Source organism: Arachis ipaensis, chromosome B1, assembly GCF_059453495.1.
Source record: "Arachis ipaensis isolate K30076 ecotype BB chromosome B1, ASM5945349v1, whole genome shotgun sequence".
Taxonomy (NCBI): Eukaryota; Viridiplantae; Streptophyta; class Magnoliopsida; order Fabales; family Fabaceae; genus Arachis; species Arachis ipaensis.
In genome coordinates this window covers 61347556-61419644 of record NC_142436.1, presented here as the reverse complement: position 1 = coordinate 61419644, position 72089 = coordinate 61347556, and the positions used below count along the sequence as shown (strand labels likewise).

Sequence of the window (72089 nt, the reverse complement as noted above, 5' to 3'; positions counted from 1 at the left end):
ATATGATGAAAATTGAGAGAGAATAGTGTTGTTTCGGCACAGAGGTTGCTAGGGACTATTTTGTCCTCTGTTAGAGTTGTCAAGGAAACAAGGACCATTTATTCTCCGTTAGAGTTGACGGAACAAAGGACTTAAGTGACTAGTGGAGTTAATCGTTAGAGACCAATTAAATAATTAATTTTAGTCAAAAAATAAAGTATCTAATTCAAAATTCTTTAAAGACTAAAATGCGTATATACTCAAAAAATAAATTATGACTACTTTTGTTCTTCAAACACCCCCTTTGGTCTTTAAACTTTTTTTAACTAAATTATTATCTGATAAATTTGTCTTAATGTTAATCTCATCGCATGTCGTATTATTTAAAGCAAATTAGGCCTTCCTTTAAGGAGCCAGAATTGGTTACTTTGCAAAGAGAATCCAAAATCAAATCAGTAGCACTATTGCTGAAACTTTTCAACGGAGTACATCAGCATTACGAAACCCAAGCTATATATATAGTGCGTATAGTTATGTTTTCACTTTTTTTTTTTCACTATGTTCTTTTAATGCAAAAAGAATAATTCCCTCTTTCTTTTCCCTAACTGAAGTCCCAGCTGCTCTATTTTGGTGATTCATTTAACGTAGGTTTAATAGTATCATAAGGTATATAACCATCCCATGTGAGAAGCCATGTTCTTGATTTTTGAACCGAAGTTTGGTCAAACGGCAGGTAAGAGGTAACTAACTAACACTAGCCTAGTCCTCTTGACAGTTAACAACTTAACATGCACCAAGACTCATAATATTTACCTAAGGGTTAACTACCAAAAATACTTTCGAATTATTTAAATGTTAACAAAAATATATTCGAATTTTACTATAAATAAAAATATTTTTAAATAATTTAAAAATACAACAAAAATACTCAACAGTAAATATATCTTTTTAAAAAAATATCTTAGAGATTTAATTTTAATGCAATTTTTTTCAAACATGATTATAAAAATAAGATATTATTATACTTAAAATTTGGTAATTTTTTATTAAGTATATATTTTTTTATAATGTTTTTGTTAACAACCAATAATACTTTTAAAAAATCACAAAATAATATATACTTAACAAAAAATCACCAAATTTTAAGAATAATAATATCTCATTTTTATAATCATGCTTACAAAAAATTGCATTAAAATTCAATTTATAATGTATTTTTTGAGAAATACATATTTAACGTTAGTTTTTTTACAAGATTATCTAACATTAAATATGTATTTCTCAAAAAATACATTAGAGATTGAATTTTGATACAATTTTTTACAATCATGATTAAAAAAATGAGATATTATTATCCTTAAAATTTGATAATTTTTCGTTAAGTATATATTTTTTTATAATTTTTCTGTTAACAATTAATAATACTTTTAAAAAATCACAAAAAATATATACCTAAAAAAAATCACTAAATTATAAGAATAATAATATCTTATTTTTTTAATTATGCATGCAAAAAATCACATCAAAATTCAATCTCAGGAATTTTTCGAAAATATATATTTACTGTTGTACATTTTTGTTGCATTTTTAAATTATTTAAAAGCATTTTTGTCGATAGTAAAATTCGGGTACATTTTTGTCAACGTTTAAATAATTCGAGAGCATTTCTGGTGGTTAACCCTTTAACTAACGTGATACAGTATTACAGTGTACATATCTTAATGGATTTGTAAAGAATCTTCCGATAGGATAGTTTGGGCCAAAATTTTTACAAATGGATAATTAGATTTTTTTTCTTAAATAAAATAAAAAATTAATTAATTCCATAAATAAGATTTTTGAACTTTATTTTTAAGAATACGATTACTTTTTTGGTATTTAAGGTAAGTTTGTCGCACCCTAACGAACTCTATATAAATTATGGAGTTCGCCGCACCCCCGGCGAACTCTAGGTTGAGTTCGGAAATAAATGCCAGTTGGAGAGCGGAGCTGAGAACCACAACTTCATTCTCCACTTTCGTTCTCATTGTTTGTATTTTTTTTACAATGTCAAGAAATTCATTGTTATCCATTCATTACCATGATAAAATAGTGTATGAAGAAGAATGTTCTATCACTTTTAGATCGGGCCAATCGATGATTACCTATATGACATTAGAAGTCAATAGTCTAACAGCGTTGAAGAATCTGATATTGCATTCCATTGGCCAGCAACAGACCAAAAGAGTGAAAAAATTTACTACAGATATCCAACCGAAATAGATGGCAGTTTGTTTTATAAAAGATATATCACAATTGTCTTGTCTTTGTTGATAGTATATTTATTAGACCATTGTTGTGAGAAATATTTTTGTGGTTTTGAATTAGGTATCGTTTACGTGATGACGAGGACGTATGTCTTATAAGGTCGTGGCACAATCGATGGACAAATGTTCATCTGTTGGAATTATTTATGTTCCTTGTTAAGTTGGGGGCCGAGGATTGTCTGCAGATACTGTCGACGATAGTCCGTTGAGTGGAGCGCTGTTAGACAAATATCAGACGGACGATGGTGGATCTAAATATGGCACCTGAAAGTAGTCAAGAAGGGTCTAATATTGAAGTTCGTAATGCTGACTTGATGGATGACGAAGTTGAAAGTCATGAGGGTTCTGGTGTTAGGGATCCGATGATGGATCAGTATGAAGTTAACCCCGATGATGGAGATGATGCTAATGATGAATGGTACGCGAGAACGTGATTCACACTTTTCACAACTCCGTGTAATTGACCAGCAAGTGCACTGGGTCGTCCAAGTAATAAACCTTACGTGAGTAAGGGTCGACCCCACGGAGATTGTCGGCTTGAAGCAAGCTATGGTCATCCTTGTAAATCTCAGTCAGGCGGATTCAATTGGTTATGAGGTTTTGATAATTAAAATATAAATAAAACAGAAAATAAGATAGAGATACTTATGTAATTTATTGGTGGGAATTTCAGATAAGCATCTGGAGATACTTTGTTACTTCTGAACTTCTGCTTTCCTACTGCCCTCTTCCAACCATGCGTTACCTCCATCCATGGCAAGCTGTATGATCCTCTCGGATGAAAACAAATCCATATGCGCTGTCACCGCACGGCTAATCATCTGTCGGTTCCCGCTAACGTCGGAATAGGACCATTATCCTTTTGCACACTATCACTGCGCCCAACATTCGCAAGTTTGAAGCTCGTCACAGTCTTTCCTTCCCAGATCCTACTCGAAATACCACAAACAAGGTTTAGACTTTCCGAATCTCAGGAATGCTGTCAATGGTTCTAGCCTATACCACGAAGATACTAATCTCACGGACTCGGTCCGTGTATTAGATATCTAAAAGAATATACTCCAGCTGTCATCCAATGACTACGTTGAACATCATGTAGACTGTTTTGTGGTTGTTAGCCACGCGGATCTTGGCTAAGCGAGTAACGAAGATTGGGTGATTGTCATGGGTCACCCCTTCATTCTGACTTAACTGAATTAAGAACAAGAGTATATATTGGAGAAGAAGTAGGCATGAATTGAAGGAAAAACAGTAGTAATTGCATTAATTCATGAAGAACAGCAGAGCTCCACACCTTAATCTATGTGGTGTAGAAACTCCACCGTAGAAAATACATAAGTGAAAGAGGTCTAGACATGGCCGTGAAGCCAGCCTCCAAACGTGTACAATGGTCTATGATAGTATAAGATTGATCAAAGATGTAAAATAAATCTCTAAAAGTGGTTTTTATACTAAACTAGTAACCTAGGTTTACAGAAAATGAGTAACTAAGTGCAGATAGTGCAGAAATCCACTTTCGGGGCCCACTTGGTGTGTCCTTGGGCTGAGCATTGAAGCTTTTTCGTGCATAGGCTGTTTCTGGAGTTAAACGCCAGCTTTGGTGCCAGTTTGGGCGTTTAACTCCAATTCTGGTGCCAGTTTGGGCGTTTTACGCCAAGATGTTTTAGGCTGTCTTTGAACGTCTGTTTGGGCCATTAAATCTCGGGCAAAGTATAGACTATTATATATTACTGGAAAGCCCAGGATGTCTACTTTCCAACGCAATTGAGAATTCGCCAATGGGGCTTCTGTACCTCCAGAAAATCCACTTCAAGTGCAGGGAGGTCAGAATCCAACAACATCTGCAGTCCTTTTTTAGCCTCTGAATTAGATTTTTGCTCAAGTCCCTCAATTTCAGTAAAAAAATACCTGAAATCATAGAAAAACACACAAACTCATAGTAAATTCTAGAAATGTGAATTTTGAATAAAAACTAATAAAAATATAACAAAAAGTAACTAAAACATACTAAAAACTATGTAAAAATAATGCCAAAAAGGGTATAAATTATCTGCTCATCACAACACCAAACTTAAATTGTTGCTTGTCTTCAAGCAACTAAAAACAAAATAGGATAAAAAGAAGAGAATATACAATGAATTCTAAACTTATCAATGAAGATTAGCCTCAATTAGATGAGTGGGACTTGTAACCTTTTTGCTTCTGAACAGTTTTGGCATCTCACTTTATCCTTTGAAGTTCAAAATGATTGGCATCCATAGGAACTTAGAATTCAAATAGTGTTATTGATTCTCCTATTTCAGTATGTTGATTCTTGAACACAGCTACTTTTTGAGTCTTGGCCGTGACCCTAAGCATTTTGTTTTCCAGTATTACCACCGGATACATAAATGCCACAGACACATAACTGGGTGAACCTTTTCAGATTGTGACTCAGCTTTGCTAGAGTCCCCAGTTAGAGGTGCCCAGAGCTCTTAAGCATACTCTTTTTGCTTTGAACCACGACTTTAACCGCTCAATCTCAAGCCTTCACTTGACACCTTCACGCCACAAGCACATGGTTAGGGACAGCTTGGTTTAGCCGCTTAGGCCAGGATTTTATTCCTGTGGGCCCTCCTATCCATTAATGCTCAAAGCCTTGGATCTTTTTTACCCTTGCCTTTTGGTTTAAAGGGTTACTGGCTTTTTCTGCTTGCTTTTTCTTTTTCTTTTTTTTTTCGCAAGCTTTTTCTATTCACTGCTTTTTCTTGCTTCAACAATCGATTTTATGATTTTTCAGATTATCAATAACATTTCTCCTTTTTCATTATTCTTTCAAGAGATAACAATTTTAACATTCATAAACAACAAATTCAAAAATATGGACTGTTCAAGCATTCATTTAGAAAACAAAAGGTATTGCCACCACATCAAAATAATTAAACTAATTTCAAGATAGAATTCGAAATCATGTACTTCTTGTTCTTTTGCAATTAAAAACATTTTTCATTTAAGAAAGGTGATGGATTCATAGGACATTCATAGCTTTAAGACATAGATACTAGACACTAATGATCATGTAATAAAGACACAAACATAGACAAAACATAAAGCATAATTTTCGAAAAACAGAGAAAATAAGAACAAGGAAATTAAAGAACGGGTCCACCTTAGTGATGGCGGCTAGTTCTTCCTGTTAAAGATCTTATGGAGTGCTTGAGCTCCTCTATGTCTCTTCCTTACCTTTGTTGCTCCTCTCTCATGGCTCTTTGGTCTTCTCTAATTTCATGGAGGAGGATGGAATGCTCTTGGTGCTCCATCCTTAGTTGTCCCATGTTGGAACTCAATTCTCCTAGGGAGGTGTTGATTTGCTCCCAATAGTTTTGTGGAGGAAAATGCATCCCTTGAGGCATCTCAGGGATTTCATGATGAGGAATTTCCTCATGCTCTTGTTGAGGTCCATGAGTGGGCTCTCTTGTTTGCTCCATCCTTTTCTTAGTGATGGGCTTGTCCTCTTCAATAAGGATGTCTCCCTCTATGACAATTCCAACTGAATTGCATAGGTACAGATGAGATGAGGGAAGGCTAACCTTGCCAAAGTAGAGGGCTTGTCCGTCACCTTGTAGAGTTCTAGGGATATGATCTCATGAACTTCTACTTCCTCTCCATTCATGATACTATGGATCATGATAGCCCGGTCTATTGTAACTTCAGACCGGTTGCTAGTAGGAATGATAGAGTGTTGGATGAACTCCAACCATCCCCTAGCCACGGGTTTGAGGTCAAGCCTTCTTAGTTGAACCGGCTTGCCTCTTGAATCTCTCTTCCATTGAGCTCCTTCCACACAAATGTCCATGAGGACTTGGTCTAACCTTTGATCAAAGTTGACCCTTCTAGTGAAAGGGTGAGGATCTCCTTGCATCATAGGCAAGTTGAATGCTAACCTCACATTTTCTAGACTGAAATCCAAGTAATTCCCCCGGACCATTGTGAGTCAATTCTTTGGGTTCGGGTTCACACTTTGGTCATGGTTCTTAGTGATCCATGCATTAGCATAGAACTCTTGAACCATTAAGATTCCGACTTGTTGAGTGGGGTTGGTGAGAGTTTTCCAACCTCTTCTTTGAATCTCATGTCAGATCTCCAGATATTCACTCTTTTTGAGCTTGAAGGGGACCTCGGGGATCACCTTTTTCTTGGCCACAACTTCATAGAAGTGGTCTTGATGGACCTTTGAGATGAATCTCTCCATCTTCCATGACTCGGAGGTGGAAGCAATTGTCTTCTCTTTCCTCTTTCTAGAGGTTTCTCCGGCCTTAGGGGCCATTAATAGTTATGAAAAACCAAAAGCTTTAGCTTTTCCCACACCAAAACTTAGAATGGTTGCTCGTCCTCAAGCAAAAGAAGAAAGAAAGGAGTAGAAGAAGAAGAAATGGAGGAGATAGAGGGGGGTGTGAATTCGGCCAAGGGGGTAGTAGTGTGTATGTTGTGTGAAGATGAAGGTGGTAAGGAGGGGTAGTTATAGGGTAAGGGAGAGAGGGTAGCCGTGTATGAGGGGTTGGGTTTGGGAGGGAAATGGTTTGAATTTGAATGGTGAGGTAGGTGGGGTTTAATGATGGATGGATGTGAGTGGGTAGGATGTGATAGGTGAGGGGTGTTTGGGGAAGAGGTTTTGATGGGATTGGTCAAGGGTGTTTGCGAAAGAGTGTTATGGAAAGGTGTAAAGAGAAGAAAAGAAGAGGTGGGGTAGGTGGGGATCCTGTGGGGTCCACAAATCCTGAGGTGTCAAGGAATTTGAGTCCCTACACCATTCTGGCGTTCAAATGCCCACTCTGTGCCAATTCTGGCGTTTAACGCCAGCTCTGCTACCTTTGCTGGCATTAAACGCCACTCTGCTGCCTATTTCTGGCGTTAAACGCCAGCCAAATGCCCATTTCTGGCGTTTAATGCTAGCCAGATGCCAAACAGCCATTTCTGGTGTTAAACGCCCAAAGTGCTGCCCATTCTGGCGTTAAACGCCCAGAATGCTGCCAGGCTGGGCGTTAAATGCCCATTCTGCTATCCTTACTGGCGTTTAAACGCCAGTAATCTTGTCCTCCAGGGTGTGCTATTTTTAATGCTGTTTTTCATTCTATTTTTGACTTTTCAATTATTTTTGTGACTTCACATTATCATCAACCTAAAGAAAACATAAAGTAACAATGGAAAATAAATAAATATAATTAAATAACATTGGATTGCCTCCCAACAAGCGCTTCTTTAATGTCAATAGCTTGACAGTGAGCTCTTAGAGAGCTTCACATAGACTCAAAGCTTGATGTTGGCCTCCCAACACCAAACTTAGAAGTTGAGTGTGGGAGCTCTATTTGACTCTGTGTTGAGAGAAGCTTTTCATGCTTCCTCTCCATGGTTACAGAAGAAGATCATTGAGCCTTAAACACAAGGTAGTCCTCATTCAATTGAAGGACTAACTCTCCTGTGTCCACATCAATCACAGCTCTTGCTGTGGCTAGGAAGGGTCTTTCAAGGATGATGGATTCATCCTCTTCCTTCCCAGTATCTAGGATTATGAAATCAGTAGGGATGTACAGGCCTTCAACCTTCACCAAGACATCCTCTACAAGTCCATAAGCCTGTTTCCTTGAATTGTCTGCCATCTCTAGTGAGATTTTTACAGCTTGCACCTCAAAGATCCCTAGCTTCTCCATTACAGAGAGGGGCATGAGGTTTATCCCTAACCTCAGGTCACACAGAGCCTTCTCAAAGGTTATGGTGCCTATGGTACAAGGTATTAAGAACTTTCCAGGATCCTGTTTCTTCTGAGGTAATTTCAGTTGAACTAGATCATTTAGTTCATTGATGAGCAATGGGGGTTCATCCTCCCAAGTCTCATTACCAAATAACTTGGCATTTAGCTTCATGATTGCTCCTAGATATTGAGCAACTTGCTCTTCAATAATATCTTTATCTTCTTCAGAGGAAGAATACTCATCAGAGCTCATGAATGCCAACAGTAAGTTCAGTAGAATCTCTATGTTCTCTGTATGAGCCTCAGATTCCTTGGGTTCCTCATTAGGGAACTCCTTGGAGGCCAGTGGACGTCCATTGAGGTCTTCCGTACTAGAAATCACTGCCTTTTCTTCCTCACTAGGTTTGGCCATGTTGGTTATATTTATGGCCTTGCACTCTCTTTTTGGATTCTCTTTTGTATTGCTTGGGAGAGTACTAGGAGGGAGTTCAGTAACTCTTTTACTCAGCTGACCCACTTGTGCCTCTAAATTTCTAATGGAGGACCTTGCTTCAGTCATAAAACTGAGAGTGGTCTTAGATAGATCAGAGACTACAGTTGCTAAGTCAGAGTGGCTCTGCTTAGAATTCTCTGTCTGTTACTGAGAATATGATGGAAAAGGTTTGCTATTGCCAAACCTATTTCTCCCACCATTATTGTTACTGAAGCCTTGATTAGGCTTCTATTGATCCTTCCATGAGAAATTTGGATGATTCCTCCATGAAAGATTATAGGTGTTTCCATAGGATTCTCCCATGTAATTCACCTCTTCCATTGTAGGATTCTCAGGGTCATAGGCTTCTTCTTCAGAGGAAGCTTCCTTAGTACTGCCTGTTGCAGCTTGCATTCCAGACAGACTCTGAGAAATCATATTGACTTGCTGAGTCAATATTTTGTTCTGAGCCAATATTATATTCAGAGTATCAATCTCAAGAACTCCTTTCTTCTGAGTTATCCCATTATTCACAGGATTCCTTTCAGAAGTGTACATGAATTGGTTATTTGCAACCATTTTAATGAGTTCCTCGGCTTCTGCAGGCGTCTTCTTTAGATGAAGAGATCCTCCAGCAGAGTGGTCCAATGACATCTTGGACAATTCAGACAGACCATCATAGAATATACATATGATGCTCCATTCTGAAAACATGTCAGAAGGACACCTTCTGATCAATTGCTTATATCTTTCCCAAGCTTCATAGAGGGATTCACCTTCTTTCTGTCTGAAGGTTTGGACTTCCACTCTAAGCTTGCTCAACTTTTGAGGTGGAAAGAATTTGGCCAAGAAAGTATTGACCAACTTTTCCCAAGAGTTCAGGCTATCTTTAGGTTGTGAGTCCAACCATGTCCTAGCTCTGTCTCTTACAGCAAAGGGGAAAAGCATAAGTCTGTAGACCTCAGGATTAACCCCATTGGTCTTAACAGTGTCACAGATTTGCAAGAATTCAGCTAAAAACTGATGAGGATCTTCCAATGGAAGTCCATGAAACTTGCAATTCTGCTGCATCAGAGAAACTAATTGAGGCTTAAGCTCAAAGTTGTTTGCTCCAATTGCAGGAATTGAGATGCTCCTTCCACAGAAGTCAGAAGAGGGTGCAATAAAGTCACCAAGCATCTTCCTTGCATCTCCATCATTGTTGTTGGGTTCGACCATCTCTTTTTCTTTTTCGAAAAATTCTGTCAGGTCCTCTCCAGAGTGTTGTGCTTTAGCTTCTCTTAGCTTTCTCTTTAGAGTTCTTTCAGGTTCCAGATCAGCTTCAACAAGAATGTTCTTATCCTTGCTCCTACTCATATGAAAAAAAGAAGAGAACAGAAAAGAATAAGAATCCTCTATGTTACAGTATAGAGATTCCTTTATGTGAGTAGAAGAATAGAAGAGTAGAATGAAGAAGAGAGAATATGAAGAATTCGAACACAGAGAGGGAGAGAGGGTTTGAATTATAAGAAGAAGAGAAGTGTTCGTAATAAATAAATAAATAGAAAGAGATGAGAAAGAGAGAATTCAAATTTTAAATTAAAATAAAAGAAAAATATTTTTGTTTTTATTTTAATTATTGGTTAGTATTCGAAAATTATAAAAAGGAATAAAATTAAATTAAAATTTAAAATAATTAGTTAATTAAAAAGAATTTTGAAAAAGTGGTGAGGAGTTTTCAAAAATTAGAAAAGGAGTTAGGTGATTTTGAAAAAGATAAGAAATAGTAAACTTTTAAAATCAAACAAAAAGTCAAGTAGTTAATTGAAAAAGATTTGAAAATCAATTTTAAAAAGATAAGAAGTTAGAAAAGATTTTAAAAGAAAATTAAAAAGATTTGATTTTTGAAATTAAAGTTGATTACTTGACTAATAAGAAACTAAAAGATATGATTTTAGAATTTTAAGATTGATCCTTTCTTAATAGGCAAGTAACAACTTGAAAATTTTTGAATCTAAACATTAAATGATAGCATTAATTTCAAAAATATGAAATAAAATAAGAAAAAGATTTTGAAAATCAAATTTTTAAATTTTCGAGTATATTAAAAAAATAAAAAATATTTGATTTTTGAAAAAGGTTTGAAAAAGATAGATTTTTTTAATTTGAAATTTTGACTTGACTAACAAGAAACAACCAAATTTTAAAACTTTTGACTAAATCAATTCAAAATTTTGAAATTTATGAGAAGAATAAGGGAAAGATATTTTTTTTTATTTTTGAATTTTATTGAGGACAGAGAAGAACATAAAAATGACACAAAACATAAAAATTTAAGATCAAAGCAAAGATGTATGCAAGAACACTTTGAATGTCAAGATGAATGATGTGTGGAAAACGATCCAACACAAAACTTACCGGCAAGTGTACCGGGTCGCATCAAATAGTAATAACTCACATGAGTGAGGTCGATCCCACAGGGATTGAAGGATTGAGCAATTTTAGTTAGGTGGTTGATTTAGTCAAGCAAAAAAGTTTTGATTTGAATGATTTGCATTCAACAGAAGTTAAATTGCATGAAATTTAAACAGATTGGGAAAATTGGCAGTAAATTAAAGGACAAAAGAAGTAAAAGAGCTGAATCTTAAAGTGCAAGTAAGGTAAATGACAGAAGCTAAATTGCAAGAAATGTAAATAGCTGAAGCTTAGAGTGCAAGAAATGTAAATTGCTTGAATAGTAAAAGGCTTTGGAAGTTGGGATATCAGAAATTAAACAAGAGAATGTAAATAGCAAACAAGAGAAGTAAAAGATGAATTGAAATACAACAGATCTCAAACAGAAAAGAAAAATTACTTGAAGAAGTAATACAGAAAGTGAATTCAACTCAATTGTAAAATCTAAAAGAGAAGTTGAAGATCTCAGGGGTTGAATGAGACTAGAAAACAAGTCTAGATCTCAATTCCTTCCTTGATCCAACAGAGAATAATTGTAGAAGAAATAGAGATGAAAGCAGTAAAGAAAACTTAGATCCAAATCACAATTCCTTGAAATTATGTAGAAAGTAAACAAAGAGAGATCTCAGATCAAGAATGAAACAGAATTCCTTCAATTCTCAATCCCAGATCCAAAACGAAGAGTGAAGAGTGTAAAAGAAGAACAAAGAGGAAGAGAATTCAATTCTCTATCCCAATTCCCAAACCCCCAAAGCTAAAATCTAAAATGAGCTCTCAAAATGAAATTGAAAAGTAAAAGTGTCAAAAAGGTTAAAGAAAAATAAAAGTCTAAAAAAAAGGTCCTCTCTAAATCAAACTAACTTCTATTTATACACTTCCTATTTTTGGATTTCAGAATTTGGAGTGGGCCTTTCAATTTTGTGAAGAATTGAATTTAAATGGAATTTTAATTGAATTTGGGCCATGGGTGCTGCTCCCAGGGTAGTGCTCGGTTGATGGAGTGAGCGCAGCACTCCCCCTTTGTTTGCCTTGCCAAATTGGTTGCGTGCCAAGCCTTGCCCGTGTCAGCCTCACTAGTGCTCGGTCAAGTAGGAGAGTGCAGCATCCATGGGCCTTGGCCTTGCCATCTTGGTGCTTACTCCTTGTCCGTGTCAAGCAATGTAGCACTCGGTGATGTATGAGAGCGCAGCATCCCTTTGCTTGCAAGGTGAGGCTCCAGGTTCGAATCCTTGTTGAGCCAAAATTGCCCAATTTCTTGCAAGTGAAGTAGCACTCCTTTGCCTTGAGTGTGGGGAGATCCTTGTTCGAATCCTTGCTGAGCCATTTTGGCTTATTTTTCCTTTGAGTAGCGCTTCTCCTCATGCCTCAAGTACTTGGTTCGAACCTTGTGGCCTCCACTGGCAAACATTTTCCTTGAATTTATTTGAAGTGGAGCCCGATAAAGTTAAGTGAGTTAACCGAGCTCTGTGTTTGTTGCCTTGTTTCCTTGGATTGTTGTAGCGCTCGGTTAAGGGAGAGAGCGCAGCTTCCTTGCCATTTGCTTTCTTGGCCTTGAATAGTGCTCGAATAGAGAGCGCTGAGCTCTTTGAGAGAGCGCTATGGCTTTTCTCCTTTGATGTGCCACGCTTTTGTTTCCTTTGGCTATGCTTCATAGGCCACGCTTTCTTGTTTTTTTTTCTTTTCTTCACCTACAAGTAATCAAAACAACCAATCAAAGTTTCACCAAATTCACAAGGTTTGTAAATCATTCAAAAACCAATTAGTTTTAGCTTAAACCTCATGATTTAGTGTCAAATAAAGGATGGTTGATTGATTCAACAAAACCACGCAAATCCACTCCAAATCACTTACTTATAATGCAATAAAGTGCATAAAACCTAATGAAACAAGTGAAAAATGCTTGAAAAGCTAGCATAAGATGACTTGTCATCACAACACCAAACTTAAACCTTGCTTGTCCCCAAGCAAGCACTAAACATAAGAGAAAATGAAATGTAACAGAGAAGTATGCATGTCCTTATTTAGTAGATAATTGAACTTGGTTCATGGGGTTTTATGCAGATCAATGGTAGCTCATTTATTCTTTGCTGGCAGATAAGAAATGCTTCTTCAAAGGTTCATTAAACTTGCTGCTATACTGCCTTACTTCTGCTTGATCCCTTGCTAGCTTTTCCTTCTTTATTTTGCTTAGAAAGCTTATTACTTAGTAAAGGCTTGGTGGCAAATGTTGCTGTAGCCCTTTTGGCTCAATTTTTGCTCAACATTTCTTCACCACAGACACATGGCTCACAAATTCTTCCTAGGAACATTGATGCCCAGCATCTCTTTGGATCACTAAATGTTTTGTAGCTAGGTTGCTCTTGATAGTAGACTTTTGGTTGGCAATCCCAAATCAGTTGATCTAAGTGGCCAAGTTTCAAAATACTCCTCAGAACCTACTTGTCCAAGCATATCCTAGTACCAAAAACACCACAAGCATATGTCCTAGGGTCCAAGCTATTGGTATCTAGCCTTATTGTTTTGCCAATTTTTGGCTTTTCTCTTTCTTTTCTTTTTGTTTTGATTCATTCCCAAAGGAATTTCATTAATTGACAGATTATAGCAGCAAACTAACTCACACTTTAAAGGATCATATTATTATGCAGCTTTTTGTTTTATCAGCTAACAATTGAATCAAACAAGTACCACCACTAACTTTTATCCTAACTTCTGCAATATTGAACATTCACTTTTCTAAATCAAACATTTCTCTTTTATTTATGTAGAAAGGAACAAAACAAAATTCAAGCTAATGATGGATGACAAACATTATGCAATTCACTTGTAAGAAAACTACCCAAAATATAAAATTGCAAAACATAAAGCATTTGGAGGCATCTCATATCTCAGATATGCATCTTTCTTATTAAATTTTGAAAAGAAAACATGAAAGAAACTCCACCACCTTCTAATTGTCATGTCCCTTACTCTTGCTTGATTCTCCCTTTTTCTAACTTGTCTTGGTGTAATCCTGAGCCTCTTCAACAGGGCACCTTCTCTTCCAGATAGGGTCTATTAGACCTGAAAGTCCAGCTTCCTCTAATCCTTTCTCCATGCGTGCTATATTCTTCTCGGCTCTGGCTTTCTGACGGTCTGCTAGCTCTGGGCATTGCGCAAATGGCTTGATTTGTGGTTCTATTACTGGCATGCTGTGGACCAAGTAGTCCAACTTTATTTGGGTGTCTATATCATACTCTATTCTATCATAATGCCTACCCTCTCCAATGGTATGATATATGTTCTTCCACTGATATAAATTGTGAGTGTACTCCCCATACTTGGCTTGACTCAGGAACAATCTGTCATATGACTCTTGAAAATTTGTTGATTGTTCCCTTTGCCCCTCAAGAACCTTTGTTTGGAATTCTTGTTGTTGAGCCATCATTTGTTGCTGCCAGTTTTCTTGTCGCTCCTCCATTTGGCGCTGCCAGTTCTCTCTTCCCTCTCTATCCTTCATGTACTACTCCTGTTGTTGCAAATATAGCTCTTGCTGCCTTAAATACTGCTCATGTGCTCTCATGTTTTGTTGAGATATTTTCTCAAGAGATCTTTGTAATTGGCTCATGTCTATAGCACCAGGAGCTTGCTCTTCCTCCACTTGTGGTCTTCTTCTTCTTTGGGGTCTTTCTTCTTGATCATCCTCTTTAGTAATGCCTTCCATGCTTCTCTTTGTGATTCCCTTTCCTCCTTTTACTTTCTCTGTGTCCTCGTCTTCAAAGAGTACCCCAGCCCTGTTGCATAGCCTTAGAATGGTGCTTGGATGACCAAGCTTACCCGATTTGTTTGTGCTTTCAGCCATCTCCTGAATACTATCGACTATGAGTTGTGAGAGGTTGATTTCTCCTCCATGTAGGATGTAGTATGTCAAGAGTGCTCGCTTGACTATGACCCCTGAGGTGTTTCCAGTAGGGAGTATAGATCTCCTTACTATCTCATACCACCCCTTGGCCTCAGGAGTGAGATCTATTCTTTTCAAGTGTCTTGGGACTCCCTTTGAATCTCTTTCCCAATCTGTCCCTTCCAAACATATCCCCTATAATATCTCATCAGGGTCATTCTCTCCCTGCAGTCTATCCTCAAAGCTAAGCTCTCCATAGGTTATGGTTCTCAACTGTAAGGCCCTTGTAATTGATGATGGACTAAAATCCACCTCAACACCTCTGACATAACTTTTATAAGGGGGATGTCCTTGCTCTCTTTCATAGCATTGGCATAAAATTCCCTTATCATAACTGCACTAATGTCAGTGAGAGGATAGCATAGAAGCTCCCACCTCCTTTCCTTAGTAATTTACCTCATGATTGGATACTCCCCCTCCCTCAGTCTGAAGCCCATCTCAGGAATGACATGCTTTGATTTCATGAGCCTATGATATCTTGCTTCATGAAACTGAGATTTAAATTTCTTTGTATCATAGGTTGGGGGTTCGGCCACCATTAGTGCTTTTCCTTTTCTTCTACTATAACTTGATGAGGCCATGAGTTTAGAAAGAGGGAAGAAACAAGGGTGAACTTTGGTTGGGGCGAGGTTCGGTTTTGTTATGAAAAGAAGGGAAAATGATGTGTTGTTTGGGGAAGATGGGTGCTGAACGTGTTTTCGGATAAGTGAAAGGTTAAACAAAGGCTTACAAATATGAGGAAAGCTTGTATGAATGTGTAGCTCATGAAGTGTCTCAAACTATTTATAGAAAAGGCATCAAGGTTTTGAACAAAAACACACTTGAAGGGAGCAATTCGGTTAAGAACATGAAGGGTGAGGATTGAACTAAACATTATGGGAAACTCATGAGATGAACGGTTTGCATGCATAGTTGAAGGTTGACAAGGATTCCTTCCCCATTGGATGCATGAGGTTCGGTCTCCAAGGGTGCATACATGCAGATTTTGTTTTCCAAGGGGCACACTTCTCTAAGCACATGTGATCACCCTCCCTTGGCTTGTCATAAATGTGCCTTCCCTCCTCTTTTGTCCTCTTCTCAATCTTCTTTTTCCTATTCAATTAAATCAACAAAATAGTGAGCCTTAGGATTTAAAAGTGGCACGGTGGTGTGATGATAAGCATTTAAACAATTTAACATGTTCTTTATTCATAAATAATCAATTGTGCTCCTTAGATAGTGAACCAAAATTTAGTGAACACCAAACTTGTTTCTTGCTAAGGGATTAATGTAAAATGCAAATAATTCATCACAATTGGTATATTCATCATAAGGAACATTTTATTTTCTATCATAAACTCCTAAAATGAAACAATGTATGATCCTTCTATTTATAAATTTGATTTTATAAACAAAATTGATTTCCCTACAATTCAATGTGTATGCAGACACCAAACTTAATGTTTGGCTATATTCTCCATCTGTTGCTGAATCTGTTGATGCATCATCTTGTTGTGAGCTAAGATGGTATCTACACATTCCAGCTCCAATACTCCCTTTCTTTGAGCTGGTTGGCGTTATCTTTGATGAGCAAAGAAGTATTGATTATTTGCCACAATATCAATGAGGTTTTGAGCCTCCTCTGTTGTCTTCATAAGTTGCAAAGAACCTCCTGCTGAATGATCTAGTGCTTCCTGAGCCTTAAGAGTTAATCCTTCATAGAAATTTTGAAGGATGCCCCATTCATTGAACATTTCAAGGGACATTTTCTAATCAGGGCCTTGTACCTCTCCCATGCCTCATAGAGAGATTCTGCATCCATCCGTGTGAAGGTTTGCACCTCAGTCTTGAGCCTGATGATCCTTTGAGGGGGGTAGAACTTGGCCAAGAATTTATTCACTAGATCCTCCCAGCTAGTGATGCTTCCTTGTGGAAAGGTTTTAAGCCATTGAACAGCTTTGTCCCTTAATGAAAATGGGAACAGCAGTAATTTGTATGTTTCTGGATGCACACTATTGGACTTTACTGTATCACAGATCCTCAAGAAGGTGGATAAATGCTGATTTGGATCTTCTACTGGATTTCCTCCATAGGAGCAGTTATTTTGTACCAATGTGATGAGTTGGGGCTTCAATTCAAAGTTGTTTGCATTGAAATTTGGGGTAAGGATGCTACTCCCACAATGCCTTGGATTAGCAAATGTATATGAAGCTAATACTCTCCTTTGTGGTTGACCATTGTTGTTGGCCACTCCCACTGGTGGATTTGTTGGGTTCTCCTCCATTTTTTTTTGTACTCTTCTTCAGAGGTTTCCAAAGGTGGAGACCTCTTTCCTTGCTTCTGTCATACAACCAAGAAACAAACACAAAACCAAAAACAAAAACAATTCACTCTACTGATAGAGTGAAGTTAGTGTTAGCTTAAGCAAAAATTCAAACAGTTAATGTGCTTAGTAAAAAAAATAAAAAGAAAAAGTGCTTAATCTAGACCACCACCTTACTTAATCATTGTCAATCTAATCAATCCCCGGCAACGGCACCAAAAACTTGATGTGTGAAAAACGATCCAACACAAAACTCACCAGCAAGTGTACCGGGTCGCATCAAGTAGTAATAACTCACATTAGTGAGGTCGATCCCACAGGGATTGAAGGATTGGGCAATTTTAGTTAGGTGGTTGATTTAGTCAAGCAAACAAGTTTTGATTTGAATGATTTGCATTCAACAGAAGCTAAATTGCATGAAATTTAAAGGGAGAGGGAAAATTGGCAGTAAATTAAAAGACAAAAGAAGTAAATGAGCTGAATCTTAAAGTACAAGTAAGGTAAATGACAGAAGCTAAATTGCAAGAAATATAAATAGCTGAAGCTTAGAGTGCAAGAAATGTAAATTGCTTGAATAGTAAAAGGCTTTGGGAGCTGGGATCTCAGAAATTAAACAAGAGAATGTAAATAGCAATCAAGAGAAGTAAAAGATGAATTGAAATACAGCAGATCTCAAACAGAAAAGAAAAATTACTTGAAGAAGTAATACAGAAATTGAATTCAACTTAATTGTAAAATCTAAAAGAGAAGTTGAAGATCTCAGGGGTTGAATGAGACTAGAAAACAAGTCTAGATCTCAATTCCTTCCTTGATCCAACAGAGAATAATTGCAGAAGAAATAGAGATGAAAGTAGTAAAGAAAACATAGATCCAAATCACAATTCCTTGAAATTATGCAGAAAGTAAACAAAGAGAGATCTCAGATCAAGAATGAAATAGAATTCCTTTAATCTCAATCCCAGATCCAAAACAAAGAGTGAAGAGTGTAAAAGTAAGAAGAAAAAGGAAGAGAATTCAATTCTCTATCCCAATTTCGAAACCCCCAAAGCTAAAATCTAAAATGAGCTCTCAAAATGAAATTGAAAAGTAAAAGTGTCAAAAAGGTTAAAGAAAAATAAAAGTCTAAAAAAAAAGGTCCGTTCTAAATCAAACTAACTTCTATTTATACACTTCCTATTTTTGGATTTCAGAATTTGGAGTGGGCCTTTCAATTTTGTGAAGAATTGAATTTAAATGGAATTTTAATTGAATTTGGGCCATGGGTGCTGCTCCCAGGGTAGTGCTCGGTTGATGGAGTGAGCGCAACACTCCCCCTTTGTTTGCCTTGCCAAATTGGTTGCGTGCCAAGCCTTGCCCGTGTCAGCCTCACTAGTGCTCGGTCAAGTAGGAGAGCGCAGCATCCATGGGCCTTGGCCTTGCCATCTTGGTGCTTACTCCTTCTCCGTGTCAAGCAATGTAGCGCTCGGTGATGTATGAGAGCGCAACATCCCTTTGCTTGCAAGGTGAGGCTCCAGGTTCGAATCCTTGTTGAGCCAAAATTGCCCAATTTCTTGCAAGTGAAGTAGCGCTCCTTTGCCTTGAGTGTGGGGAGATCCTTGTTCGAATCCTTGCTGAGCCATTTTGGCTTATTTTTCCTTTGAGTAGTGCTTCTCCTCATGCCTCAAGTACTTGGTTCGAACCTTGTGGCCTCTACTGGCAAACATTTTTCTTGAATTTATTTGAAGTGGAGCCCGATAAAGTTAAGTGAGTTAACCGAGCTCTATGTTTGTTGCCTTGTTTCCTTGGATTGTTGTAGCGCTCGGTTAAGGGAGAGAGTGCAGCTTCCTTGCCATTTGCTTTCTTGGCCTTGAGTAGCGCTCGAATAGAGAGCGCTGAGCTCTTTGAGAGAGCGCTATGGCTTTTCTCCTTTGATGTGCCACACTTTTGTTTCCTTTGGCTACGCTTCATAGGCCACGCTTTCTTGTTTTTTTTTTTTCTTCACCTACAAGTAATCAAAACAACCAATCAAAGTATCACCAAATTCACAAGGTTTGTAAATCATTCAAAAACTAATTAATTTTAGCTTAAACCTCATGATTTAGTGTCAAATAAAGGATGGTTGATTGATTCAACAAAACCACGCAAATCCACTCTAAATCACTTACTTATAATGCAAGAAAGTGCATAAAACCTAATGAAACAAGTGAAAAATGCTTGAAAAGCTAGCATAAGATGACTTGTCATCAATGAACACCAAGAACACTTTGAAGGTCAAGATGAACCCCAAGAACTTATTTTTGAAAAATTTTTAAGAAAAGAAAGACATGCAAGACACCAAACTTAAAAATTTTTAAACTTTAGACAATAATAATTCAAAAATGCATATGAAAAACAAGAAAAGACAAAAAACAAGAAAAACACAAGATCAAACAAAGATAGTCATTAAGAACAACTTGAAGATCATGAAGAACACATGCATGAATTTTTTGAAAATTTAAAGAAAGATTAAAAAGATGCAATTGACACCAAACTTAAAATTTGACACAAGACTCAAACATGAAATTTTTGGTTTTCATGATTTTATAAATTTTTTTTTTGAATTTTTCGAAAATTAATCAGGAAAAGAAAATAAAGGAATTCAAAATTTTTAAAAAGAATTCCAGGAATCATGCAATGTTAGTCTAAAGCTTCGATCCAAAAATTTAGACATGGCTTAATAGCCAGCCAAGCTTTATGTGAAAGCTTCGGTCCAAAAGATTAGACATGGCCAATGGCCAGCCAAGCTTCTGCAGAGCATTACATACGACAGCCAAATTGATAGGAATAAAAAAGCTCCTGCAATGATAAGTGGAAGCCTCGGTCCAAAAGAATTTAGACATGGCCTTACAGCCAGCCAGGCTTCAACAGATCATGATGAAACTCTAGAATTCATTCTTAAGAATTCTGAAGAACAAAATAAAATGTTTGTATATTTTTGAATTTTTCGAAAATAAAAGGCTTAAAATTAAAATAAAATTACCTAATCTGAGCAACAAGATGAACCGTCAATTGTCCAAACTCGAACAATCCCGGCAACAGCGCCAAAAACTTGGTATGCGAGAACGTGATTCACACTTTTCATAACTCCGCGTAACTGACCAGCAAGTGCACTGGGTCGTTCAAGTAATAAACTTTACGTGAGTAAGGGTCGATCCCACGGAGATTGTCGGCTTGAAGCAAGCTATGGTCATCCTTGTAAATCTCAGTCAGGCGGATTCAATTGGTTATGAGGTTTTGATAATTAAAATATAAATAAAACAGAAAATAAGATAGAGATACTTATGTAATTCATTGGTGGGAATTTCAGATAAGCGTCTGGAGATGCTTTGTTGCTTCTGAACTTCTGCTTTCCTACTGATGTGGCAAGACCATTGTAAGTTGGATTTGGAGGTGATTGTTCAACACATTTTCACAATGGTCAAAGCGGATCCAACAACCTATGCATCCATGACGTAGCGGAAATTGGCGAGTCAAGAATTGTTATAAGATATGCGTTGCAAGTATAGTTCTTAACCAACCAGAAATCCGCTTATCAATTTAGAAGGGTGTCACAAAAATTAAAATTAAAATACTGGGAGTATGAATCCCAGGTCGTCTCCCAACAAGTTGCAGAAAGGTGTGCTATTTTATTAATCAGATGGTTTCAAAATGCTTTGAATTGAATAACAGGAAATTAAATTAGAGAATTTATGTAATTTAAATAAAAGCCTTGACTGGGAGTAGATTAGCTGGAAGCCCTATTCTTGTTGGAGTACTCTCAAGATTAATTGACAATTGAAGGTTGTCCTGTTTAGTTATCCCTTACTAGGTAAGGAAAAGTCAAATAAGTTGGAATGCTACTTCTATTCACAAGTTCCAACCCACTCAATTAAAAGGGATTGGTGTCAGTGACTAGAGGGCAATCCAACAATAAACCCAATTACAATTTTTCTTTTTGAGCATTCCAACTCAAGGGTTCCTTTCAATCAACTCCCCATCAAGTTAGGGAACTACTCGCTCATTGTGAATGTAGAATTCATAACATAGGAAAGGGAATTAAAAAAAGACATGATAAATAAAAATCAAAGAAATCAATTAAAAATAAAAGTAATTCTTGTATTAATAAATCCTAAAAATAATTCAATAGTAAAATTGAGTAAATTAAAGGACATGGAAGAGTAAGAGCCAAGTAAAGAAAACGAACTAGAATGACGAAGTCTTGATGAGGTGATAACTCTTCTCAATATCCCAATGCAAAAAGTAATAGAAATAAAATCCTAAGAACTATGAATGTGTACAGAGAAAATCTAGAGGAGGAGTAAAACTAGATCTAAAAACTAAAAATTGTGTAGAATGAATGTTGTCCTCGGTCTCTGCATGTTCTCTGGCTCTAGTCTGCTTTTCTGGGCCGAAAATTGGGTCAAAACAGGGTCCAAAATCGCCCCCAGCGAATTCTGCAGATTATGCAGATCCCGCACATCACGCGATCGCGTCATTCATGCGGCCGCGTCACTGCGATTTCCTCTCTCTCGCGCGGTCGCGTGAGCCATGCGGCCGCATCACTTCTCGCAGGTCATCTCCTCAATTTCTTGTGTTCCTTCCATTTTTGCAAGCTTCCTTTTCAATCTCCAACTCATTCATGCCCTATAAAGCCTGAAACACTTAACACACAGATCACAGCATCGAATGGAATAAAGGAGAATTAAAATACATAATTAAAAGTCTCTAGGAAGCAAGTTTTCAATAATGTAATAATTTTAGGAAGGAAATATAAATGCATGCTAATCATATGAATAAGTGGGTAAAGATCATGATAAAACCACACAATTAAACACATTATAAACCATAAAATAGTGGTTTATCAATCCACTCATAGGATCACCGTCGATCCTGAGTCCTAGCTCATATGCCACGTCCTGCAAGGTGATAATTATCTCCCCGCATGGTAGATGAAATGTGTGTGACTTAGACCTCCATCTCTCTATCAATGCCGAGGCAAGTGGCCAGTCGTGTTCGAACTCAACCATATAGGCCACATACTCAAACCCGGCTTGTCTGAGATATGGCCTAATCTGCTCCGACAGTCGTGCCATCAAATTTTTGCCTGGTGCGCAAGATATGAGGCGCCTACCAAATAGAAAAATAAATTAAAAAAATCACCGTGAACACAAAATAACAAGTTCATTGTTTATTAATTACAACAAAATAAACAACAATGATAAAAGCGTACCACTCGATCAAGTCTGCCAACAATGTGCTTGACCTAATCTGATCTGTAAAGCGTCTCCTCGTAGCTCAATGACTGCTACTCCATCTAACCACACTCTAGTAAAATAAAATAACATATAATGAACTCAGTTTCTTTCACATTAACTAAATTCTTAAAATACGTATTTAAAACTACTAATTGTCTACCTTACTTGTTAATCAGTTTATAAACTTACTAAATAAAATTTAACCCAACTACATGACACCGTCAACTAACACCCTAAACAATCCTAATCAATAACTAACTGAACTCCAAATTTTACTAATCATGTTTCTTTCTAATATAACTTAATCTAACTAATTATTCTACTAATTACCTTGTAATTCATAACTTAAACTAATTATTCTAACTAAACTAACTAAAAATTGACTAACAACTTATACTAATTTTATAAATAATAAACAACAACTGTACTTGAAAACAATAACATAAAAAATCTAACTAACATATTATATACCCTAACTAACATGTAAACAGTAAATAGTAACTTTAACTAATATGCAACCACTAACTAGTAACTTTAACTAACACGTAAACAGTAAATCTAACCAATCTAAGAAAAGTAACTCTAACTAACATATTATTTACTAACTTAAAAATAAGGATGTTCTAGATAACAAACTTCACGAACGTCGAAAGACAGAACAGAGGAACAAAATAAATTTGGAGGAGAGATTGGGAAAGAAAATAACAAATGGGAATGACCCCACTAGATTTATATAGTGTGCCGAACTCAACTTAGAGTTCTCCGAGGGTACAACAAACTTGCTTTAAATACAAAAATAAAAGCGTATTCTGAAAAATAAAATTCAAAAATCTTATTTGGGAAATGAATTAATTTTTTTATTTTATTTAAAAAAATCCTGAATAATTTAAATGTGAAACATGAAAATATTTTATTATTTTAGTATTTTATATAGCTATGACAGTAGTATTAAAGATTTGTATAAAAAATATTTTTTTAATTATCAAAAGATAAAATATCATTTATGTTTTGTAAAAAAATATTATTTTAATTATAAAAAAAATTAAATATCATTAATATTTTGTAAAAGTCCACCCAACAACATAAAACATAGTTTAGGCTATTTTTAAAGAATTCACTACTCACAATTCAATGTATAAAAAGAATTCGATAGTATAAACCAGTAAATTTTTTAATATTATTTTCGTCCGATAAATTAATTTTTTTGTTATTTTTAATCAAATTATTAATATACGTATTAGGCAATTAAATTTTTGTCAAATTTTATTATAAAATAACTAAATCTAAAAATTTTATTAAAAAATTAATATATCTAACAAAAATAATTTTTGAATAAAAATTTATAGAAAAAAATTGAAATCTTTTGAAAATCAAAATTAAGTATTTATTTGTGAATATATTATCATTATAAGTAAAAAATATTTTTTACCTCTATGGTTTACAATTTTTTTAAAAATATCTCTAATATTTAATTTTATTCAATTTTGTTCCTAATATTTTCAATTTTTTAATTTTATCCTTAATGTTTTCAATTTGTTTCAGAAACATCTCTAAATATTTTTAATTTTATCCCTAATATTTTAGACAGAGTTAACATTTAGAAATAATTTTAATACAAATTAAAAATATTAGAAACAAAATTGAATACAATTAAACTTGAGAAATATTTTCGAAAAAATACATCATAATTAAATATTAGAGATAAAAAAACATATTTTACCCATTTATTATAAATAAGTGAATATATCTTAAATAAACTTATAGAATTTAGTTTTTATTATAAATAAATAAACAATGTAGATTTAAATTATTAAACATGTAAAAATATTTCCCATGTGAAATCAGATGAGTGATTAAACATTTAACACGGTATTTGTAAATCCTTATTTCTTTTCAAGTATTGTAGGTAAAGTTTTACCTCAAATCCACAAGTATACAACAATGTTGTACATCATGCGCCATTATATATTCCGTTCTTTAAAAATCAACCATTTCTTTTCATTTTTCGATTTATTATAAAATTAACGTATTTAAGTAAAGACATGTCTAAATATATAAATATTTGAAAAAGTCTATAGCCAACAATTTTTGTGTTTTTTGGCCAGCACTTAACCATCAAAACAAAATTGAATAATTTTTTATCATTAAATGTAATCTCACACCATTAAAAATATTATTAATGGCAAAATTGAAAACTAATGGACCACGTATTCAAACCTAGTGGGTCCATCAGTCCATGGTACCCAGCCAGAATCGTTTAAGCTTCTGAATCGAAATGGTGCAATGTGAAACCTACCTTTCTGTCAATGACTCTTAAAGTATTAAAGTTAGATAACTAATTAAGACTCCGCTCCCTGATTGAAAATTAAAAATTCTGCTTGCTTTCCTTTTTCCCTTTCTTCACTCTCAATGGAAAAAGATTATTCAAAAATAATTAAATAAATAAATAACACTAACAAAATCTTAGACAAAGTCGGTAATCAAATGACTAACAAAGTCATGCTTTTTCACCATTGACTATGGCAACATGTTTCAACTTTCATCAACCAAAACAACCCAAACAACAATACCAATACCAAAACCAAGATCAATGTTCGAGCCTTTAGCACAAAACTCAAATGGGTTAGTTTAGTTTCAGAAAACTCTCACATAACAAGTCCAAGCTCATAAAATGAACTCCTTTCATTTCCTCCTGCTACTTTCATTTTTTCAATTTCTTGCACTTCTTATTAGTCCAAAATTAGTTCATGGAAATGCAGAGCTAAGAGCTCTCATGGACCTGAAATCCTCTCTAGACCCAGAAGGCAAGGTTCTTGGTTCATGGAGAAGTGATGGTGATCCATGCACTGATTCCTTCTTAGGTGTTGCTTGCAACCAGCACCGAAAAGTGGCCAACATATCGTTGGCCGGAAGGGGTCTTTCTGGCATGGTTTCTCCTTCGGTGGCTGAACTTAAGTGCTTGTCTGGTTTATATCTTCATTACAACATCATTTTCGGCGAGATACCAATAGAGATTTCGAATCTCACTGAATTGGTTGATCTCTATCTCAATGTAAATAACCTATCTGGTAGCATTCCAAAGGAGATTGGAAAAATGACTAGCCTACAAGGTTTGTTTTATAGAAAATTGGAAATATTCCCCCTATTTAGCCTACTTAACTGCCTTGGTTCTCTCATTTACATGCTTACCACATGCTAAATTCTCTCTAAAGAAATACTTGTGTATTTTATTACTAAAAATAGTAAATTGCATAGTGAAACATAATGCATATTTCATATTGTTTGATCAAGTTTTCTCTGTATTGGATAAGATTTTTCTGGTTTTTTTTAATGTTCATGTTCTTCATGACTGAAAGTAACTGTAGAAAAAGTGGGGTAGAAGCTTTTTAATTAGTTTGAATCCATGGATTGTTGCATTTTAGCTGAAGACATTCATTGGAAATGAGATATTTTGATGATTGCTAGTAGAAATGGTAAGGCTATAGAGTAGTCATGTATATGAATTGAATTGTTGAATCATCTGCCAATCACTCTGTCAATTAAGTGTGTTGGACAATGTGATGGACTATATGGAGTTATTCCAATGTAGGTTGTGGACAATTTTCTCCACTTGAACCTTAACTTCTACATGAAAATGCCACAGTTTCAATTGGAGGGTAAAACTAATAACTAGAACTTTAAGGGTAAATTACAGTGACTTCTCCTATAAACATTTCTTAATTTGACAGTTGTCATACTTCCACTAATCTCTCCAGGGACAGTGTCGTATTTTACAGTAAAAGAGTAATGAGTGTGATATTACCTAAACTTTAGGAGAGGTTAGTGTATATTATTCAAATAAAAGAGTGTTTGTGTAGCATAGCTTGATTCTAGGGGAAGGTTAGTACTCTAATTTACCCAAATTGTAAATGTATTACTACATTTACATGGGTGAAAATATTGGTATGAACAAAATCTTATGTTTCATGTATTTGTTTTTTATATTATGTTTACTTGTGTTAGATTAGAAAAGAATAAACTCAGAGTATCTTCATGGAAAAAAGGTAACTGATCCCAATGTATTTAAAATGAATTCTTAATTAAACTACCTTATATAGATTTTGAAGGGGTTTTGATTTTATTTCTGTACGTTAATCCATGTTCCCTTGCTCTTCATACTTCTAGTGCTTCAGTTAGGCTTTAACCAGCTAGTTGGGAGCATACCGAAGGAGATCGGTTCATTGAAGCAGCTTAATGTTCTGGCTTTGCAACATAACAGATTAACTGGTATGATTCCTCCAAGCTTGGGGAACCTAGAAATGCTAAGGAGGCTAAATTTGAGCTTCAACAACCTCAATGGTGTAATTCCTGCAACATTAGCTGATATTGCACACTTGGAAGTTCTAGATGTTCAAAACAATTCTCTATCAGGAGTTGTCCCTTCTGGTATGCCTCTATCATCGTTTTTTTCTTCTTTTTTTCCCCACCCCTTGTAGCAAAATTCGACTGATTTAATAACTTCTAACTTTTCCCTATTCCAAAATTTGCCTTCATTTTGATCTTTTTACTTTCGAATGTAAACTGATTCATGTTTTTTACATTGAAAATGAAGCATTGAGGAAACTTGATAAAGGATTTCAATATGCAAACAATCAAGGTCTGTGCGCCATGGGGTTTCGGTTTCCGACCTTGAGAGCTTGCAACAAAGATAGTATATATGATAGCCAGATTAGTGTCCCAAATATACCAATAAACAGTTCTTATCCAAAAGCTTTCCCTGACTCTGCCACTATCAAGTTTCATTGTAACCAGACTCAATGCTCAAAATCAAGAAGATTTCCTCAAGCTGTCATTGCAGCAAGTGTTATAACCGCCACAATCACACTAATAGGTTCTGGGTTTGTCACATTTGTCAGATATCGCCGGAGAAAGCAGAGGATCCTGCATACGTCGGATTCTTCTGTAAGCCAACTTAGCCCTGTCCAACCTATGGTCTACACAAGAAGTCCATCTCCACTTGTTAATCTTGAGTATTACAACAATGGATTGGATCCACTTGCTGATGGTAAAAATTGCAGTGGATTATCCCATGAATATCTAAACAAGTTTAGGTTCAATGTGGACGAGATTGAATCAGCAACACAATATCTTTCAGAGGCCAATTTATTGGGTAAGAGCAAATTCTCTGCCGTCTACAAAGGAGTTCTCAGAGATGGTTCTCCTGTGGCCATCAGAAGTATTAATGTGACATGCTGCATACCTGAGGAAGTTGAATTCTTGAAGGGATTGAGCCTGCTAACCTCACTGAGACATGAAAACATTGTAAAGATGAGAGGTTTTTGTTGCTCAAGTAGTAGAGGTGAATGTTACCTTGTCTACGATTTTGTAACCGGTGGCATTCTCTCTATATATCTTGATATGGAAGATGGAAGTGAAAATGTACTTGAGTGGTCTAAGAGGGTTTCCATCATCAAGGGCATTGCAAAAGGTTAGTTCTTTTTGACACCCAATATTTTCTAAGAAACTCATTGTAGATCAGAAAATTTGCCTCTTTCTTACAACAAGGTATTTTTCAACTATTTAGTAGTTAGCGTCGGTTACATGAATTAAGACGATTGTTATGAACCTATAATAAAGATTAAGCTATAATTATTATGCAGAATGAACATAAGTATCTATCTGGTTGATATTGAGTATTTGCTAATCCTTTTTAACCAGGTCTTGGATATCTGCACAGCAATGAAGCAAGCAAACCTACAATAGTTCACCAAAATATTTCAGTTGAAAAAGTTCTTCTTGACAATCAGTTTAACCCATTGATCATGGATGCCGGGCTCCCCAAGCTTCTAGCAGATGACATTGTTTTCTCGGCACTGAAAGTTAGTGCTGCCATGGGATACCTAGCTCCTGAATACATTACCACTGGACGCTTCACCGAGAAGAGCGACGTTTATGCATTCGGTGTCATTGTTCTCCAAGTTCTGTCTGGGAAGACAACAGTAGGGTGTTCAATTAGAATGGCAGTTGAGTCTTTCAGATTTGATGATTTTGTGGACACAAATTTAAAGGGAAAATATTCGAAAGCAGAAGCAGCAATTCTTTCAAAGATTGCAGTGATGTGCACTCATGAGCTTTCTGAGCAAAGGCCAAACATGGTGGAGGTGATTCGGGAACTAAGCATGTATTCTTCTTATTCTTCATGATCTACAACTTTCAGTGGGTATCCTAAGTTCTTAACACATTTGATTCATCCATGACCATGGTTTTCTTTAGCATATTCACTGAATTATCCATTGCTAAATTGTTGTGAACTTCAACGGAATCATGCTACTTCATTTCTGCACACAACTGAAATTGTTGAAGGATGTTGCTTTATTGAAAATCAAATAGCTTCCAGATAATGAAATAAATTGTTAATAATCTCGTTGTAAGCAATTTAACTGTTTCCAAAATAAGAGCACGAATATACCAAGGTCAGATAGAGGCAAGAATCTGCACTATAAGCATACAAAGTAATAGTGGTATAAGCCACAAGTTCTTTGTTGACAATTTTCATCAAACACCTTATATGCATTATCCATTCTCCCATATTTTGTATGATAGAAGAGTCCTACAGAAAAAGTAACCGCTAATTATAATTAAGATTAAAATTAGAACAATCTAAATGGACGGATATCTGCAAATACCATTTAGAATCTCATCATAGGAACCATTTCTAATATGCTATCAACAATTACAAAGGAAAAGTTTCCTGTTGATAACCAAATAAAGAGATGTTAATTAATTTGTTGATACTGATTTGACTTAATTTTCAATTAAATCCATGTAATAAATTTGGTTTTACCACATTCTTATAGTAAATCATATCTAAATAATTGAAACAAAAATGCACAAAAAAGCTGAAGATGACAATTTGCAACAACTAACAAGGTCGTGTGTACTACGATGGTACTGTCATGGTTAGACTTTTAATGATCCTCGAATTTTTCATTGAAATTTATAATCCTATATTATTCTTTTTTTTTAATTCTAATTTATGCTTTTTAATTTTAGTGTTGTGCTTCCAGTGATATTTTTCAACAATATTGAAACTTGGTATGTTTTTGTTTCAATGGTTACATAAAATTATAATTTGGGCTTGAACGTGAGGTTCAAGCTCCTTTAGGAGTTGTGTGTGATGTCTTTTTTGGCAGAGATGAAGCCATCCGAGTTCCTCCTGTAAGAGACTATAATACTTAAGTTAGTAAGGGTTTAAGTAAATTTTTAGTAGATTGGATTCGAAGTATACCTGAGGGTGTCAAGGTATTTTATAGGTATAGATGTAGAGTCAATAACTACCTTTTAGAGTAGCTCCACCTTTGATGGTGGATAACCATTCCTTTTTGTTAGGGAGGTTGTTGAGATCTCCCTTCTAGATGAATAAGAGAGGTTGTATGAGTTGGTTACTGATTCGGGTTGGTAGGGTTGGCGATGGCGTCGTCGAGCCCGACCTCCGTAAGTTCGGGTAGGTGTCAGTAAAGCCCGTATATGTTGATTGGGCTTTACTTACTTTGGGCCTGGTTGTGCATTGGGCTAGGGTATGAACAGTGCCCCTGCTTGAGACCGAACTTCATTAGATCAGACTTAAGCATATACAGGTTGGGCTGGATTTATTATGGTGTCGTTTTACCACGTCGCACTACAAAAAAGGCGCTAATTTGTGGGAATTTTTTTTTGTTTTGCGGGGGGTTTTTAACCCCCAAGTTGCGTAACGTCGGTTTAGTAAAATGACGCAGTTAGGTGTCCTGCAATAAGTTACGGGAGTTTTTTTAGAACCGACGCTATTTTGAACTCAAAATTGCGGTGGTTTTTTGCCCTCCGCTGTTTGCGGGAGTTTCAACTAAATTGCATCAGTTTCTAAAGACCTCCGACGGTTCTATGTTGTAGCAGTTTTGATTCAGGTTGTGGGAGTTTTAAACCTCCGCAAATATCTTATACTTAAAACAACTTTTTCTTATTTTATAATATAACGCTAAAATAAGATATACTATGATATATATAGTTTTTCTTATTTTATAAAATATTAATTAGAATGAAAAATTTAATAAAAGTAAAATTCTTTAAAGTATAAATCTAAAATATAACCCATTAAAATAAATAATAACTTTTTTATATTATAATAAAATGCATAATATCTGAATCCTCACTATCTTTATATGTTTAATCCTAAAAATTAAACAAGCTAAAATAATATAAACTCATAACTACCACTAATGAGTTCACTACTTGAATAAATTTGTTTAGTAAAAAATTGCAACATAATACCCTAACAAATGTGCAATAATAAACAACTAATCAATCTTTAAAGTAATACTAAATAATGTCTTCACGATTTTCATTGCTTCTGTCTAATGATGTTCTTCCTGTTATCGGTGTAATAGTTTCGTTGTCAACATCATTAGTCTAAAATAAATTAAAAACAGAAATATCAACATAAAAATTGCCACATCTATGACACTATAACGACAATTCAAATAAAAAACAATTTAAGAAGGCATTAACCTTTCCTTGCGTCAAAAACTTGAACAACAAATTAGTAAGAGTAGGGATGTAAGGTTAGAATATACGAGACTAATACTATGCTAGAACATTAGCATAATATAACAGTTATCATTTATCATAATTTTCAAAATTATTAGTGCAACATAAAATCGACAAGAAAATGCAATTTACCTAAGCTCCATAGTCAAATATACTAATAAGTTCAACAGGAATTCTTCCTTCTTTAGCAAGAAAATAAGCCTTGAATGCAGTCAATGTTTTATCAAATTTAGACTCCAAATGTTTAAAATCAGCTTTGGAGTAATTGGTAGTAGATGACATTGAAATTGAAGAATTAGCTAACTGGCTAGGATGATTGGCATTTCTGAAAGTATTAGTAGGTGTTGCTCCCATTCCCATGCATCGCACCCTACGAGAATGCTCCTCCCCAAACACTTTGTCAATAGCATCATTTGTAGATGGTCCATATTCATCTTTCTCATTTTGAGCCATAAATACTTCAATTTGTTCCTGCAGTTGAGACTTAAACAACAAAAATTTAACAAAATATTTTTACTAAAATAGACCAAAAAGTTCAACTTACCGCTATATCCCTTGCTTCATCAGTCATAAACGATCCATCTTTCTTCTTATGAGTTTCTATGTACATTTCTCCACGGCTAATTTTTTGTCCAGTCTCTAAAAACTACGCAAAAGAATATAAAAAAAATGTTAAAGAGCATATGATAATTTAGTAACAACAAAAAATGAGTGATGGTTCATACTATTTCATGTCTTTTCCTTGAGATGGATTTTGAACCACCAATATGGGGAATTTTTTGCTTATTGCGAACTTCCTTGTTTCTCTTACACATCTCCTATAAAAAAAATGATTAGAAAAATGATTACGTATTAATATTATATCCTCAAAAATTTAGCATGTTACCATTGTAGAAGGTAGAAACTGATACTGAACAAAGGATGCCCATTGATCTCTGTCGATGCCAACTGGGACATTATCAATGATTGCTTGTCTACTCATGCATGGATCATAGAACTCATCCCATAACTTTATTCTATGTTGTGACCACTTTTTTGCAAGGCTCAATTTGCAATATCGCTTTGCAATGCCCTCAGAAATTTTGAAATAAAATTTTGGCTATAAAAAAGAATCATATATAAATAATAGAATATCATTAACAATAGATAATATTAATAAGAATTTGATAAAAGTAAATATTTTCAAATACATACCTTCAGCAAGTTACTAAAACACTCTTCAAATCTAGATCGAGGTATACTTGAAGGTCCTGACCACTTTGAGAAATTGATTAGAAATAACTTACAATCAACTGCCAATGTTCCTAGATATCGAGCAAGCAAACCTTGGGCTTCTCCAATAGTTTGTTGATCTTCAAAGTTTACAACAACTTGGTCATTTCTAGATAAGTTATCCATTTCTTTAACTTTTAGCCTTCTAGTCTTAATAGTTCCATCTGTACCTTTATTTAAAAAATTAAGAATTAAATTAAAAATTTAAAAACAAAATATTTGCATATAAAATCAATTATGTGTAAGTACATAATTACTTTTAAAAATTAAATTTTAAACATTTTTATTTAAAAGCTTTTAATATAACTGGCTGATATATAACAAAAAAAAAGGAAAAAGATAATAAGAACGGTAATCAGATAAGGCTTTGTTAACAAATTGTTAGTGAACACAAGCAAAGAAATGGTCTTATGTATGTTCTTTGTTCTGGTACATCATAGTTGATATTGACAAGTGAGCAATTTTAATTAACTTATATATGAAACACCACCATATGTATATATTCATCAGGATCCATGTATAATTTGTCAAAGACCCTAAGCTAATAAATGTTTTAGATTTGAATTTTGAAAATAACAAACTTGGAGAACCGATATATATTATGTTCTAGATAAAAAATGTGTTCCAATCTATATAGATAGTGTGGACCCAAAAAAATAAAAGATTAAGCAGGGGAATACGTCCTTGTATTAGTTTGGTCACACTTACTAATGGCTAAATTGGATTGAGATATCAATTAATTAAGAATGCAATTTGGCCACCTTAATTATTGGATATGATCTTATATTATTCAAATTATAAAGTAACTAACAAATAAGTTAATTAATTAAACATCTAAAAGAGAGAGAAAGAGAGCAATTTGCAAAAAGAGACCATACCATCACTCATTATTTTTCTACCGAGTTTTTGTTATTACTAGAGAGATGATACATAAATAACAATTTTGACCAAAACAAAAAGAAAAAGAAAAGGGAAAAGATTATGATGATTTGATGATAAATAATGTGATTTCACAAAACCTAGAACCATGCATATACATATAAGTTTGTCGTATAGTAATATTATAGGAGTAGTACTAGTTCATATTTTCATTTTATTCCTCGGGAATTGGGTGAAAGTCTTAAGATTTTTATTAAAATTATTTTGGGCTAGATTTTCGTACAATTGAAATTTTTATCATATGCCTCAAAATAAATAAACTTTAGGATTATTCAACCATAGCAACATAGAAAGATACATGGTCAGGATTAACCTATACAAATTGGCATAGTGTATATTCAATTATCAATGCATCATTTTTTTACTTTCATACAAGAGATTGCACAAAAAAATATAACATATAAAGATTGAAATATAAAAATTTGCATTTATTTAGAACACACTTATTTAGCAACTCAGCATGAGAAAACAAATTTATTGTGCACCGTACCTATTATCTCCACTGTCCAATATTCAGAAGATTGACGTCCACTAAAGCGCCTAGTATGTTCTTGGGATCCTTAGTTTGGCAGTGAATGATCCGTAGTACTATCCGAATTGCTTTGCATTGTTGAATCATGATTAGGTGGTGAAATATCCGTTGGTGAATTGTGTACTACCTCATCATTAGACTAATCAAAACCATTTTCAGGTTGAGGAGCTGATCTCAGGAATTAGTAAAGCGTTTACACTTCAGCATTGCTGTAGATGAATTTAACAACAAAAAGTTAGAGAAATTAACTCAAAAAGCATGTTATATTTCACACAAAATTAGTCCAAAGATAAAATTTATGAACAAGTCAAAAGATTAGCCATAAACTTAAAATTAACCAATATATAAATAAGCTTATACCTTAGATTTCTCATAATGAGTCAACTACATCATCGATCAAGTGGTTTGTTTCCAATTGCATGTATTCATCACTATTGCCAAAAAATTGATCAATAGCTTGCTCTTGATGTGGCTTGTCCTCATCTGCAGCTTTTTCAATTTCATCACCCATTTCATACAAATCTCTTGGTTTTAAATGAACAACAATACTCCAACCTTTGTTAACGACATCATCTACATAGTAGACCATTGATGCTTGTGATACTAGAATATAAGGCTCATCTTCTTCATGTTCACCAGTATGAATTGGTCTATCAAAGTTAACACAATGAAAATGCCATTGATCTCTTCTATATCCTCTATGTCGAGTAGAATCAGCCCATTTACATTTGAGGAGAACAACAGTGAATCACCCATAATAGCTAACCTCAATTATATCCTCCAACTTGCCATAATAGGGTACATCACCTTGTCTTAAATTTCTGTCAACTCGACTTGCAACACATGGTGTGCTAGAGGTTAAATATACTCCACTATTCTGTGTCTTCAAACCTTCTTCACGGGCAACAGTTCGAAAGGTGCAGCAATTAATTTTATAAGCACTATATCTCATTGCATTTGATAAGGGGTGTCGTGCTAAAAATTTTATGTCAGTAGACAGCTGTTCTATGGTATCCGGGTTTATTATCTAAAATTGGGATAAGTTATGAAGTTTAAAACATTTATATTTTAACACCCTTCCTATTTCTTAAACTCTAACAATTAAGTAACTTACTCATTTTTCAAACCACGAAACAAAATCCTTAAATACTCTCTTCTCTATATCTGTGGGGTTCGGTCTCCTTCCCTTTGAGCTTCTTGTTATGTATTCTCTAAATTCACTGCATGAATAATTAAATTGGATTTAGAGTATGTCACCAATGAATATATATTACGAATATATTACTGCAAATAACCTCTATCTTTACTCACTTCACATAATCCTTGACGGCTTGATAATTTAGTAACACATATCTATGGGCTTGTAGTTTTTGCTTTTCACTCAACAAAAAAATTGTACTAGAACTCCCTACTTCACTCATCGTCGGAAAGAGACAAGATTCTGAGCATCCTTTGTCAAGTGGGTCATCACATACACGTTTAGGTCTATTGAACCTTGTCTCTATATCCTCAAAATAGCGAGAACAAAAGGTGAGACATTCCTCAGCTAAATATCCTTCGACTATAGACGCTTCTGCTTGTGCTCTATTCCATACATGGGATTTTAGATGTCCTAACTCCCTAAAATAATATAACAAAATCGAGTAAATATGACATGACAAGAGATGTAACTCTAATGATCTTTAGTTCATCGTATAAAATATTTTACCTCTCAATTGGATACATGTATCGATAATGCATTGGACCTCCGAGCTTTGCTTCCTCTACTAGATGGACTATCAAGTGAATCATGACGGTAAAGAATGATGGAGGAAATAACATCTCCAATTGGCAAAGGACAACCACTATGCGTTGTTGGAGCTTGTCAAGTTCAGAAGTACTTAAGCTTTTCCCACAAAGGATCTTAAAGAATGAGCCAAACTCAATTAATACCGCAGTAACATGATCTGGCAGCAAATGACGAATTGCTATTGGTAATAATTCTTCCAAAAGAATATGGTAGTCATGACTTTTCAATCCAAAATTTTTTTTCTGTCCTTCATCCACACATCTCGAAACATTACTTGAGTATCCATCTGGCAACACAACATTCTTCAACGCCGAAAGAAATAGCTTCTTGGTGTCATGTGTTAGTGAAAATAAAGATAAATGATATGATCCATTGTCACTTGGCCAGAGATCACGCCTTATTCCCATTTCTTTCAAATCTTTCCATGCCTTGAGATTGTTCTTTGAGTTTGCTTTGTCATTAAGCAAAGTGTACAAAATGTTATCATAGACATTCTTCTCAATATGCATAAAGTCCAGATTATGACGCAAAAAATTGGTTTTCTAGTACGGAAGATCAAAGAAAATGCTTCGCTTGTTCCACTGCTTAAATTCTCGTCGAGGTCTTTTCCCACCTCTACGAGATTCTTCTCATTGCTGATCTTGTGTTTCAACCTCCTGTTGTTGTTCGAGAATGTCAAATGTAACACCCTAATTAGCCTAAGCTTTACCTCACATCGTAAAGCAAAGGTTAACCAAAGTTTACGACAGTTCTAAGCTCATACATATAATATATAAAAGAAAATAATATAATCTAGAAGCCCGATGAAGGATATAACTCAAAAACAGGATTTAAAAAGCACAAAATGTACTATCGAAGCTTCTAACTTAAAGCACAAGATACAGATAAGATATGTCAAAATATAATAGCATAATATGACAGGAATCTAGCCACGACTCGCGGAGTTTAAGCCGGCTAGCCATATACAGACCATACATGAAACCAGATAGTAAAAACAGCTTATACAAGTTTTGTTCTCTCAATATATGCCTCTAGGCTAAAGCAAAATACAAAAGTGAGAGAAGTATAAACAAATTAAATCAAAAAGACTAAAAAAGGTATCCGGATCCTCCGCTTCTGTCACCATCCCAAGCAACTCACTGAGGTGGGTTGTGACCTGCATTTGAAAAATACAACAGAAATGTGGTATGATAACCGGAGGTTCTCAATATGGTAACAGTGCTCAGTGATGTAGGATATAAGACCCTGGGATGCCAAAGGCAATCCTAGACTTCATATCCATCACAAGATTTCAATCTTAAGGCATACTAAAACAGATAAACATAATTATATAAATCTTAACATAAATAAACAGGGTTGTAACACCCTAATTACCCTAAGCCTTACCTCTAGCCGTAAAGCAAAGGTTAATTAAAGGTTACGACAACTCTAAGGCTCATACATATTTATATATAGAAGGAAATAATATATTCTAGAAGCCCGATGAAGGATTAAGCTCAAAGACAGATTTACAAAAGCACAAAACGTTCAGACGAAGCTACGCATAAGATACAAGGTATAGATGCAAGAGAATAGAACATATATATAGATATAAGAATATAATAATCATATGAAACTAGCTTAAGCTTGCGGAGTTTAAGCCGACTAGTTACACACAGAAAAATACAGAGTTTTGGAGTTAAAACAACTTATACAACTTATCTCTCAAGTAAGCCTCTAAGGCCATAAAGATAAATATACAAAGAGATGTGAGAGTAACTATAACAAAGTAAAATAGAAATAAACCAAGGAGGAACCATAATCCGCTCTGTCACCATATCCGTAATCTCACCGAAGTGGATGTGCAACCTGTGTCTGAAAAAAAACAACAACATATGCTATGAGAACCGGAGGTTCTCAGTATGGTAACAGTGCCCAATATGTAAGATGTAAGGCTCCGGGACACCGAAGGCAATCCTAGAACTTCACATCGCATATGGATATTCAAGCTTAGAATAAAATAAATAAATAAAGAACTTAATCCATAAACTGGGTTATCTAAACTTAGGGGAATTCTAACTAATACTAATCACACCGCTGTATCCCACAGCCTTCGCCAACCTAACCTCCGTGCGATCCCCACGCCACCGCCTACCTAACCTCCTCAGCACTAGACAAACACATATAATGCAAGCAAGTAAAACACAGGTAATATTCAAATATATAACAAGTAATTCAAGAAGCAAGTAGGCATATTATACAATTAGGCAAACTCAAGTAATCAAAGCAAACAAGCACATAAGAGATGCATATGATGAATGTCTATCCTATTGGCTCGTGATATCACTTGTCGGTCCGTGAATGCCAACTTGACACATCCTTCCAGATGTAGCCTTCTCTGCCATGCCAGAGATATAGTGCCCTTCACACTCATGCAGCAGCGAATCTGCTAGGCCAGAGATATAGTGTCCTGCACACTCATGTAGTAGGGAGTTTACTACGCCAGGGATATAGGCCCTGCACACTTCCTGCAGCAAAGAAGGAACCAACCACAACAAATCATGCAGCAGAACAATCTGCTACGCCAGGGAAATAGGCCCTGCACACTCTTAACAACAATTGGTCATGCAGCAGAACAATCTGCCACGCTGGAGTTATAGGCTCCGCACACTCTCAACAACAACTGGTCATGCAGCAGAATAATCTACCACGCCGGAGATATAGGCTCCGCACACTCTCAACAATCCAATAACTTCTTCGTCCTCAAATCATCACCAGACATTACCATTTTTCATCTCAAATCACTTTCAGCAACATCTACTCATGCAGCAGAGAAATCTGCTACGCCAGGGTTATAGGCCTTGCACACTTTCCGTCTATATCCATCAAGCTCATAATAACCATCATCAGTTCTTAATTCCATTCCGAACTCATTAGTTCATCAATTTCTCAATTCGCTGTCAGTAATCACCAAGTTCACTACTCTTCCTTTTCTCTCAACCAAACTCATCTTCAGTACACACCAGAAACCTAAACCTCCCTTTGCTAACTTTTCAAAGAATTACCAAATAAAATCCTCCTAGGACCTTTCCCATATCTGATACCTGAAAACAAGCCCAAGAGTCTTAAAATGGTGTTACAGAAGCTTACAAACTTGTTGGGAAGGGGAAATAGTTGAAAACAAAGTTTAAGTTTGAGAAACAGGGCGTGTGCGTACGCACAGGGGTGTGCGCGCACACGCCAAAGAGAAGTTTTAAAACGTGTGCGTACGCATAGGGGTGTGCGTACGCACAGGTACCAAATTTTACAATTCTGTCCGCTCACACAAGGCGTGCTAGCGCTCCCAACAGACTGACCTTCCCAACGTGTGCGTGTGCACAGGGGTGTGCGTACGCACAGGTTGCAATTTCTCATTGGTGTGTGCGCGCACAAGCTGTGCTAGCGCTGCAAACAGCACGCCTTTCCCTGCCTGTGCGTGCGCACAGGTCTAAAATTTTGCAGGGTTGTGCGTGCGCACAAGGTTGTGCGTGCGCATATACCAGAAATCATAAAATTTTATAACTTTGCAGAATTTCAGATTTTTACACCAATCTTTGAATGATCATAACTTCCTCTACAAAAATCCAAATCTTACAAACTTTGTATCAATTTGAAGAGTTTTCAATAAGCTTCAATTTCAAACAAATTTCAACAATTTTTGAAAACTGAGGCATAAGTTATGATCAGACAAAGTTCACCAAAAATAACTTTTACCAAAAGTCATAAAACCTCAACTTACCAACATTTCCAACTAAAACCACTTCAAATTCCAATTTCCATCAAAATCTACCCTTTATAACATATTATACCATTCTCAACCATCAAACCTCAAATATATGATACCAAAGCCAATCCTCCACCAACACTTTCCTCAATCATAATTCACTCAATACTAAACATCAAAATCAATCTCATTTCATTTCAATTTCCATCTCTCCCACCATCTTTACCAAGTTCAACATCATGATTTATCAACATATTCCAAAAATCATCAACTCATCATAATCCACATCATTTATCAACAATCTCAACACTCACCTTCAATTTACCAACAACATCAATAACCATCATCAATCATCAACCATATCAACAACAATAAATCACATATCCAACATCAGCCTTCAAAATCATTAAATACCAACAATCATAATCAAACTCATATATTCCTCATATAAAAACTCCAGATCATCATCACCATCATACAAGTTATCCCCATACATTAAAATCACATACAATTAAACATACACCCAACACATTCAATCCTATCTTAAGGTTAACTAGCCTAAGTTTCAAGAAACATTACATATTACATAAATGAAACCGAAACCATTGATGACAAGTCATCTTATGCTAGTTTCACAAGCATTTTTCATTTATTTCATTAGGTTTTATGCACTTTCTTGCACAATAAGTAAGTGGTTGGAGTGGAATTTCATGATTATTTTGATTCAATCAAACATCACTTATTTTGGACAAAATCATGAGATTTATGCAAGAATCAAGTGATTATTATGAATGATGCAAATTATTATGATCTTGGTGAGACTTTGATTGCTTGTTTGATTAATCTTAGGTGAGAAAATGAAGAAAAGAGGGAAGCACAGCCGAATAACGTAGCGTTCAAATGAAGAACACCACGCTCACTTGACGACGCACACGCATACGGGACGCTTACGCGTCAGGGGCAATTTTCGAAGACCCACGCGTACGCGTGCATGACGCGTACGCGTGAAAGTGGCTGGCGCTCGTTTTTGAAGAGAGCGCTACGTTTGATTACTCAGCATTTTCAGACAGATTTAAATTTGGAGGTAAAATTCTGGAGGCGACGCACACGCGTGCATGATGCGCATGCGTCGATGGTGGATTTGGCAGGAATCACGCGAACGCGTGAGTGATGCTGAAATATAGAATTGGTATTTTGCTAGCCACGCGCACGCGTGGAGGACGCGCACGTGTGGATAGCGTTCACTAAGCCAACGTAGCGCTCACTAAGTAAACGCCATTGAAGCACGCGTACGCGTGAAAGGAGCGCACGAGCATGCTGGAACTGAAGACTGATGGTGACGCGCACGCATGCATGACGCGTACGTGTCGATGAGCAAAAAGTGCAAAAGGACGTGCACGCGTCAGAGACGCGTCCACGTGGATGAATGAACGCTGCGCTCACTTTGAGAACGCAACGTTCTCCTGGAAGCAGCAACCAAGTGCGAAAAAGCCCACTCCAAGTATTGGATGACAGAATTAGGAAGTGTATAAATAGAGAAGAATTTGATTTCATTGGGGGCTCTCTTTTAATTTTTCATTTTTTTTAGAATTTTAGAGAGATAGATCAGATCTGAATTTTCCTTTCGGTTGATTTTTCTCTTTCTTCTGCTACAACTTCAATTTCCTATTTCTGATTCTGGAACTCTGATTGGAGAATTCTTCTGAATTTCTTCACCTTTAAGTTTTCTTTTATTTTTCCTGTTTCTAGTTTTATGAATTGGAGATCGGATCTTAGTTTTCTTTCTAGTTTTTCTTTCTTATGCAATTTCTTCTTTTCTGTTTTGTTAAGAGAGCAATTGAGATCTTAATTTTTTTCTTTTTGCTATTTCAATATTCTGCTGCCATTGTTCATTTCTCTTTTAAGATTTTGGAATTGATATAAGTTTTCATTCTATTTTAACTCTTCTGCAAATTATCCAATTTTATTTTGGTACTAAAATCCTAATTGAACTATCTTCTGACTTTCCTCATCTGAGAATCCTCTAATTTACTGTAATTTACTCTTTCCAGTTCTGTTTTGATCCCCAACACCCAAATTCCTTTTATCATTCATGCAAATTTAAGTTTCCCAGCAGTTTAGATTCAACAATTTACGTTACTTGCACTTTAAGTTTCAGTTATTTACTTTTCTTGCAATTTAAGTTTTAGTTCTTTTAATTTCTTGCACTCTAAGTTTCTGCAATTTACTTATCTGTAAATTTTCATTCTGCAGTCTAGTTTACTTAAAATTTTCCTTTCTATCAAGAAAAATTTTACCCAACTCATCAAATACCCGCTTAACTAAATACATCACCATACTAAAGTTGCTCAATCCATCAATCCCTGTGGGATGGACCTCACTCCTTTGAGTTATTACTACTTGACGCGACCCAGTACACTTTCCAGTGAGTTTTTATGGAATCGATTTTTTCCTCATCAACCATACCTTGGCCGATTCCCAAATGCACCAAACACCAAAACGAAGCCACCAAGCTTGATCCAAAGCCTCAACCAACTCCAACAAACACCAAAACTCAATCTAACAACACATATATCATCAAAATCAATATCTAAGATACACAAAATAACTAAACACAAGGGTTTAGTGAAACCTTACCTTAACCAATGAGATTAGGGATAAAATTCAATAATTATCTGCTACTAGAGATCACCTAAACAAGCAAAACCACAAAATCTCCTCAAAAATCAAACCCCAAAAAATGCAGAAACTTAGGGCTGGAAGATGGAGCATGAAGAGAGAGATCTTACTAGATTTCTTTTAATAGAAAGGAAGAGCTCGTCGAGAGCTTCACGTGGCCATAAATGGCTCGTCAATTGGAGCTCCGGATCAAAAGTTATAGAGCTTTAAAGGAGGAGGTGAATAGTAACAATGGCTTCTTCTCTTCTCTTCTTCTAAACCGCGCCCCCCTCTCTCTCTCTTTTTGCATCAAATGCGCTGAAATGCTCATTAATGAGCTTATATATGTTGGGCCTTGGGCCCGGTTTAGGCCCGGTCCAATCCGTTAGCGTTTTTAGCCCGTTTGGCCCACTTTGGGCCAAAAACCTTTAAGATTAGTGCCCAGTTTTCAATTCTAAATTATTTTTGTCCTTTTAAAACAATAAATCAATTTTCATAATCTTATTTTTCTCAAAACACAATACCGGACAGGTTTAAACCAGTTCGACTGGTTCGGCTACCGGTTCTCGATGTTTCACAGAAAATACATTTTCTGACTCAAAAAAATTCATTCAAAACCAAATTTCACCTTTATATTTTTAAATTAAAACTTGTAAATTTTGAATCCATCTTGGGCACTTGAAATTATTATTTTTATAAAAACAGTTTTGCCGGTTCTTACAAGGGTGCTCTATCTTAGGGGATTTATATTCTAACCAAACACCGCTGTCCCACAACCTTCACCAACCTATCCTCCATGCGATCCCATCGCCACCACCTTCCGAACCTCCTCAATCCCAGTAGAAATCACAATTAATTGCAATGCAAGTAAAGCACAAGTAGAAGCATATAAAGCAAGTAGTTCAAGTAAGCAAATAGGCATGTTATTGATGCCAGGGTATTTTAGCCAGTTTTACTGACCTTTTCTTTATTGTTTTTAAGGTAGTTTCATGCATTTTCTTAGGAAATAAGCTAGTTTTGGGTAGATATTCACTTACATCTTGATTCAAGCAAACATTGTGAATTTTGAATGATTTCATGAGAATTATGCATAAATTGAATGATAAATTGGATGATGCATGATCCCATGATTAAGAGCAAGACTTTGATGCACTTTGTTTGATTGATTTCAGGCCAAAAGAAGAAGAGAAGAGCCACGTTAGTGGCTACGTTAGTTACACTAATGTGGGCACTAACGTGGAAGGAAGGAAAGCCACAACGTTAGTGAGAAAAGTTAGTGGCATTAACTTTGAAGAAAGGAAATGGAGCCAACGTTAGTGACACTTAACATTATCACTAACGTTGGCCAATGCTCATAAGTGGCCACGTTAGAGTCCACGTTAACTTAGTTAACATGGCCTCTAACGTTAAAAGGGGGAAAGGAAGCAAACGTTAGTGACATTCAACATTGTCATTAACGTTGGCCTAAGTGCACAATTGTCAACCAATCAAGACCACAAGAAGCATCTAGAATAGGAATTTTCATTTAATTGTAATTTGCTTTTAATTTCATTTTGTAATTTAGGAGAGCCTATATAAAGGCCTTAGTCTTTACATTAAAAGGAGCTGGGAAATCTTGGAAAGGTTGGAAATTCTGGAATGGGGGATTGAAGAGGGGTCTTCGGACTCCCTCCCCTCACACACTTTTCTCTTTCTTTTAGTTGTAATTTTCATTTATGAATGTTGAATTTTCAATTTCAGTTTGAATCTTCATATTTACTTTTCTGCACTTTCTTTCTTTTCTATTTTTGTAGAGCAATGATCAACTAACTCTTTACATTGGGTTAGAGAGCTCTATTGTGATTCAATGGATTAAGTGTAGTTCTTATTCTTCTTCTTCTTTCTTTCCTCTTGATTTTACTAGAGAGCTTTCGATCTTCATCCAATTGGGTAGTTATCTTGGAAAAAAAACTATTCATACTTGGATCTCTTCTGAACCTTGAAAGAGGAATGAAGAGATCATGCTAGAAATGCTTTCTCATACTGGACCAAATTGGGGGTGGATGGATATGTGACTATAATCCTTCCAACACTTGATTTGGGAAATGCATGTAGTATAATCAGTGACCATACTTCATCTCTTCTCATGAGCAATTGACCAAGGAATTGGCTATTGATCAAGATTTGAGAGATCGAATTACAAGGAATTGTAATTCGATCACTTAAGATTGCCAAGGAGATCAATGAATGCATTGATTGAGGAAGAGATGAGAATGAACTTGATCCGGAGGATTGCAATATCTCTTGATCCTAATGTTCATTTTATTTTTAGTTCTTACATTTACTATTCTTGCCATTTTACTTTTCTGCACTTTATTGCTTTCTTTACTTTTCTGTCAATTTACAATTCCTGCTGCTCATCATTCAAATCTGAACCGTCTAACTAGGATAATCAATTAACCATTGATTGCTTAATCCGTTAATCTCTGTGGGATTCGACCTCACTCTTTTGTGAGTTATTACTTGACGACAATTCGGTACACTTGCCGAAGGGAGATTTGTTGCGAGACAAGTTTTCCATGCATCAAGTTTATGGCGCCGTGAGACATGGGGGCACATTGGAACGTTAGTGACAATGTTGAGTTTCACTAACGTTCTCGAAGGATGGCAAGCCCACGTTAAAGAGCCACGTTAAATAAGTTAACGTGGGCTCTAACGTAGGAGCAATGGGGGCTTTTCAACGTTATTGGGAAAGTTAAGCCCCAATAACGTGTGCGAAGGACCTAGAGGCAACGTTAGTGGCAACGTTTGTGCCACTAACGTTGAAGTTAACGTGGCTTTTACTTAGGAACGTTAGTGAGAAAGTTGATTGTCACTAACGTTCTCGAACTCATATTTTCACTAAACGTTAACACCCCTAACGCCCTAAGCTAAAGTCTCTGCCCACTTCACACTTTCTCTCTGCAAGTAAAGCCAAGCCCAAATGAAGAAAAGAACTGCTTCAAACTCAAGATCCAAAGGCCCAAGACTTGAAGAGCCAACTAGAAGATGAGAAGAGTAGTATATATAGGAGTAGCTTTGAATTATTTTGAGAGTTCCGGGAGTTGGAAAATAGCATAGAACTACTTCCTGTATTTACTTTCTCTGCACTTCTAGTTTTTCATTATGTATTCTCCATCTTTGTTTTCATTTTCCAGAGCTATGAACAACTAAACCCCTTTCATTGGGTTAGGGAGCTCTGTTGTAATTTGATGGATCAATACTAGTTTTCATTATTCTCCCTCTATCTTTTCTCTTGATTTTACTTGGATATGCCTCAACATTTTTTTTACATAAACTTGATGCATGGAAAACTTGTCTCATAACAAATTTTCTTCAGCAAGTGTACCGAATTTGTCGTCAAGTAAAAACTCACAATAGAGTGAGGTCGAATCCCACAAGGATTGATTGATCAAGCAACTTTAATTAGAGAAATGTTCTAGTTGAGCGAATCAGAAATTGAGTTGAGAATTGCAGAAAGTTAAATGCGGGAAAGTAAATGACAGAAAGTAAATTGCAGAATCTTAAATGGGAATGGGGGAATTGCTCATAAATATAAATGACAGAAATTAAAGAGAATGGGTAAGATCAGAAATGGGGAGTTCATTGGGCTTAGGAGATATTGCATTCTCCGGATCAATCTCATTTACATCCCTTCCTCAATCAATGCACTCATTGATCTCCTTGGCAATCTTAAGTGATTCAATTATATCACTTAAGATTGCCAAGGAGATCAATGAGTGCATTGATTGAGGAAGGGATGTAAATGAGATTGATCCGGAGAATGCAATATCTCCTAAGCCCAATGAACTCCCCATTTCTGATCTTACCCATTCTCTTTAATTTCTGTCATTTACATTTATGAGCAATTCCCCCATTCCCATTTAAGATTCTGCAATTTACTTTCTGTCATTTACTTTCCCGCATTTAACTTTCTGCAATTCTCAACTCAATTTCTGATTCGCTCAACTAGAACATTTCTCTAATTAAAGTTGCTTGATCAATCAATCCTTGTGGGATTCGACCTCACTCTATTGTGAGTTTTTACTTGACGACAAATTCGGTACCCTTGCAGAAGGAAATTTGTTATGAGACAAGTTTTCCGTGCATCAAGTTTATGGCGCCGTTGCCGGGGATTAATTGTGATTAACAAACTACCGGTTGATTGATTTACTAGATTAGACACTTTTCTTTTGTCTTTATTTTCTTTTGCTTCTTTATTTTCTTTTGCTAACTAACTGTTTGTGATATTGCCTCACTGGGAATTTCCTCATCTGTGATAATAGAGATTCCAATTTCTTTTGGTGATTATTGTTTGAGACAGAGCTTTCTGCAGGAAAGAAAGGAGCATCCATCATATCTTAGTCAATCAAATTTCATGGGAAACTCTCCACCACCACAGAATGATTCACTCTACTATACTCATGGTGGGTGGGAGTATTAAGAACATGAAATGGGGTACTTTCCAGAGCCACAAAATGGTCTATATTTTGGTGAAATTAATCACTACTCAAGTTGTGGCTGGGAAGATCATAATCAAAGAGATTTAACTCATTTATACCCCATTCATCAAGAGCCATCACCTCTCAATTATACAACCTCACCTCCAAGTTTTACATGCCTAAATTCTTCATCATTTGACTATGCCTCAGCACAAAAGTCTATCCCAAATCCATACAATTCATTTCACCATCCACAAAACTCAATTCACTACCCACAAGAGTCATACCACTTTCAGAACACACAACCACAAAATATCCAATTCCATTCACAAGCCAACCCCGCCCAACCATTACAATCTACCCAACCTCCTTTAGATAAACTTGCTAGGATGGAACTCATCATTGAAGAATGCAGAAAAAGTAGAATAGAGGAGAGACTCACTAGGATAGAACTCCTCCTTGAAGAAATAATAAAAACAATCGAAGAGGAGAAAATAGCAGAAAGAGACCATAAAGAAAAATTGAGACAGAATACACAACTCTATTCTGAAGAACAATTCATTGAAGAGCTGAGATCACAAAGAGAGACCACTTCACTCTCTCCAGAAACAGAGGAGTTCATTCAAAGGTCAAGAAAAAAAGAGGAAGTCAATCAAGGGATCCCACACTCCAATGAAACAGAGAGTTGCATAGAGGGTGAGTTCATTGAACCACCAATTCAAGAAGTTCTTGATGAAGAGGATGCTCCACCCATCATACAATACCCAAATTCTGAAATCAAGGTGGTAAAGGCAATCAACATGAACACTAACAAAAGGATGGTGACCAAGAAAAGAAGGACAATATTTATGAAGAAGAAAAGGTCAACCAAAAGCCATCCCACCCCTACCCCAACAAGCAAGTTTGCTCAAGCTAACAACAGAAGAAGGCTTGCTGGGGAGAGGCACTCAAAACAAGGGGCATTAACTGGCTCCTCTTTCCTCTTGAGGTCATTCCTCTTAACAAACTGGAAGAAGAGGAAGAAAGTTGTGAACAACATGTCAAGCTAATGACATTAAAAGAGCGTTTGTTGGGAGGCAACCCAACCGTAGGTAACATTTTCTTGCTTTGCTTAGTTTACTTTCAATAATTTGGCATATGATTGCACTCTAAGTTTGGTGTTGCCATGCAACAATTTGATTTTCAATCTTCACTGGGTACTTGCAACAGTCTAAATTGACAGTGACACACTAAGTTTGGTGTTGCCACTTAACTTTCAAGCAAAGTACCATGCCAACACCACTTATTAATGCAATCACATTGTCTCTGTTTTACTTCTTGTGTTTTTGTTGTGATCCATAATCTTGCTTGCTGAAACACATGCATACTTACACTTTATTTTAAGACATTCATGATCCATCATAAACCCCGGCACCACTGTTTTAATTGTTGCTTGAGTATAAGCAATTATTCTATGTCTGGTGTGGGAAGGGGAAGAATAGGAGGAAAAGGGCAACAACAATGAAGATAAAATACAAGGTGGTAAAGTTTTTTTCTCCTCTTACTTATTTCCAGCACTTTAATTTGTATGATTGTCTTCTATGTTCTTTGTATGTATGTGTGCTTTCTCCTTGTGAATAAGCATGTCAATTCTGTCTTTTAAACTTTTTATTGATTAAGGCTGTGTTTTCTAGTTTGGATGTCATTACTGCATCCTTACTTTTCTTACTAGTATGCTTGTCCCTTTTGAATCAAATGAAAAGAGAATGAGTGTTTTATAAAAGACCAGAGTAGAGTTCATACTATGGAGTAAGTTCCTGAGTTTGTGGTGTGGTCATAAGTTAGCTAAGTTGGTTCAACCACAAGGTGGGAAGACAACTATCTGTCATGAATACTGTGCTTGAGAAACACCCCATGAGACTAGCTAAATAAGAAGATCCTAATAAGAAAAAGAGAAAGAACAATAAAGGTTGAAAAATAAAAGAAAAAGAGTAAGCAATAAGGCTAGGCACCAATGGTTTTAATCTTGAGGCATGTGTCTGTGGTGCTCCTGTGTGAGGGATCTACTTGGATGAATAAGCTCTTAGGGGTGCCTTATCACTTGGTAACTTGGGTTAACTAACTCGGGATTATCAGCTGAAAATCCACTATCAAGAGTAACCCTCACTACAGAGCATTTAGTAACCCAAAGAGGTGCTGGACACCAAGGTCTCAAGAAAAGAAAATAAATAAACCATATGCTTGTGGTGTGTATGTATGGGGGAGAGACTTGAGCAAGTAAGTCCTTAGGGGTGCTTCAACACCTAGCACCTTGAACCAACTGGTTCGGGAGTGTTGGCTGAAAGCTTATTTTAAAGAGTTGTCCCCTTACAGAGTACTTAGCTTAAAGAACACAAATAAGCCCTGAAATGACAACAAAAGGATCAATGAATAAAAGTCTCATGGGATGCAATCAAAGTGAGTGTTTTAGGACATGATAAAGGTCTGAAAGTCAGGAATGAACCTAAGTTGCTATGCATGAAACCACCATAAAACCAGGGACATGACTTCCACAAGAATGACTCATTTCTCTTGGCATTCCATTCATCATTCTCTTGTTCTAGTACTTGCTTAGGGACAAGCAAGTTTTAAGTTTGGTGTTGTGATGCCAGGGCATTTTGGCCAGTTTTACTGACTTTTTCTTTACTGTTTTTAAGGTAGTTTCATGCATTTTCTTAGGAAATAAGCTAGTTTTGGGTAGATATTCACTTACATCTTGATTCAAGCAAACATTGTGAATTTTGAATGATTTCATGAGAATTATGCATAAATTGAATGATAAATTGGATGATGCATGATTCCATGATTAAGAGCAAGACTTTGATGCACTTTGTTTGATTGATTTCAGGCCAAAAGAAGAAGAGAAGAGCCACGTTAGTGGCTACGTTAGTTACACTAACGTGGGCACTAACGTGGAAGGAAGGAAAGCCACAACGTTAGTGAGAAAAGTTAGTGGCATTAACTTTGAAGAAAGGAAATGGAGCCAACGTTAGTGACACTTAACATTATCACTAACGTTGGCCAATGCTCATAAGTGGCCACGTTAGAGTCCACGTTAACTTAGTTAACGTGGCCTCTAACGTTAAAAGGGGGAAAGGAAGCAAACGTTAGTGACATTCAACATTGTCACTAACGTTGGCCTAAGTGCACAATGCCACGTTAAGGTTAACGTGGGAGCTAACGTGAAGAGGCAAGGGTAGTCGACAACGTTAGTGACACCCAACGTTGTCACTAACGTTGGAAGCAACCACACAACCCCAAGGAGCCACGTTAACTTCCACGTTAACTTAGTTAACGTGGAAGCTAACGTGAAGAAGGGAGGTGATCGCCAACGTTAGTGACACCCAACATTGTCACTAACGTTGGAATGAGCCACACAAGCCACTATGAGCCACGTTAACTCCCACGTTAACTTAGTTAACGTGGAAGTTAACGTGGCACCTGGCAGCTTGACCATGCCTTCTTCAAACACGCATAACTTGAGCCACAAAGCTCCAAATGAGGTGATTACAGTGGCATTGGAAAGTAGGGTTCCAGAGCTTTCCAAGAATATATGGCACTATATGGTTGACACTAAATTTGAGGGAGAAAACCTGCCCCGAAAGTGCAAAGATGAACATGGTATCAACCTGTAGTAAGGCCAGCTGACCTCTTCACCTTCCAAGATATGTAACTCGAGTTGTAGAGCTCCAAATGATGCACTTCCAAAGGCATTAGAAAGTAGACATCCAGGGCTTTCCAACAATATATAATAGTATGGGGTGGACACTAAGTTTGAGCTTCAGAAACTGGCAATAATGAAGCCGTGATCGCTAGCGTTATTGGCACTCAAGTTTTTCATTAACGCTAGCAACTATGCCAGCGACCATGTCCACTTCAAAGGAACATAACTTGAGCTACAGAGGTCCAATTGAGATGATTCCAGTTGCATTAGAAAGCTGACATTCAGAGCTTTCCAACGATATATAATACTTTATATTGGACATGAAATTGGAGCACAAACAAGAGGCATCTTTTAAGCCCCAAAAACACCAACTGGGCAGCAAGTGCAACGTTAGCCACAATAACTTTAGCACTAACGCCACACTTGTAGCGTTAGTGTGGCTAACTTTAGCACTAACTTTAGCACCTGGACCTTAACTTGACTCACTTCTCTCTCAAGTCCACTTCAAAGCTCAAGCACAAAGCTCAAGCAAGCAAGCCCACAATTGTCAACCAATCAAGACCACAAGAAGCATCTAGAATAGGAATTTTCATTTAATTGTAATTTGCTTTTAATTTCATTTTGTAATTTAGGAGAGCCTATATAAAGGCCTTAGTCTTTACATTCAAAGGAGCTGGGAAATCTTGGAAAGGTTGGAAATTCTGGAATGGGGGATTGAAGAGGGGTCTTCGAACTCCCTCCCCTCACACACTTTTCTCTTTCTTTTAGTTGTAATTTTCATTTATGAATGTTGAATTTTCAATTTCAGTTTGAATCTTCATATTTACTTTTCTGCACTTTCTTTCTTTTCTATTTTTGTAGAGCAATGATCAACTAACTCTTTACATTGGGTTAGAGAGCTCTATTGTGATTCAATGGATTAAGTGTAGTTCTTATTCTTCTTCTTCTTTCTTTCCTCTTGATTTTACTAGAGAGCTTTCGATCTTCATCCAATTGAGTAGTTATCTTGGAAAAGAAACTATTCATACTTGGATCTCTTCTGACCCTTGAAAGAGGAATGAAGAGATCATGCTAGAAATGCTTTCTCATACTAGACCAAATTGGGGGTGGATGGATATGTGACTATAATCCTTCCAACACTTGATTTGGGAAATGCATGTGGTATAATCAGTGACCATACTTCATCTCTTCTTATGAGCAATTGACCAAGGAATTGGCTATTGATCAAGATTTGAGAGATCGAATTACAAGGAATTGTAATTCGATCACTTAAGATTGCCAAGGAGATTAATGAATGCATTGATTGAGGAAGAGATGAGAATAAACTTGATCCGGAGGATTGCAATATCTCTTGATCCCAATGTTCATTTTATTTTTAGTTCTTACATTTACTTTTCTTGCTATTTTACTTTTCTGCACTTTATTGCTTTCTTTACTTTTCTGTCAATTTACAATTCCTACTGCTCATCATTCAAATCTGAACCGTCTAACTAGGATAATCAATTAACCATTGATTGCTTAATCTGTTAATCTCTGTGGGATTCGACCTTACTCTTTTGTGAGTTATTACTTGACGACAATTCGGTACACTTGCCGAAGGGAGATTTGTTGCGAGACAAGTTTTCCATGCATTATCTATTCAATTAGGCATACATTTAAAAGTTTGCAAAGCAAACAAACAGATAGAAAATATACATGATGAATGCCTGTCCTATTGGCTGTGATATCACATTGTCAGTTCAACTGCCAACCCGACACATCTCCATTGAGAAGTCTCCCTTCGAAATCATCATTGGGAACTGCCGAGATATAGTGCTCAGATCACTGTCCAAAGTTTTGTGCCTGCACGCTCTATTGATCCGAAGGGATGCGAGCGGGATACTCTTGCCACAGACATTACATCTCAACGCAAGCAGGCGAACCACCGCCCTTACGCTGCCGCGAGCTCGACAGGCGGGATCCAACCGCCGTCCTTGCCGGTCGCATAGTGTCTCATAATCTCAATTTAAAACAGTAGTTCAGCGGTTTTTCATGAAAAAATTTTCAATACAACAATGATTCATCATTGCACATTCAAGTCCCCGACTCATCTCAACCACTGTCACATCAACATTTTCATTTCCGAGTCCTCGACTCATCACAACTACTGTCAATAAACATTTCCATTTTTGAGTCCTTAACTCATCAGTTCTCATCTCATATATCAATCATTGTTCACATACCGTCAAACACATCCTCAGTACACCCGAAACCTAAACCTCCATTTTTTAAGTTTTCAAAATAATCATCAATTAAAACCCTTAGGTTATTTCCCGTGTTCTCATGCCCAAAATTAAGCCCAAAAGTCTCAAAATGGTGTCACAAAAGCTTACAATCTTTTTGGGAAGGTAGAATAGTTCAAAACAAAGTTAAATTTGAGAAACAGGATGTGTGCGTACGCACAGGGGTGTGTGCGCGCACGCCCTGGAAAAGTTTTAAAACGTGTGCGTACGCATAGGTGCCAAAATTTACAATATCTATTCACTCACACATCCTGTGCCAGCGTCCTCAACAGACTGACCTTCCCAATGTGTGCGTACACACAGGCTGTGCGTACGCACATGTTGCAATTCCTCATTGGGTATGTGCGCGCACAAGCTGTGCTAGTGCTGTGAACAGATTGCCTGCCTCTGCGTGTGCGCACACACAAGTTTGTGTGTGCATGCGCACAGGCTAAAATTTTTACAGAGGTGTGCGTGGGCGTGCGCACAAGGCTGTGTGTGCGCACATACCAGAAATCATAAAATTCTGCAACTTTGCAGAATTTTAGATTTTAACACCAAACTTTGATTGATCATAACTTCCTCTACAAAATTCCAAATTTTACAAACTTTATATCGATTCGAAGGGTGTTCAATAAGCTTTAATTCCAAAAAATTTCAATCAATTTTGAAAACTGAGGCATGAGTTATGATCAGACAAAGTTCACCCAAAACTAACTTTTACCAAAATCCCCAATTCTTTGTAAAACACAACCAAAACCATAGCAACCCACTCTAAACTCCATTTCTCATCAGAATTTACGCTTTGTGTCATATTACACCAACTCCATTTCCTTTACATATTATTCTCAACCTCAATATCACATATATCACCTTTTAATAAATCCTCTTTCATATTTTTTAACCACATTACCATTTCATCAATCCCAACATCACACATATTATCACTATTCACTTTTCAATTCACAAAATCAATCATCATCATTATCATCATATCATCATTAATCCATAATAAATCATCATATATCAATATTCAACAACTCATCAACCATTATAATTCAAACCTATCCTATAGGTCACTAGCCTAAGTGTCCATGAATATTATATACTACATAGAGGAAACCAAAACTATACCTTGGCTAATTTCCAATATGCCCTCAACCCAAATTTGAGCACAAGCTAGGCTTCCAACCACAAGTAAGTGTCCAATATAACTCCAACAAGCACCAACAAGCTCCAAACTCACAACTTCAAGTTATAACACACATAATTCACAATAATTCAACCTAGGGCTCATCAAAATTGAAATTTCACAAGATTTCAATGCCTCTTACCTTTTTCAATAGTTTTGGTAGCCAAAATTCAAGGCTAAGCAAGAGTTAGAGTGAACCTAAACACCCAAAATCACAAAACCTCACTTAATCAAAAGTCCTATACTCAAAATTTTTAAGGGAAGAACTAAGAGGGATTCAAAATTTCCTTACCAATTTCCTAGATATATTTTGTAGAGCTCTTCACGAGGAACGCATAGCCACAAACGGTGCGGCGATCGGAGCTCCGTAGCTCAAGATATGAGCTTGAGAAGATGGAAGTGAATAGTGTTCATGGGGTTCTCTTCTCCTTCACTTCTCAGCTGGGTGTGTAGTGTTTGAGTGTGGTTTGTGCTGAAATTGGTTCATTAATGAACCTTTTATATGTTGGGCTTGGGCCCAACTTGGGCCCGGTCCAATCCGTTAGTTTTTTTAGCCCGTTTGGCCCAACTTCGGGCCAAACCTTTAAAATTAACGCCGGATTTTCGATTTCTATTATTTTTCTAAGGTTTTTTTACTATTTTCACTTTTTCTCGTGCAGCACCGAGCAGACTTGAACCAGTTCGACCGGTTCAACTTTCGGTTTGCGATTTTCACGGTTTTTCGTAGAAAATACATTTTTTGACTCAGAAAGACCTACTGAGTCCAAAAATCATATTTAAATCCTTAAATTCTCACTCTAATTTTTCAGAACCTAATTTGGGCAATATTAATTACTTAATTAAACGGGTAATTAAGCTCGATTCTTACATTTTTCCCAACAAATAAGAAATTTTTCCCTCAAATTTACTGATTACTTGAGAATAACTCGGCATAATCTTTTCGCATCTCGGACTCCAATTTCCAAGTATGCTCTTCGACTCCTGCTCGCTCCCAAGCTACTTTAACCAACTGAACTTCTTTTCCTCGCAGCTTCTTCACACTAGTGTCATCGATTCTCACTGGTGTTACTTAAAATGTCACGTTCTCCCTCAACTCAACCGACTCAGGCTCCAACACATGAGCTGCATCTAATGTGTTCTTGTGGAGCCGTGACACGTGGAATACGTCATGCAAGTTGGACAAGTGAGGTGGCAAAGCCACTTGATACACCACTGGTCCGAATCACCTCAGAATCTCAAACGGTCCTATATACCTCGGATTCAATTTCTTGGTCTTAATCGCTCTTCCAATCCCAGTTGTCAGTGTAACCTTTAGAAATACATGTTCTCCCATTTCGAACTCTAACAGTTTCCTTCTTTGGTCCGCATAACTCTTTTGTCGACTCTGAGTAGTTAGAATTCTCCCTCGTATCTTCTTAATCTTCTCAGTAGTCTCTGCTACCAAATTAGGACCCAAAACGCTCACTTCACCTGATTCATACCAACAAAGTAGAGATTGGCACTTTTGTCCATACAAGGCCTCATATGGAGCCATCCCAATGCTCGTATGAAAGCTATTGTTGTACGCAAACTCCACCAATGGCATGTAACGGTCCCTACTTCCGGGTTGATCCAATACACATGCTCTCAGCATATCTTCTAACGTCTGAATCATCCTTTTCGACTGTCTATCAGTTTACGGATGATATGCGGTACTGAGATATAGCTTCGTACCGAAAGCTCTTTGAAAAGCTCCCCAAAACCTTGATGTGAATCGGGGATCACGGTCTGACACTATGCTCGATGGCATACCATGCAACCTTACTATCTCCTTTATGTACAACCTCGCCAACTCCTCCATAGAACAATTCACTCGAATAGGCAGGAAATGAGCAGATTTGGTTAAGCGATCCACGATCACCCAAATCACATCAAATCCTGACTTAGTCCTTGGTAAACCAATCACAAAGTCCATCGCAATTCCTTCCCACTTCCATTGAAGAATCTCAAGAGGCTGTAGCATTCCCGACGGCTTCTGATGCTCTATCTTCACCTTCTGACACGTCAGGCACTTGGATACCGTTGTTGCTATATCACCTTTCATCCCAGGCCACCAGAATATCTTCTTTAAGTCGTAGTACATCTTCATACTTCCGGGATGAATAGAAAATCCATTGTTGTGAGCTTTTGACAACAATTATTGCCTCAAACTCCCAACATCCGGTATGCAAATTCTCCCCTTATATCTCCACAACCCTTCATCATCCTTGGTGAATTCTCCACGCCTCTTATCACCGACTGGTTGAAACAATTGCTGAAGCTTTTGCTCATCTTGCTGAGCCTTCTGAATCTCCGTTTTAAAGGTACTCGAGATCTGCAACTGATTCAAGCAAGCTCTTCTGGCAACTTCACCAATGTCTAACTTAAGATCCACAAACTTATCCACTAGCTCCTCTTCCTTAATCCTCATCCAAGCTATTGTCAAGGACTTCCGACTCAAAGCGTCTGCTACCACATTTGCCTTTCTGGGATGATAACTCAACTCAAAATCATAATCTTTAAGCAACTCCATCCACCTTCTCTGGCGCATATTAATCTCCTTCTGATCAAAGATGTACTTGAGACTCTTATGACCAGAAAAGACGCTAAACCTTACTCCGTACAAGTGGTGTCTCCAAATCTTCAATGCAAACACAATCGCCGCTAATTCCAAATCATGAGTTGGGTAATTTACCATGTGGTCTTAGCTGACGCGATGCGTAAGCCACCACATTCCGGTGTTGCATCAACACGCAACCTAAACCCTTCAGTGACGCATCATAATATACTTCAAACGGTTCATGCGGTTTCGGTAAGATTAGAACAGGTGTTGGAGTTAACTTTTTCTTCAAAGTTTGAAAACTCTTTACACTCTGACATCCACACAAATGGCACCTCTTCCCTTGTTAATTTCGTCATCGGTAGCGCAATTCGGGAAAACCCTTCAATAAATCTCTGGTAATATCCGGCTAAGCCCAAGAAACTTCAGACTTCCGTCACCGTCGTTGGCCTTTCCCACTCGATCACCGCTTCTACCTTAGAAGAATCCACCGCTATTCCTCCTTTTCTCACCACGTAACCTAGGAACTTTACTTCCTCCTTCTAGAACTCGCACTTCAACAACGTGGCATACAATTTCTGCTCCTTTAAGATTTGCAACACAATCCTTAAGTGTTCCTCATGCTCCTTTGCCGTCTTAGAGTAAACCAATATGTCATCTATGAAAACCACCACAAATTTGTCCAGAAAGGGACTAAAGACTCTGTTCATGTAATCCATGAAAACAGCAGGTGCATTCGTTAACCCAAAGGACATAACCGCAAACTCGTAGTGTCCATAGCGTGTCCTAAACACAGTCTTCGGGATATCATCCTCTTTAACCCTTATTTGATGGTAACTGGATCTCAAATCAATTTCGAAAAACACTTCATCTCCTTTCAGTTGATCCATCAGTCATCTATCCTTAGCAGCGGGTACTTGTTCTTCACAGTCACTTTGTTCAACTGTCAGTAGTCCACACACAGTCACATTTCTCCATCCTTCTTCTTCACCAACAAAACTGGCGCTCCCATGGTGACACACTCGGTCGAATGAACCTCTTGTTCAGAAGCTCTTCCAACTGAGCCTTTAGTTCAGCCAGTTCTATCGGAGCCATCCTATACAACGCAATTGACACTGGTCTGGCTCCCGGTACCAATTCACTCGCAAATTCAATTTCCCTCTGAGATGGGAACTCAGGAATATCCTCCGGAAACACTTCCAGAAAATCTCTAACTACCAGAATCTGATCCAAGTTCTGGGCATCACTTAACGTATTAGCAGTTAATAAGATGTAACCTTAACACTCCTCCCCACTACAGTGCATTATTACCGAGTTCAGGAAATACCCCTCAGCTATCACTGCTCCATTTTCTTCTTCCGGCATAAACCGAATTGACCGCTCAAAGCAATCCAACAACACTCAATTCTTCGTCAACCAATCAAACCCCAAAATTATCTCTAATCCAACCATTGGCAAACAAATCAAATCATGCACGAAGTCTCTACCCTCAAGCTTGAAATCTACTTGTCTACACCCTGACCTAGTCATAACCGTCTGATGCGGAGTATGTACATGCAGATCAAATGTTAACTATGACACTTTCAAGCCTAGTTCCTCAACTTTAGCAAACGAAATAAACGAATGCGATGCTCCAGTATCATATAATGCAATTAAAGTTTTATCACCAATTAGACATATACCTCTCATCAACAGATTTGCCTTAGAAGCATCCTTCACGTTCACAGCAAAAACTTGACCTTGATGCTGACTCTGACCTGCATTCGGGTTCCTCCCACGAGTGCAATTCCTCGCAATGTGGCCAGACAATCCACAGGTGAAGCAACCACCTAAACCAACCTTGCATGAGTCATATGAATGAAAACACCCACAACGTACACAAGTCAAATCCGGAGAATTCTTACTCTGATTTCCTCTCCCTTTGCCACGCTGAAACTGATCCTGAGTGTTCTTTCTGAAGCCTCCTTGACCTTGAGGCGCATATCCTCCTCTCTTGAAACTTTGACCCCTCGGATGGAAATACTTGCCACGTCCCCAACTAGAACTCCCTCTGTGAGTTTCCTTAGACAAAGCTACCGTCTTGGCATACTCTTCCACCACTCTCGCCTTGTTCACCAAGTCAGAAAAAGTACGAATCTCCATTGGAGCCATAGCAGTCAGAATGTTGTCCTTTAACCCCCTCTAGTACTTGATGCACTTCCAGCTCTCGTAGGTCTCCGGGGCACCCTGACACACCCTAGAGAACCTACAAAGCTCCTCAAACTTGCTTGTGTAGTCTGCCACAGACAGGGAACCTTGCTTCAGCTGCATCAATTCCATCTCCTTTGCTTCCCTTGCAGACTCAGGAAAGTACTTCTTGTAAAAGGCCATCTAGAATACGTCCCACAGAACATCAACGTTCTGAAGCTGTAGCAAGCGGTACTCTGCTTGCCACCAGTGCTGGGCCTCTCCCACAAGCTGATAAGTGGAAAATTCTATGTATTGGTTATTCAGAACGTGCTGCGCCTGTAAGGCATGCTCCATGGCCTGAAACCAGTTATCTGCTTCTGTAGGATTGGTTGATCCTCTGAAAATTGGCAGATGAACCTTGAGAAAAGTCGCCAAGGTCATCGGAACACCTCCCGTGTTATCGCCGTTCCTCTCAACATTATCATTGGCATTCCCTTCGCCATTCCCATTCCTGTTTTCGGCCGGTTGGCCTAACCTTTGCACAGATTGCAGAGTTGTAGCAACATTAGCTTCCATGGTGTTCGCCAAATTCGCCCTGGCCGCCATAAATTCGGCATGGTTGTCAGCCGGTTTCTCATTTTTGCTTTCTCGTGAACGTTCTCGACCTCGTCCGCGAGTGGCCATTAGGGTTCCTGTCTACACCAAACAATCGATATCAAGGTGATCAGTCTCAATATCAAAAGCCTAGTGCTTCAATTATCCTAAACAGGTACTCACAAACATGCATGATATGCAATGTCAAACAGATAACCTAATAGCATTAAAGAAAAAAACACACAGAGTATGCAATGAAGCACAATCGGTCCAACCCTCAGGCTCACGAGGATGAACCGCTCTAATACCACTAAATGTAACACCCTAATTAGCCTAAGCTTTACCTCGCGTTGTAAAGCAAAGTTTAATCAAAGTTTACGACAGTTCTAAGCTCATACATATAATATATAGAAGAAAATAATATAATTTAGAAGCCCGATGAAGGATATAGCTCAAAAATAGGATTTAAAAAGCGTAAAACGTACTATCAAAGCTTCTAACTTAAACCACAAGATACAGATAAGATATGTCAAAATATAATAGTACAATATCATAGGAATCTAGCCATGGCTCGCGGAGTTTAAGCCGGCTAGCCATATGCAGACCATACATGAAACCAGACAGTAAAAACAGCTTATATTAGTTTTGTTCTCTCAATGTATGCCTCTAGGCTAAAGCAAAATACAAAAGTGAGAGAAGTATAAACAAATCAAATAAAAAAGACTCAAAAAGATATCCGGATCCTCCGCTTCTGTCACCATCCCAAGCAACTCACCGAGGTGGGTTGCGACTTGCATCTGAAGATATAAGACCCTGGGACGCCAAAGGCAATCCTAGACTTCATATCCATCACAAGATTTCAATCTTAAGGCATACTAAAATAGATAAGTATAATTATATAAATCTTAACATAAATAAATAAGGTGTTCTATCTTAGGGGATTTCTATTCTAACCAAACACCGCTGTCCCGCAGCCTTCACCAACCTATCCTCCATGCGATCCCATCGCCACCGCCTTCCGAACCGCCTCAATCTCAGTAGAAATCACAATTAATTGCAATGCAAGTAAAGCACAAGTAGAAGCATATAAAGCAAGTAGTTCAAGTAAGCAAATAGGCATGTTATTCAATTAGGCATACATTTACAAGTCTGCAAAGCAAACAAATAGATAGAAAATGCACATGTTGAATGCCTGTTGATGCCAAGGCATCTTAGCCTAGTTTTACTAGCCTTTTTCCTTTGTTTTTAATAGATTTTATACACTTTCTTGAATTACAAGTAAGCCATTTGGGTAGAAATTTATGTGTATTTGGATTCAATCAACCATGAGTAAATTGATGCATTTTCATGAGGTTTTGTACTATAATTGCTTATATGTCAAGGATGATAAGAAGTCTCATGATTTTAGCATAGCTTTGATGCATTTGTTGATTGATGACAGGTGACCAAAAGGCTTGGAGGAAGGTTGAAGAAAGGGGATGGCAGCAATTGAAATGAAGGTAGCAAAGCCACCCTGGAAAGAGCCCACGTTTGTGCCAACGTTTGCCTCAAACTTGAGGTCAAACATTGGCTTAAGAAGAACCCTAGAGAAGCCAAAGTTTGCGCCAACGTTTGCCTCAAACTTGAGGTCAAACGTTAGCTAAAAAACAAGCCCTGGAGAAGCCAAAGTTTGTGCCAACGTTTGCCTCAAACTTGAGGTCAAACGTTGGCTCAAAAACTAACCCTGGAGGAAGCAACGTTTGCGCCAACGTTTCCCTCAAACTTGAGGTCAAACTTTGGCTCACAAATACATCAGGGGAGGACTTAACGTTTGCGCCAACATTTACCTCAAACTTGAGGTCAAACATTGGCTCAAAACTACACCAGGGGGACTTAACGTTTGCGCCAACGTTTGCCTTAAACTTGAGGTCAAACGTTGGCTGCAAAATGGCCTTGGATGGAGCACGTTTGAGCTCACATTTGACCTAAAACGTGAGTGACAGAAAAGGCACCGTTCTGCATAACGCCAACACGCCAACGTTTGAGTCAACGTTTGCCTCAAACGTTGACTCAAACTTGAATACTCCAATGTCCAAATTGCAAATGGATTTCTTCTCAAGTCCAAGAGCAATCAACTGAGGCTATCTTCAATTCAATTCCATCAAGGCCAAGGCCCAAATTCAAGGCTTAATGATCAATAGAAGAAAGTGTATAAATAGAAGTTAGTTTGATTTAGACAGAACTTTTTGGAACTTGGAACTTTACTTTTGTATTTTTCACTTCTGTTAGAATTTTGAATTGTAATTTGGAGAGCTTTTATTCGGATCTTGGAGAATTGGGAGGGGAATTGAGTTTTCTTCTCCTCTGGGTTTTCTGTTTTCTTTTCTGCAAAGCTTGTTTGAGTCTTGGGTGTGGAGAATTGAGGAAATTCTGTCTCAATCTCACCTTGAGATCTCTTTGTTTCTTTCTCTGCATAATTCAAATTTAGTGAGTTGAATTCAAGTTTCTCTACTGTTTTGAATTTTAATTTGTTTGCAATTGCTTTCTGAATTTGATCAAGGAAGGTAGTGAGATCTAGACTTAGTTTTCTAGTCTCTTGACCCTTGAGATCTGGAATTTCCTTTTAATTCTTCTGTTGAATGCTTCTTCAAGCTAATTTACCTTCCTGTTAGAGATCTATCTCAATTCAATTCATTGTTTACTCTTCTGTCCATTGCAATTTACTTTTCTTTATTTAAATTTCTGCAATCCCAATTCCCAATTCCTTTTATAATTCAAGCAATTTACATTTCTTGCACTTTAAGCTTCAGTCATTTACATTTCTTGCAATTTAAGTTTCTGCAATTTACATTACTTGCACTTTAAGATTCAGCCTCTTTACTTTCTTTGCTCTTTAGTTTACTGCAATTCTTCCCTCTCCCTTTACAATTCATGCAATTTAGTTTCTGTCAATTACAAATCACTCAAATAAACTCTTGTTCGCTTGACTAAATTAACCACTAAACCAAAATTACTCAATCCTTCAATCCCTGTGGGATCGACCTCACTCACGTGAGTTATTATTACTTGATGCGACCCGGTACACTTGCCGGTGAGTTTTGTGTTAGATCATTTTCCACACATCAAGTTTTTGGCGCCGTTGCCGGGGAGTTTTGTGTTGGATCATTTTTCACACATCAAGTTTTTGGCGCCGTTGCCGGGGATTGATTAGATTGACAATGATTAAGTGAAGTGGAGGTCTAGATCAAGCACTTTTTCTTTTTTGTTTCTTTACTTTTCGACCAACCCACTAACTGTTTGAATTTTTTCTTAAGCTAACTAAAACCTCACTTTAGCAATAGAGTGGAGTTTTCCTGTTTTTTATGGTTTTGTGTGATTTTTATGTTTTGGTTGTATGTCAGATACAAGGAGAGCTATACCCACTTTTTGTGAACAAGACGAAAGAACTCTCAGAAGGATAAGAAGAGAAGCTAGAGGGAAGGCTGTTGTTGGAAAAGAAGATTCTGAGGAGGAATATCACGAAATGGAAGGGGATCCCTCTAATCCCAATCATCCAGAAGGAGGAGTCAACAACAATCCACCACAGAGGAGAGTATTGGCTTCCTACACATTTGCAAATCCAAGACATTGTGGGAGTAGCATTCTTACCCCAAATATCAATGCAAATAACTTTGAATTGAAGCCACAACTTATCACCTTGGTCCAAAACAATTGCTCTTTTGGAGGAGGGCCACTTGAAGACCCAAACCAACACTTATCCATTTTCCTGAAGATATGTGATACTGTCAAATCTAATGGTGTTGCTATTCCCATTCTCTCTCAGAGACAAAGCTACTCAATGGTTGGAGACATTTCCAAGAGAGAGCATCAACACTTGGGAAGATCTAGTGAGCAAGTTCCTTGCTAAATTTTACCCACCTCAGAGGATTATTAGATTGAAGACTGAAGTGCAAAAATTTACACAATTGGATGCTGAAACTCTTTATGAGGCATGGGAGAGATACAAGGCTTTGCTCAGGAAATGTCCACTAGACATGTTCACTGAATGGGACAAGCTTCAAAACTTCTATGAAGGACTCACTTTGAAGGCTCAAGAAGCACTGGATTACTCAGCTGGAGGCTCTTTGCAACTCATGAAAACTGCAGAAGAGGCCCAAAACTTCATTGACATGGTGGCTAACAACCAATATTTCTTTGCTCACCAAAGGCAACGCCAACTATCACAAAGGAAAAGAGTGATGGAGTTGGAAGGAGTGGACTCAATCCTAGCTCAAAACAAAATGATGCAGCAGCAGATTCAGCAACAATTTGAGCAAATGGCCAAGAGGATTGATAGCCTCCAAGTTGCAGCAGTAAATACAAGTCAGCCATCAACCACATAGGGACAAGGTGAAGAAGCTTGTGAAGATCAACAATAAGAACAAGTAAATTACATGCACGATCAAGGCTCTGGACACAATGAGGTCTATGGTGACACTTACAACCCCTCCTGGAAGAACCATCCGAACCTTAAATGGGGAGACAATCACACTCAGACTCAACAGCCATGGCAAAGGAATTCAAACCAAAACAGTTAGAAAAACACAAACCACAACAACTAGCAGAATAATAACCAAAATACATACAGAAAACCATAAAACACTTACCCCAATTCTAACCATCATCCATCCAATAACCAAGCCACCAATCAAAATACTTACCATCAACCCTCAACATCTCACAACCAACCAATCTCATAAGACTCTCAGAGGATCACCAATTTGGAGCTCTTAATGGAGAAAATAATAAAGCACCAAGAGATGACAACAAAGAACCAGGAAGCTTCCATGAAGAATATGGAGAGACAGATTGGACAACTTTCCAAGCAAATTGCTATTGAAACGTCATCAAGCTCATTACCAAGCGACACCATTCCTAATTAAAAGAAAAGTGCAAAGCTATACAGTTACGGAGTGGAAAAATATTGGTGGACAACAAAGAAGCAACCAAGAAAGCTATGGACATCAACAAAGAGCCAACAGAGAAAGAGGGAGCCAGCAATAAGGACATGACAGCAAAAATGTCCCAGAGAAGCTCAAAGAGAAGGACAGCCAGCCACACAATTCAAGGGGAGAAAAGGAGGAACAAACCCAAGGACAGCAGCAAGCAGAGAAGAGCTTTACACCTCCACTGCCATATCCCCAAAGATTCAACAAAGAAGCAAAGGATCAATACTTTCATAAGTTCCTTGAGACTTTCAAGAAGTTGGAGATAAACATTCCACTGGCTGAGGCACTAGAGCAGATGCCTTTATATGCAAAATTCTTGAAGGATCTCATTAACAAGAAGAGAAGTTGGCACGAGAAAGAAACTATAATGCTCACTGAAGAATGCAGGGCATTAATTCAAAAAGGGCTTACACCCAAACTTGAAGATCCTAGAAGTTTCCTTCTACCTTGTACCATCGGCAGTATGATCATCAACAAGGCAATGCGTGACTTAGGGGCTAGTATCAATCTGATGCCCTCATCTCTGGTGAGAAAACTGTGCATAGAGGAAGTGAAGCCAATACAAATGTCTCTGGAACTGGTGGATAAGTCAGTGATCTGTCCCAGGGGTGTGATTGAAAACCTTCTAGTTAAGGTGGACAAATTCATATTCCCTGCATACTTTGTGGTCTTAGATTCAGATGAGGATGAAGGTGATTCCATCATACTTGGAAGACCATTCTTGGCCACAGCTAGGGCCATTATAGATGTGGAGCAAGGAGAGCTGACTCTCAGAATGCATGATCAAAGCATCACTCTGAATGTATTTCCAGAAACACAAATCATTGATGAAAAGAAGAATTGCATGGAGACTGACAAGGAAGACTTGCAATGGAAGGAAGAAATCAACAAGACAACCAGTAATCACCTTCCAAGGCAAGAAACAGACAACACAGCAAGAAGAAAAGGGAATGAGACAATGCAGAGTGATGAAGGAACTCAAGAAGGAATTGAAGCGTTGACCACTAAGAAGGAGAATCCCAAAACAAAGTCCACTGTCAAAGAAGAAGGATCAACAAAAAGAAGAAAGAAAAGCAGGAAAAAGACTCAAAAGGGGTGGAAGAACAAGAAGATCCCAACTGAGGGGTTCTCCAAGGGTGATGAAGTACAGTTGATCTATCAACAGTTAGGAACAAGCCAACAAGCCAATGACTACTACACAGTTTGCAAAATACTCTCACTTGAGCATGCTGAAATTGAGCACCAAGGAACAAAAAGGAAGCTCACAGTGAGGGGGGACAAGCTGAGACACTACAGTTATCAACCATCCTAATGAAGGCCCAATGTCAAGCTAGTGACAATAAACGAGCGCTCCATGGGAGGCAACCCATGATTTAATTTTCTTGTCTTTAATAATTCAATATGAATAATAATTGTTGCACTAACTTAAATTCAATTCTTTCTAGACAAAATTGGCAACTGTTCATGGCATTAGAGGGCATATGATCGAATTCTAATTTTGGTGTGCCCACAAGCACACCATGACATATGTTCCTTGGGCTGTGTAATCAATCATTCAGCCTGATTTGGTACATATTGCAAGAACAAGCCATGAAAGTCAAGAATCTTTTGAGTTTTGAATCTCATGAAAGTACAACAATATATCAAAAAAAGATAATATATATATATATATATATATATATATATATATATATATATATATATATATATATATCTTATGAAGATCTAACCGAAAGTGGCATTGAAATTTTAAAAGGCAATAGTTGGAGGAAGTATCATTTTTGACTATACAACCAAACATTAAGTTTGGTGTCCTCCAAAAATGTACAAAAGGAAGTCACGGTTAAATAAGCATAAGGAATGATAGTCAATCTATAGTTTTAGATATGAAAGGTTCTCTTGTTGCAATTTGATAATGCTTGTTTGTTGTGATTATTAGGTAGTCAGAGAACTATTCAATGGAGGGGACAAGACAAAGAAAGGCAAGCTAGCATAAGGACAAAAGTGGATCACATGGCTTGAAGGGAGAATCTATACAACCCTGGAGAAGTGCTTTGATGACCAAAGAGATGCACTTCATGAAGAGGCAAAACTTTGTCCTCATTCAACTTTGCATGCACTCCCTTGATTTGTAAATTGTCCAGAAATCGCTGGAGAAGAAATCTGCCACGCTGATTTTCGTCACTGCGACGCGTCCGTGTGGAGCACGAGTTCACGTCATCTAGCATTAGGAAAACTATGGCATATTATATCAAATCGAAGCCCTAAACGTTAGCTTTCCAACGCGACTGGAACCGCATCGTTTGGATCTCTATAGCTCAAGTTATGACCGTTTGAGTGTGAAGAGGTCAGGCTGGACAGCTTTGCAGTTCCTTCAACTTCTTGTATTCCTTCCACTTTTGAATGCTTTCTTTCCATCCTCCAAGCCATTCCTGCCCTGTAATCTCTGAAAGCACTTAACACACATATCAAGGCATCGAATGATAATAAGAGATGATTAATATTAGCAATTTAAAGACCAAAGAAGCATGTTTTCAATCATAGCACAAAATTCGGAAGGAAAATGTAAAACATGCAATTTCTATGAATAAGCGTGAGAATAATAGAAAAAAAAACACTCAATTTAGCACAAGATAAACCATAAAATAGTGGTTTATCAACCTCCCCACACTTAAATATTAGCATGTCCTCATGCTAAGCTCAAGGGAAGCTATAAAGGGAAGAGGAATGGTAGAGTGTATGAAATGCAACTAAATGCAAAATGTTTCTACCTACTTGGTCAAAAGTAAATAAATCCCCAAGAATAAATATGAACTATATTTCACTAATTAAGGACATTATTGTTTTCCGCTTAGAGTTAATGATGTGCTAAAGTAAAGAATAAAAGGGGTAAAATAGGCTCAAATTGGTTTGTAAGGGATAATGAAGGGTTAAGGCCATATGGGTATGTAAGCTTAGTGAAACAAAGGCCTCAATCATATAAGTGCATGCATACATCAGACCATGGAAATATAGAATTAAGCAAGACAAAGATCACAATTTTGGAGAGAACAACACACACCAAAATAAAATATTGGTTGATAAAATGCAACCAATCAAATAGGCTCAAAATCTCACTGGTTTTGTGTGTTCGAGCTCTAAAACCATGTTCCAAAATAAAATTTCTTCAAACAAGTTTTTAAAAAAGTTTGATTTAAATTAGTGAAATGCTATAAAAAGTTTCTTGAAAAAGAAAATATTACTTCAACCAAACTATAAAATATGCACAAAATCAAACAAACATGCAAATGCAACAAAGAAAATTTAAACATTGGTGTTGAGATAGGAAGGTACTAACCCACGGAGATCGGTATCGACCTCCCATACTTAAAGATTGCACCGTCCTCGGTGCATGCTGAGATGTGCAGGTGGACGAGCTGTTCCAACTGGCGCTTTTTTCCGAAGATTTTGCAGATGGACTTGTCTGTCTCCCCATGTAAACGTCTTTCGCTTCCCTTCCGGGTGGCCATCCTGAAAGAAAAAGGGAAGAAAGGTAACCCAGTAATAAAGATAAGAAGATAAATGAAGTATGGTTGGGTTAATGCTAAATGATAAGGGTCTCATTTACATGGAAGCTTCAACATGTATGTGAGAAAACAATAGAAGCACATGGCATACCAGTGGTGCAAAATTTGCAACAAAGGGTAGGAGAGTGGATAAGGAGAGATAATATAAATTCATGTCAATGCAAAATTAATACAAATATCATAAAATATTAGCATTGACTTAAATAATGTTATCCAACAGTGTAAAACAAGTCACTGAGCACCTAAAATAATACCAGAAAAGACACAACTGTTGAATATGAACAAGTGACACCAATGGTAAAATAATAAATTTAGAAAAGAAAAGAAAAATATGCACAAAATTAAAATGCAATGAATGAAATATGCAAATAAATTAATTAAAATAGAATGAAGGTGAAAAAGAAAGAGAAGTGAAAGAAATAAAGTGAGAAAGAAAGAAGAAAGAAAAAGAAAAGATAGAAGAGATTAGGATTAGAAAAGAAAAGATAAGATAATTGGCGCTAATTTGGATAAGTTGTGCGACACGTGTGACGCGGACGCGTGAGTGACGCGGTCGCGTGGTGTGTGATAAGTTCAGGTGACGCGGACGCGTGGGTCACGCGATCGTGTGGCTTGATTTGTGCGATTGGCGCGAGTGCAGCCTCGCGTTCGCGCAACTCTCTGTTCGAAACTCTTTTTGCCAAATTTTTGGGTGACGCGGTCGTGTGGTTGACGCGATCGCGTGGATGGCCATTTTTGAAAAACGACGCGGACGCGTGGGGCACGCGTTTGTGTGAGTGGGCTTGTGCTTCCAGCATGGGTTCAGCCTCATTCCAGCCCAACTTACTGCCATACACCCATTTACGTCGATTCCACAGAGCCACGTGTTCGCGTGGGTGACGTGGACGCGTGGGAGGCTATTTTGCACATGACGCGGACGCGTGCTGCACGCGGTCGCGTGGATCAATTTGTGCCAAAGGCACGCCTCCAGCCACACTTTCGCGTGACTCTCTGTTCAATCTTATTTTCTTCCCAACGCACTGGTGATGCGGACGCGTCGGCGACGCTGTCGCGTCGCGTGCGATTTTTTTTTAATGCAAAATGTAGAATGCAGTATGCAGATGTTATGAATAATTCCAGGTTCAATGAAATAAAATAAAATTAAAAAACAAACAAAACTAAAGAAAATTATAGTTGAAAAAGGGAACGATCATACCATGGTGGGTTGTCTCCCACCTGGCACTTTTAGTTAAAGTCTTTAAGTTGGACACTTGATGAGCTCCCTGTTATGGTGGCTTGAGCTTGAACTCATCCAGGAATCTCCACCAATGTTTGTACTTCCAGTAGCCTCCGGGGTCCCAAACTAGGCGCATAAAGCCTTCAAGCAAGTTAAAGCAAGTGACAAGGCCCCAAGAGTGTTGATTTCTAGACTGAATTACGGGGTCCCAAACCTTGCTTTTGCACTCGTCTTCTTGTTGATCATCATGATTCCATCTGGGTAGCAAGCAATATGAATTCTCACTAAAGTGGCCAAACAACTTCCTAGACCCATTCAGTTGAGCTTTACACCAACCTTTGCATTTAGATTTCGAGCTTCCAACCACAAGGAACCTAGGATTGTGTTGCCAACCACTAACCATCTCCCTCTTGCTCTTAAAGCCATAAAGAGCTCTAAGTTGACCATCTGTCTCAAGTAAACCATATTCAAGTGGAATGAGAAAGTTAAGAGATATGAATTTTACCCACTTGAATGTTGTATTGGGTGGTAATGGCCCTTGGGGAGAGGTCTCCAGTAACTTTGGCAAGGTGATTTTAAGCTCCACTCCCTTGTGCTCTTCTTGGACAACTTCCACCTCATTGTAAGCTTCTTCTTTAATCTTCATCTCTTGATCAACCTCCTCAAAGTCTTTAGCCATGATATGCCTTGGAGGTTGTACACCCTCCTCAACATCAATTTCAAACGTCTTTGAAGGAGTTTCTATGACTGGACTTTCCCATGGAGGTTCTGCATCTCCTAAGTCTGCAACCACTTCTTCCTCTGCAACTATTATGGCTTTCTCCACTTGTTCCAATACAAAGCCATGTTCCTCATTCTCCACCGAAGTTTCTAGTGTCTCCTTTATGCTACGCTCTTCTTTTGATTCTCCACATGTAGCCATGGGAGTACTTTGAGTGCTCAGATGTTGTGAAGCTAATTTATTTACTAACTCGGTTAAGGCAGTCGCGAGTTCCACTACAGCCCTTTGCATCTTCACTTGCCCTTGAAGAAGAACACGAAGGTTGTCATCCATTGGAGATTGAGGTGGATATGAGGGTTCATTGGTTGGGAGAGATGGCTCATAATACAGAGGTAGTTCTTCTTGATAAGGATATGGAGATGGTGAATATTGAGGTAGTGGTTCTGGGTGTGGTTCATATGGTGGTTGGTGTGGTGGATAAGGATTAGGGTCATATGGTGGTGTTTGGTGGTAAGGGGCTTGTGAGTATGGTGGTCAAGAGTTGTGTTGAGAAGATGGTTCATAAGCATATGGCGGGACTTGTTGGTAACTACAAGGGGGTCCACCATAGTCATCATTTTGGTATGCATCACAGAATGGTTGTTGGTTATAGTGCATTGGATGGGGTTGTTGCCAAGAGGGTTGATCAAATCCTTGTGTCTCCTCCCATCTTTGATTCTTCCAACCTTGATGCCTATTTTCATTATAGTTTCCATTCCTTACAACAACATTGGAACTAAACTTAAAGCGATGGGGTGAGAACTCATAATAGCAAATAAAAATTAAAAATAAAAATAAAAAAAAATTTAAATTAAAAGGTTATTGAAATTTAAATTTTGAATTTGAAAATTAAATTTTGAAATTTGAATTTTGAATTTTAAATTTTAAAATTTGAATTTTGAAGTTGAAATTTGAAATTTGAAATTTGAATTTTAAATTTTGAAATTCGAATTTTTGTAAAAATCAACAATATAAGAAAAAGTTTTGAAAAAGAATTAAATTTTGAAAAGGTTTGATTTTTAAAATTTTAAATTTAAATTTTAAAATTTGAATTTTGGAATTTAAATATTGAATTTTGAAATTTAATTTTGAAATAAGATAAGATAAGGTTTTGAAAAAGATATGATTTTTGAAAAAGATTTGAATTTTGAATTTTAAAACTAAGATAAGATAAGATACAAATTTTAAAATAAAAATCTGAATTTTTAAAATTTTTTTTTACAAATTTGAAAATTCAATTAAAATAAAGAGAAAAGATATTTTTGAATTAAATGAGGAAAGAGAAAAACAATAAAATGACACCAAACTTAAAATTTTTAGATCAAAACGAAGAGAACAACTTGAAGGTCAAGATGAACACGAAGAACAAATTTTTTGAAAATTTTTTAATAACTAAATAAAAAACCAATAACCTCTTAATTTATGAAAAAGCAAAAATAAAAACAAAAATAAAAATAAATAAACAAGCAAAAGAAAATATTTACATTAACCAATAATAAGGCACACGTTTGCAATTCCCTGGCAACAGCGCCATTTTGAAGAGAGAACTTTTGCGTGGTCTAGAAATTCGCAGATAAATCCTCGTTGCAAGTATAGTTCCTAAACCAACAAAAGTCCTTTCATATAAACGTTTGGTTGTCACAAGTAACAAACCCCTAAATAAATTGATAACTGAAGTATTTAAACCTCGGGTCGTCTTCTCAAGGAATTGCAGGGAAGTATGTTCTTATTATTGGTTATGAGTTTTATAGATTGGGGGTTTTGAAATTAAGGAACAAGTAATTTAAATGACAAGTAAAATAAATAAATAACTGTAAAAGAAACTCTTGGCAAGGTATGAAAATTTGGAAGTCCTATCCTAGTTACTCTTATGAGAATTGAGTTTAACCCTACTTAGTTAACCTTTACGAAAGCAAGGGAAAGTCAAGTGGACTAATTAGTTAGATTCCCAAGTCCTAGCCAACTCCTAAAGAAAGACTAGAGTTAGTGGAATTCCAGTCAATTAGATAAATTAATTAACAATCACGATAAGTTGATAACTCAAGAGCCACCAGTTAATCAATTAAAGCCAAGAATATAAAAAGCTAAATAAAGCAATCATAAATCAGAAACACATCAAACTACGTTTAAACATAAATTCAAATCTAACATGGAAAGGTTTATAAGCTAAATTGAAAAGATAAATAACAATTAAAGTAATAAAATAAAATTAGAAAATAAATTAAAGGAACATTGAACCTGTGATGAAGAAAAAATAATCCTAAATCCTAAAACTAAGAGAAATCCTAATCCTAATCCTAAGAGAGAGGATAGAACCTCTCTCTCTAAAAACTACATCTAAAACTAAAAATTATGAATTATGAGCTGATGATTATGAATGAATGGATTCTTTCACTTTATAGCATCTAATCTGTGTTTTATGTGCTGAAAACTGGCTCAAAAACAGCCCAGAAATCGTTGGAAAAGAAATCTGCCACGCTGATTTTCGTCACTGCGACGCGTCCGCGTGGAGCACGCGTTCGCATAACCTAGCGTCAGAGAAACTATAAAGTATTATATATCAAATCGAAGCCCCGGACGTTAGCTTTCCAACGCAACTAAAACCGTATCGTTTGGACCTCTGTAGCTCAAGTTATGACTGTTTGAGTGCGAAGAGGTTAGGCTGGACAGCTTTGCAGTTCCTTCAACTTCTTGTATTCCTTCCACTTTTGCATGCTTCCTTTCCATCCTCCAAGCCATTCCTG

General features: G+C 36.9%; 3 protein-coding genes and 1 pseudogene across 5 annotated transcripts; 1 reads left to right on the top strand and 3 right to left on the bottom strand.

The window, feature by feature from the left end:
- The first annotated feature begins 24758 nt into the window (after positions 1-24758).
- Positions 24759-28808, top strand: LOC148576777 (cold-responsive protein kinase 1-like). Of its 3 annotated transcripts, none has more exons than XM_088501441.1 (4): positions 24759-25519; positions 26574-26834; positions 27001-27876; positions 28107-28808. In XM_088501441.1, exons 1-4 carry the CDS (start codon positions 25081-25083, stop codon positions 28589-28591), a joined length of 2061 nt encoding a protein of 686 aa, XP_088357567.1. In that variant the 5' UTR covers positions 24759-25080; the 3' UTR covers positions 28592-28808. The 3 variants fall into 3 exon arrangements, with proteins under 3 accessions (XP_088357567.1, XP_088357568.1, XP_088357569.1); XM_088501443.1 differs by having other exon boundaries at positions 25396-25519; positions 26582-26834; XM_088501442.1 differs by lacking the exon at positions 28107-28808 and having other exon boundaries at positions 24804-25519; positions 27001-27881.
- Positions 28809-30740: 1932 nt separating this feature from the next.
- Positions 30741-32366, bottom strand: LOC148576776 (uncharacterized). Its single transcript, XM_088502782.1, has 7 exons — positions 32163-32366; positions 31855-32067; positions 31694-31786; positions 31513-31614; positions 31137-31439; positions 30995-31009; positions 30741-30830 (listed from the first exon to the last, which is right to left on the bottom strand). The coding sequence occupies exons 1-7, from the start codon at positions 32364-32366 to the stop codon at positions 30741-30743; spliced, it is 1020 nt and encodes a 339-aa protein (XP_088358908.1).
- A 1715-nt stretch (positions 32367-34081) lies between these two features.
- LOC148576775 (uncharacterized) lies at positions 34082-55623 on the bottom strand (annotated as a pseudogene).
- A 2022-nt stretch (positions 55624-57645) lies between these two features.
- On the bottom strand, positions 57646-58224 carry LOC148576774 (uncharacterized). Its single transcript, XM_088502781.1, has one exon. It carries the CDS (start codon positions 58222-58224, stop codon positions 57646-57648), a length of 579 nt encoding a protein of 192 aa, XP_088358907.1.
- Positions 58225-72089: the final 13865 nt, after the last annotated feature.

Bases quoted from the DNA above. Each gene is read 5' to 3' on its own strand.
- LOC148576777 (XM_088501441.1), top strand. From the start codon at position 25,081: ATGAACTCCTTTCATTTCCTCCTGCTACTTTCATTTTTTCAATTTCTT. The intron at 25,520-26,573 runs GTTTGTTTTATA...TCATACTTCTAG, and splicing joins AAAAATGACTAGCCTACAAG to TGCTTCAGTTAGGCTTTAAC. The intron at 27,877-28,106 runs GTTAGTTCTTTT...CTTTTTAACCAG, and splicing joins CATCAAGGGCATTGCAAAAG to GTCTTGGATATCTGCACAGC.
- LOC148576776 (XM_088502782.1), bottom strand. From the start codon at position 32,366: ATGGATAACTTATCTAGAAATGACCAAGTTGTTGTAAACTTTGAAGAT. The intron at 32,068-32,162 runs GTATGTATTTGA...TCTTTTTTATAG, and splicing joins GTTTTAGTAACTTGCTGAAG to CCAAAATTTTATTTCAAAAT. The intron at 31,615-31,693 runs GTATGAACCATC...TCTTTTGCGTAG, and splicing joins CAAGGAAAAGACATGAAATA to TTTTTAGAGACTGGACAAAA.
- LOC148576774 (XM_088502781.1), bottom strand. From the start codon at position 58,224: ATGGCTCCAATGGAGATTCGTACTTTTTCTGACTTGGTGAACAAGGCG.